Source organism: Engystomops pustulosus, chromosome 4 (genome assembly GCF_040894005.1).
Source record: "Engystomops pustulosus chromosome 4, aEngPut4.maternal, whole genome shotgun sequence".
Classification (NCBI taxonomy): domain Eukaryota; kingdom Metazoa; phylum Chordata; class Amphibia; order Anura; family Leptodactylidae; genus Engystomops; species Engystomops pustulosus.
Window position 1 is genome coordinate 204153371 of NC_092414.1, and position 72089 is coordinate 204225459.

The window sequence follows — 72089 nt, forward strand, 5'->3', positions numbered from 1 at the left end:
GGATCCTATCACTGACCAGCAGAATAGTGAGTGCAGCTCTGGAGTATAATACAGGATGTAACTCAGGATCGGTACAGGATAAGTAATGTCATGTATGTACACAGTGACTGCACCAGCAGCAGAATAGTGAGTGCAGCTCTGAGGTATAATACAGGATGTAACTCAGGATCAGTACAGGATAAGTAATGTCATGTATGTACACAGTGACTGCACCAGCAGCAGAATAGTGAGTGCAGCTCCGGTATATAATACAGGATGTAACTCAGGATCAGTACAGGATAAGTAATGTCATGTATGTACACAGTGACTGCACCAGCAGCAGAATAGTGAGTGCAGCTCTGGAGTATAATACAGGATGTAACTCAGGATCAGTACAGGATAAGTAATGTCATGTATGTACACAGTGACTGCACCAGCAGCAGAATAGTGAGTGCAGCTCTGGAGTATAATACAAGATGGAACTCAGGATCAGTACAGGATAAGTAATGTCATGTGTGTACACAGTGACTGCACCAGCAGCAGAATAGTGCGTGCAGCTCTGGAGTATAATACAGGATGTAACTCAGGATCAGTACAGGATAAGTAATGTCATGTATGTACACAGTGACTGCACCAGCAGCAGAATAGTGAGTGCAGCTCTGGGGTATAATACAGGATGTAACTCAGGATCAGTACAGGATAAGTAATGTCATGTATGTACACAGTGACTGCACCAGCAGCAGAATAGTGAGTGCAGCTCTGGGGTATAATACAGGATGTAACTCAGGATCAGTACAGGATAAGTAATGTCATGTATGTACACAGTGACTGCACCAGCAGCAGAATAGTGACTGCAGCTCTGGGGTATAATACAGGATGTAACTCAGGATCAGTACAGGATAAGTAATGTCATGTATGTACACAGTGACTGCACCAGCAGCAGAATAGTGAGTGCAGCTCTGGAGTATAATACAGGATGTAACTCAGGATCAGTACAGGATAAGTAATGTCATGTATGTACACAGTGACTGCACCAGCAGCAGAATAGTGAGTGCAGCTCTGGAGTATAATACAGGATGTAACTCAGGATCAGTACAGGATAAGTAATGTCATGTATGTACACAGTGACTCCACCAGCAGCAGAATAGTGAGTGCAGCTCTGGAGAATAATACATAATAGGGCTCATCATCAGGTAACCCCCCTGCTCTGTGTGCGGTGTATGTAGTATTATGTCTGGGGGCTCCTGCTCTGCCACCATCTGTGGTATAACCTTTTCCCCCTCCCCCCCCCACCCTCTGTCAGGTAGGTTCTCCTTTATGCCATCTGCTCAGGGCACCAGTTCATCCATATACAGAGGGAAACAGCGCCCCCCACTCATGTATGGCCAGTGTCTGGTACTGTAGGACTAGTCATGTGACCCCGCAGCGCTGCCAGTAAGTAGATGGACTTGAGGAGTAGCGAAAGAAATAAAAACAGACAAGTTATCTGTAATATCTATTATAATGCTGTACAGCCAGGACTGCCAGGACCTTCAGCCCAGTGACCTTATGAACAGATAGCACTAGTGATATTGTGAAATGGTGCAGGTCCTCACACAGCTGTGCTCTGGGCTCTTTGGTGCTACTCTGTTCTGACTGCTAATAGCATTCAATAGTAAGGTTTATTTCAGCTTATACTCAGAGCATGGGAGGGTGGCGGGCTGAGGAGCAACTCAAAGCACAGAGCACAGCAGTGTGAGGACACGTCACCAGTACTATAGTGAAAAATAAATCCTTAGCTAACAGTCCTGCTGCTACTAAGAACAACGACAAAGAGAGATCTCTAGAGATCACTGGCTGCAGAGAGCACAGAGCACAACAGTGTAAGGACACACTCCCTGGGTAATCCTAGATTATAAATCCATATTTCACAGTCCTGCTGCTACCAACAACATACACGGAGGTATGATTACACATCTCTCCAGGGACAATACACAACTTCGGCTGCAGAGGGCACAGCAGTGTGAGGAACCCCCAGTACAATTCTGAAATATTTTGTCGTTAGTAGCAGCAGGACTGTCAAATATGCAAACACAAAGCTCTAATTATACACGTCTCCAGGGTCTGGACAGTCACATGTAGTGACCATCAAGGTCTCCAGATTGTAATGGGACATGTTTTGTCAATAAAGTTAGTTTAAATGGGCGACTCCAGTTATGTCAAGAGGCCCAAATTATCCCTCCAGAGTTGAGCATTGATGTCCTAGATGGCAGGGTCAGGACTATTTTGGGTACCCACCACCTGCTGCTGGGTCTCCAGGAGTCGAATATATTTATCTCCAAACGTGATGGGGGCTCATTTCCCCCCCCCCCCCCCAATGGTGGTGGGGATTTTTTCTTTGCATAGGATAGCGGTGTCTACCATACTGATAATATTACTGTATTCTAGGACTTGCATTGGACAGTATTGAGCAGTTTTCCCCCTCAGAGCCGGAGGCTGGAGACTAGCTGCTATAGTGTCTCCCATACACTGCACACAGAAAATAAGTCTCTCTTGGTCAAAAGCATCAGCAGAATCATATAAGGAAGCACTAACTAGTACCAATATGAAATAAAAAATACATGGAGTGAGATAGAACATCTACTATTAGCTGCAGCAGCTTATCTCTGTGCATGTATCTCTCGTCACTCAATTAAATGACCCTGCCATTATTTATAATTGCCAACTTGTACTGATGTGAAAAAAAAAAAAATTCTTGGAGTGAGATAAAATAACTGCTATTAGCTGCAGCAGCCTCTTTCTGTGTGTATATTTCCTCTCTCATTCACTAATAGATAAGTACCAACCAGTACTGATATGAAAAAACTCTTGTAGTGAGATAGAACACTCACTATTAGCTGCAGCAGCCACTGCTTTCTCTCTCTCTCAACATCAGGTGATATGGGATATGAAAGAGAAAAATTGACTTGTACTGATGTGAATTAAGCACTTGGGATTGATCAATGAGTAGGCAAAGCATCTTGGGCTGACCAAGAGAGATTCAGCAGAGATTTCAGATTCAGTAAAAGTATTCTAAGGAGGCACAGACAGAGGCTGCTGCAGCTTAGAGTAAGTTTCTACTTAGATCCCCCTCCCCACTCCATTGACTTCAATATGCACATGAAATCTGATACTTTTGGGAATCAAGAGTCTGTCTTAGAATTCCAAGGACTCGGCTGAGATTTCGTAGTGAGTACGAAAGGAAAGGTGGAGGCAGAGGCTGCAGCAGCGAACATTTATTTTTTTTGTCTCCCTCGTAATACTTTATTCACATCAGTAGTTCCTTACACAATCCTAAATAATATTGACCAGTATTGGAGAGTCTATGGCAAGATAGAAAACTTAGTACCACCTGCAGCATCCTGGATCTACTCAGATCCACCTCCCCTCTCCATAGATTTTAAAAAAAAAAAATACAAGTAATCTGATACTTCTGTAAGAGAGACACAGACAGAGGCTGCTGCGGCTAATAGTTGGCGTTTGTTCTCACTTTTTTCACATCAGTAGTTCCTTGTAAAATCCTGAATGAGAGATAAATACTGATTGGTGCTGAGGAATCTTTGGGGAAGATAGAAAACTTAGTACCAGCTGCGGAATGCTAGTTCTGATCAAATACACCTCCCCTCTCCATAGCTTTCAATAAACACGTTATCTGATACTTCTGTGAAGCAACAATCCGTCTTGGAGGACCAAGACGGATTGGACGGCGGGAAGAAGATAAGGAAGCAGGTGCTGCACGTGACGTATATGGACTTACCTCTCCAAAGTGCATGTATATGTACTCTCGCGCCTTCTGGTGCAGCTCGTGACAACCGATCTGCTCGGCAAAGCTGGCAATGCCGATGGCGTTACTGGGGTCCAGCTGCTGGATGAGGAAGTCGCAGCAGGCCTTGACCACGCTGTCCATCTGATACATGACGGCCCCGTTCATCACGTGGATGACGCACTTCTCCCCCACCGAGATGCTCGCCGTGTAGGCGAATTCCAGGAGTCGCTCCATGACCTTGGGGTGGATGCCCTCGATGGTCACCGTCTCCATGCCGCACTCCCGGAGGCCGTTGGTGAACATGGCCCTGAAGACCGGGCTGCTGGAGGCCAGGACGATCTTATGGGCCACAAAGTCGGCCTGGACCTCGTGGTACTTGACCCTCAGGGTGACGTCGCACAGCTGCTGCCCCAGACGCAGCTCGTTCATGATCTGGAAGGCCTGGTTGGTGTGATCCGCCAGCGAGTAATGGAACTGGCGATTGCCATTGCTGTGCGAGGGCGTCACTTCAGCCTGGCACTCGGTGGCGTACATCCCCGTGTCACTGCCAGCCGCCCCCCTTAACTGCACATTATCCACGGAAAGGGGGGACGAAAAGATACAAGGTTCAGAGGTCAAAACTAAAAAAACTACCAGAACAGAGGAGGTCGTCCTGGGGGTCAAAATCCAAAAAAAGTATCAACCAAATTACTCCACAGTGTCCCGATCACCGTCCTACGGATCAACATAAACGGGAAAGGCTTATTCCATCGCAAGGTCCCTTCATTTACGGCGCTGCAAAATCCCGCTAAGAAAAGTCCGACAGTCCGCGCCCTAGTTCATTCTTCGTCTGAAACCTTTAAGAGATGAAAAGTTACAATTAGACGTTAGGAAGATTACAGGAATGCGAGGCGTTGTCCTCTGTTATCAGCCGTTGCACGGATAAGCCGCTCCGAAAAAATTTAAAGGGGCTGATCCAAAACTTGCTGGAGGTCCGTCCACAGGACCCCCAGTGATGATGTGCTTGACCTGTCCGGCATTCACTTCTATGGGACTTGTAGGGGGGGATACACTCAGCCTACACTAAAATCAGATTTTGCACAGAGCTGAGAGCACAGCAGTGTGAGGAGTCGAGGACACGCCCCCAGGTGCTCTACAATCCTGGAATTTGAGGTACGAGTACACAGTGACGTCTGCATGGTCATTGCCTTTAACGATGACTACACGGGAACCGTTATCGAGGCTCAGACTTGTGTAATGGTCACATGACCAGGAAAGGATCCCTGGAAGTAAGTGAAGGTTCACATTCCATGACTGCAAGCAGAGATGCTATTCACTGCAGAGGCACAGAGTATAATGGGCTGAGATACACTGGACTAGATACAGAATAGCCCTTTAAGTAATAAGACTCCCTGAGGAGCCCTTATGGGATAACTTTCTATAACTGGAATATCCCTTTAAATTGCGAGGCCGCAGCCTTTGTACTTTCCCTTTCCCACCGATCCTGTGTTAGCATAACCTTCAGCAGTGACAGGTCACTTACCCCTCGCTATCAGCAGACACTTATCTCTGCCAGGTTTCACTTACTTCCTCTGTATGACACTAGTCAGTCCCCTGCTAAACGCTAACTCTGCACCCGCCCAACTCTGCTACATCGCTACACCCAGACGTACAACCAGCTGCTGTCATGTCTCCCGTACACTGCACACGCTCAGAAGCAGCAGCAGGATTGTACATAGAGAAGACCTATATTGCTGCAAAGACGGAAACTTACTACTAGCACCAGCAGTAGAGCGAGGAAAGACACAGCTAAAGACAGAGACTGCTGCTGCTGCTTTAAGTAAGTATTCCTGCTCAACTCAAATGCTTTCTACTTAGCAGAATACCTATAGTGTAAATGAGAGAGCGGCATTGGTCTGTACTGGTGATGCTGCAGCTAATAGTATGTTTTCTATCTGCATCTTCTTCTTATCCCCAGACTGGACTGGAGATTTCTACAGATACTGAAAGGTTCAATGGAAAGGCAGATTCCTACGACATAAAAAGATTCCTCACCATTAATAAAGATCTCTGCTTGCTGTCACTGACTGGAAAGATCCAGTTTTCTGTTCACGAGCGGACACCACGTCCTGATCACATTGACAGCTGCAGCGCGTTACAAGAAAAACCTGGAGCTTCTTGACGGACGCAGTCACAGACAGCAAGCAGAGATCATGAAAAGGCTGAAGAACAGGAAGGAAAAGCAGAGGAGGTAAGTGGTGGAGTGAGCGCCCGGGGGCACATACTTTCCATGCCAAGCCCCCGCCACTTTCATACACCAGTATCACTGATACCATCTCTTCCCCTGCGGGCAGCCTCTCCGCCCTCTGATATCTGTCACCAGGGTTCACCCACAACACTGACACACTGCAGCAGATCTCCAGCACTTCAGCATTCCGCAGTGTGAACACGGCCCTATCTACTCTGAGTACTACCATGTGCACAGCTGCTATGGAGAACCTGCTGCACTGCCAGCGCCTCATGTCCCCTACCAGCCTTTCCTGGCTGCCCCTCTACTACTACCCCTGGCACTGGTACCAACCCAACCTGCCTGGGCCCTGACCATATACTGCCAAGTCCTGGCACTGCCCATAATCTAACATCATACTTCCCATCATCCTTCCTGACTTCCTCTTTGACAGACTGCCATGGCACTACCACCCAGCGCCTGTCTGACCGTGTCCTACCAGTGTGTCCTTCTACTATTACTCCTGGCACTACCACCCAGCGCCTGCCTGACCGTGTCCTACCAGAGTGTCCTTCTACTATTACTCCTGGCACTACCACCCAGCGCCTGCCTGACCGTGTCCTACCAGAGTGTCCTTCTACTATTACTCCTGGCACTACCACCCAGCGCCTGCCTGACCGTATCCTACCAGAGTGTCCTTCTACTATTACTCCTGGCACTACCACCCAGCGCCTGCCTGACCGTGTCCTATCAGTCTGTCCTTCTACTATTACTCCTGGCACTACCACCCAGCGCCTGCCTGACCGTGTCCTACCAGAGTGTCCTTCTACTATTACTCCTGGCACTACCACCCAGCGCCTGCCTGACCGTGTCCTACCAGAGTGTCCTTCTACTATTACTCCTGGCACTACCACCCAGCGCCTGCCTGACCGTGTCCTACCAGTGTGTCCTTCTACTATTACTCCTGGCACTACCACCCAGCGCCTGCCTGACCGTGTCCTACCAGAGTGTCCTTCTACTATTACTCCTGGCACTACCACCCAGCGCCTGCCTGACCGTGTCCTACCAGTGTGTCCTTCTACTATTACTCCTGGCACTACCACCCAGCGCCTGCCTGACCGTGTCCTACCAGAGTGTCCTTCTACTATTACTCCTGGCACTACCACCCAGCCCATGCCTGACCGTGTCCTACCAGAGTGTCCTTCTACTATTACTCCTGGCACTACCACCCAGCGCCTGCCTGACCGTGTCCTATCAGTCTGTCCTTCTACTATTACTCCTGGCACTACCACCCAGCGCCTGCCTGACCGTGTCCTACCAGTGTGTCCTTCTACTATTACTCCTGGCACTACCACCCAGCGCCTGCCTGACCGTGTCCTACCAGTGTCCTTCTACTATTACTCCTGGCACTACCACCCAGCGCCTGCCTGACCGTGTCCTACCAGAGTGTCCTTCTACTATTACTCCTGGCACTACCACCCAGCGCCTGCCTGACCGTGTCCTACCAGAGTGTCCTTCTACTATTACTCCTGGCACTACCACCCAGCGCCTGCCTGACCGTGTCCTATCAGTCTGTCCTTCTACTATTACTCCAGGCACTACCACCCAGCGCCTGCCTGACCGTGTCCTACCAGTGTGTCCTTCTACTATTACTCCTGGCACTACCACCCAGCGCCTGCCTGACCGTGTCCTACCAGAGTGTCCTTCTACTATTACTCCTGGCACTACCACCCAGCGCCTGCCTGACCGTGTCCTACCAGAGTGTCCTTCTACTATTACTCCTGGCACTACCACCCAGCGCCTGCCTGACCGTGTCCTACCAGAGTGTCCTTCTACTATTACTCCTGGCACTACCACCCAGCGCCTGCCTGACCGTGTCCTACCAGAGTGTCCTTCTACTATTACTCCTGGCACTACCACCCAGCGCCTGCCTGACCGTGTCCTACCAGAGTGTCCTTCTACTATTACTCCTGGCACTACCACCCAGCTCCTGCCTGACCGTGTCCTACCAGTCTGTCCTTCTACTATTACTCCTGGCACTACCACCCAGCGCCTGCCTGACCGTGTCCTACCAGAGTGTCCTTCTACTATTACTCCTGGCACTACCTATTAATCTAGCAGCCTGTCCTACTAGTAACCCTTATACTGCAAGAATATGTCCATCTACAGCTACCCCTGACACTGCCCCATCCTACCCCAAGTAGTGCTCCCACTACTATCCCTGGCAGTGCCCCCCATCCTGTCCCTCCACTACTATCCCTGGCAGTGCCCCCCATCCTGTCCCTCCACTACTACCCCCGGCGGTGCCCCCGTCCTGTCCCTCCACTACTACCCCAGGCAGTGCCCCTGTCCTGTCCCTCCACTACTACCCCTGGCGGTGCCCCCGTCCTGTCCCTCCACTACTATCCCTGGCAGTGCCCCCCGTCCTGTCCCTCCACTACTACCCCCGGCGGTGCCCCCGTCCTGTCCCTCCACTACTACCCCTGGCAGTACCCTGTCCTGTCCCTCCACTACTACCCCTGGCAGTGCCCTGTCCTGTCCCTCCACTACTACCCCTGGCAGTGCCCTGTCCTGTCCCTCCACTACTACCCCTGGCAGTGCCCCCGTCCTGTCCTTCCACTACTACCCCTGGCAGTGCCCCCGTCCTGTCCCTCCACTACTACCCCTGGCAGTGCCCCTGTCCTGTCCCTCCACTACTACCCCTGGCAGTGCCCCCCGTCCTGTCCTTCCACTACTACCCCTGGCAGTGTCCCCCGTCCTGTCCTTCCACTACTACCCCTGGCAGTGCCCCCCGTCCTGTCCTTCCACTACTACCCCTGGCAGTGCCCCCCGTCCTGTCCTTCCACTACTACCCCTGGCAGTGCCCTGTCCTGTCCCTCCACTACTACCCCTGGCAGTGCCCTGTCCTGTCCCTCCACTACTACCCCTGGCAGTGCCCTGTCCCTCCACTACTACCCCTGGCAGTGCCCTGTCCCCCCACTACTACCCCTGGCAGTGCCCTGTCCCCCCACTACTACCCCTGGCAGTGCCCCTGTCCCTCCACTACTACCCCAGGCAGTGCCCCTGTCCTGTCCCTCCACTACTACCCCAGGCAGTGCCCCTGTCCTGTCCCTCCACTACTACCCCAGGCAGTGCCCCTGTCCTGTCCCTCCACTACTACCCCAGGCAGTGCCCCTGTCCTGTCCCTCCACTACTACCCCTGGCAGTGCCCCTGTCCTGTCCCTCCACTACTACCCCTGGCAGTGCCCTTTCCCTCCACTACTACCCCAGGCAGTGCCCTGTCCCTCCACTACTACCCCTGGCAGTGCCCTGTCCCTCCACTACTACCCCTGGCAGTGCCCTGTCCCCCCACTACTACCCCTGGCAGTGCCCTGTCCCCCCACTACTACCCCTGGCAGTGCCCCTGTCCCCCCATTACTACCCCTGGCAGTGCCCCTGTCCCTCCACTACTACCCCAGGCAGTGCCCCTGTCCTGTCCCTCCACTACTACCCCAGGCAGTGCCCCTGTCCTGTCCCTCCACTACTATCCCAGGCAGTGCCCCTGTCCTGTCCCTCCATTACTACCCCTGGCAGTGCCCCTGTCCTGTCCCTCCATTACTACCCCTGGCAGTGCCCCTGTCCTGTTCCTCCACTACTACCCCTGGCAGTGCCCCCCGTCCTGTCCTTCCACTACTACCCCTGGCAGTGCCCCCGTCCTGTCCCTCCACTACTACCCCTGGCAGTGCCCCTGTCCTGTCCCTCCACTACTACCCCTGGCAGTGCCCCCCGTCCTGTCCTTCCACTACTACCCCTGGCAGTGCCCCCCGTCCTGTCCTTCCACTACTACCCCTGGCAGTGCCCTGTCCTGTCCCTCCACTACTACCCCTGGCAGTGCCCTGTCCTGTCCCTCCACTACTACCCCTGGCAGTGCCCTGTCCCCCCACTACTACCCCTGGCAGTGCCCTGTCCCCCCACTACTACCCCTGGCAGTGCCCCTGTCCCTCCACTACTACCCCAGGCAGTGCCCCTGTCCTGTCCCTCCACTACTACCCCAGGCAGTGCCCCTGTCCTGTCCCTCCACTACTACCCCTGGCAGTGCCCCTGTCCTGTCCCTCCACTACTACCCCTGGCAGTGCCCTTTCCCTCCACTACTACCCCAGGCAGTGCCCTGTCCCTCCACTACTACCCCTGGCAGTGCCCTGTCCCTCCACTACTACCCCTGGCAGTGCCCTGTCCCTCCACTACTACCCCTGGCAGTGCCCTGTCCCCCCACTACTACCCCTGGCAGTGCCCTGTCCCCCCACTACTACCCCTGGCAGTGCCCTGTCCCCCCACTACTACCCCTGGCAGTGCCCCTGTCCCCCCACTACTACCCCTGGCAGTGCCCCTGTCCCTCCACTACTACCCCAGGCAGTGCCCCTGTCCTGTCCCTCCACTACTACCCCAGGCAGTGCCCCTGTCTTGTCCCTCCACTACTATCCCAGGCAGTGCCCCTGTCCTGTCCCTCCACTACTATCCCAGGCAGTGCCCCTGTCCTGTCCCTCCATTACTACCCCTGGCAGTGCCCCTGTCCTGTCCCTCCATTACTACCCCTGGCAGTGCCCCTGTCCTGTTCCTCCACTACTACCCCTGGCAGTGCCCTGTCCCTCCACTACTACCCCTGGCAGTGCCCTGTCCCTCCACTACTACCCCTGGCATTGCCCCTGTCCCTCCACTACTACCCCTGGCAGTGCCCCTGTCCCTCCACTACTACCCCTGGCAGTGCCCTGTCCCCCCACTACTACCCCTGGCAGTGCCCTGTCCCTCCACTACTACCCCTGGCAGTGCCCTGTCCCTCCACTACTACCCCTGGCAGTGCCCTGTCCCCCCCACTACTACCCCTGGCAGTGCCCCTGTCCCTCCACTACTACCCCAGGCAGTGCCCCTGTCCTGTCCCTCCACTACTACCCCAGGCAGTGCCCCTGTCCTGTCCCTCCACTACTATCCCAGGCAGTGCCCCTGTCCTGTCCCTCCATTACTACCCCTGGCAGTGCCCCTGTCCTGTCCCTCCATTACTACCCCTGGCAGTGCCCCTGTCCTGTTCCTCCATTACTACCCCTGGCAGTGCCCCTGTCCTGTTCCTCCACTACTACCCCTGGCAGTGCCCTGTCCCTCCACTACTACCCCTGGCAGTGCCCTGTCCCCCCACTACTACCCCTGGCAGTGCCCTGTCCCTCCACTACCCCTGGCAGTGCCCCTGTCCCTCCACTACTACCCCTGGCAGTGCCCCTGTCCCTCCACTACTACCCCTGGCAGTGCCCCTGTCCTGTCCCTCCACTACTACCCCTGGCAGTGCCCCTGTCCTGTCCCTCCACTACTACCCCTGGCAGTGCCCCTGTCCTGTCCCTCCACTACTACCCCTGGCAGTGCCCCTGTCCTGTCCCTCCACTACTACCCCTGGCAGTGCCCCTGTCCTGTCCCTCCACTACTACCCCTGGCAGTGCCCTGTCCTGTCCTTCCACTTCTACCCCTGGCAGTGCCCCTGTCCTGTCCCTCCACTACTACCCCTGGCAGTGCCCCTGTCCTGTCCTTCCACTACTACCCCAGGCAGTGCCCCTGTCCTGTCCCTCCACTACTACCCCTGGCAGTGCCCCTGTCCCTCCACTACTACCCCTGGCAGTGCCCTGTCCCTCCACTACTACCCCTGGCAGTGCCCCTGTCCCTCCACTACTACCCCTGGCAGTGACCCTGTCCTGTCCCTCCACTACTACCCCAGGCAGTGCCCCTGTCCTGTCCCTCCACTACTACTCCTGGCAGTGCCCCTGTCCCTCCACTACTACCCCTGGCAGTGCCCTGTCCCTCCACTACTACCCCCGGCAGTGCCCCTGTCCCTCCACTACTACCCCTGCTAGTGCCAGGCTCTGCTCCATATGTCACGGTGTGGCCGGGTGCTCCCTCCCTGTGCCGGGGTGTAGTGCCGGTCCTCCCCCCGGTGGGTGCTCACCGTCTCCGGGCGCCGCGCTCCTCCGCCCCCGCCATACTCCGAGCAGTCACCGTGACTAAGCAGCAGGAGCAGCAGCGTCACAATAACCACCGGGGGCGGGGCCAGCGCGTCACAGGACAGACACGTGGGCGGGGCCTGGCGTCACAAAACGGGAGGGGCGGGCAGCGGCGCGCTGATTGGCTGAGGCGCGCGGCGCTTAGAACCTGCTGGAAGTGAAAGTAGTGCTGAGCGGCTGTGTGTGTGCGGCTGCGTGTGAACTGTGCTCTATGCCTAGCCCGGGGAAACGCACGTCATACACTCACTATCTAGGAACAGATCCAGAGTCTAACCTTTAGGACGATCTCTTAGCAGGTGTGACTATGCGGTACCGCAGCCAGTGTTGTCCCTAGAGAGATGTGTAACAATAGGGATGTGTGTTGGTAGCAGCAGGACTGTGAAATATGGATTTATATTCCGGGATTGTACATTCTTCAGGTACATTGGGGGCCTCTCCTTACACTGCTGTGCTCTATGCCCCATTGGCATCTAGGTACATACTATACGAGTCACTAAGAGCAGTGTGAGGACAAGAAGATAAATCCATATATCACAGTCCTGCGGCTACTAACACACACACAATGGTATAGTCTCCAGCAGGGACAATACCTGACACTGGCTGCAGTTTATATGGTCAAACCTGCTGAGAGATTGTCCTAAAAGTTAGAATTTGGATCAGTCCCTACATAGTGAGGGTGCGGTCACACATTACATCTGCATCACAATCAGTTTTGTGGTGATTCTAGGTGCAGTATTATTAGACATGAAGTGAACGGGTGAATCTACAGTTCCGTTACAATGTGCCAGTGGCTCGTTGTAATGAACACTGTGTAAAGTGCCATATACTGCAATACAGTAATATTGCAGTACATGGTAGGAACGATCAGACCATCTAGGGTTAAAGTACCCTTGGGTGTCTAAGAAAAAAAAAAGTTTTAAAAAACTTCAAAATTACAAACACATTAGGTATCGCCGCGTCCCAAAATGCCTGATCTATCAAATTATAATAGCGGTTATTGCTGGCAGTGACCCCCATAAAGGAAAATAGCGCCCAAGTGTCCGAAATGTATTTTTACACCATTTTACATGACATAAAAGATGTAATAAGAAGTGATCAAAATGTCGCAGAATCCTCAAAATTGTAGCAATGAAAACCTTGGCTCGTTTAGCAAAAAATGACCCCTCCCCCAGCTCCGTAAATCATAGTATGAAAAAGTTATTAGCGTCAGAAGATGGCAAAAAAAAATTTGTTTTAATTTTCGAAAATGTATTAAACCGCAATAAAACCTATAAATTTGGTATCACCGCGATCGTACCGAACCAAAGAATAAAGCAGACGTGTTATTTGGAGCGAATAGTGAAAGTCGGGAGCCCACAGGACGCAAATGCAGTTTTTTTTCCCAATTTTTCCACATTTGGAATCTTTCCAGCTTCCCAGTACACGGCATGGAATAAGAAATACCGTCACAGAGGAGAAATATTTGTTATGCAGAAAATAAGCCATCACACAGCTCTGTACAAGGAAACATGAAAAAGTTATAGATGTTTGAAGGTGGGAAGAAAAAAAAATGAACAAAAAAACGCTGCGTTCTTGAGGCCGGTGACACGTGGAGTTTTTGCATCCTTGAAAAACGCATCAGTTTTGCATATTGGCTTTTTAAATGGGTTTTTAGATAAAGTCCCTTAACTTTCCCTTGTTTGAGATCGGAACTAAAGTGCCGCGTGCCTCCACGGCCTAAGGGAGGTTCCCCATGTGACATTTTTGTCACGTTTTTAAATGCATCCAAAACGCAAGTGGGAAGGTTTGGCGAGAGGTCACACAAGGTGGTGAGGTACAGACAGGAGGGGGAGAGTTATCATGAAGTGTCTTAGGTAAAACTGTTCTAGTTGCCCATGTAAGCCAATCAGAGCTCTGATTGGTTGCCAACTAGAACAGTTCTGCTGTACCATATCCAACCTATATCTCCTCCTACCGTATTACTCCATTATATCCTCCCTATATCTCCTTCTATTACTCCATATATCCTCCTATATCTCCTCCTATTACTCCATATATCCTCCTATATCTCCTCCTATTACTCCATATATCCTCCGTATATCTCCTCCTATTACTCCATATATCCTCCCTATATCTCCTTCTATTACTCCATATATCCTCCTATATCTCCTCCTACCGTATTACTCCATTATATCCTCCCTATATCTCCTCCTATTACTCCATATATCCTCCCTATATCTCCTCCAATTACTCCATATATCCTCTCTATATCTCCTCCTATTACTCTGTATATCCTCTCCTATATCTCCTATTACTCCATATATCCTCCCCTACATCTCCTCCTATTACTCCATATATCCTCCCTATATCTCCTCCTATTACTCCATATATCATCCCTATATCTCCTCCTATTACTCCATATATCCTCCCTATATCTCCTCCTATTACTTCATATATCCTCCCTATATCTCTTCCTATTACTCCATATATCCTCCCTATATCTCCTCCTATTACTCCATATATCCTCCCTATATCTCCTCCTATTACTCCATATATCCTCCCTATATCTCCTCCTATTACTCCATATATCATCCCTATATCTCCTCCTATTACTCCATATATCCTCCTATTACTCCATATATCCTCCCTATATCTCCTGCTATTACTCCATATACCATCCCTATATCTCCTCCTATTACTCCATATATCCTCCTATTACTCCATATATCCTCCCTATATCTCCTCCTATTACTCCATATATCCTCCCCTATATCTCCTCCTATTACTCCATATATCCTCCCCTATTACTCCATATATCCTCCCTATATCTCCTCCTATTACTCCATATATCCTCCCTATATCTCCTCCTATTACTCCATATATCCTCCCTATATCCCCTCCTATTACTCCATATATCCTCTCTATATCTCCTCCTATTACTCTGTATATCCTCTCCTATATCTCCTATTACTCCATATATCCTTCCTATATCTCCTGCTATTACTCCATATATCATCCCTATATCTCCTCCTATTACTCTATATATCATCCCTATATCTCCTCCTATTACTCCATATATCATCCCTATATCTCCCCTATTAATCCATATATCCTCCCTATATCTCCTCCTATTACTCCATATATCCTCCCTATATCTCCCCTATTACTCCATATATCCTTCCTATATCTCCTCCTATTACTCCATATATCCCCTATTACTCCATATATCCTCCCTATATCTCCCCCTATCACTACATATATCCCCCTATATCTCCTCCTATTACTCCATATATCCTCCCTATATCTCCTCCTATTACTCCATATATCCTCCCTATATCTCCCCTATTACTCCATATATCCTTCCTATATCTCCTCCTATTACTCCATATATCCTTCCTATATCTCCTCCTATTACTCCATATATCCTTCCTATATCTCCTCCTATTACTCCATATATCCTCCCTATATCTCCTCCTATTACTCCATATATCCCCCTATATCTCCTCCTATTACTCCATATATCCTCCCTATATCTCCTCCTATTACTCCATATATCCTCCCTATATCTCCTCCTATTACTCTGTATATCCTCTCTATATCTCCTCCTATTACTCTGTATATCCTCTCCTATATCTCTTATTACTCCATATATCCTTCCTATATCTCCTGCTATTACTCCATATATCATCCCTATATCTCCTCCTATTACTTCATATATCATCCCTATATCTCCCCTATTAATCCATATATCCTCCCTATATCTCCTCCTATTACTCCATATATCCTCCCTATATCTCCCCTATTACTCCATATATCCTTCCTATATCTCCTCCTATTACTCCATATATCCCCTATTACTCCATATATCCTCCCTATATCTCCCCCTATTACTCCATATACCCCCCTATATCTCCTCCTATTACTCCATATATCCTCCCTATATCTCCTCCTATTACTCCATATATCCTCCCTATATCTCCTCCTATTACTCCATATATCCTCCCTATATCTCCCCTATTACTCCATATATCCTTCCTATATCTCCTCCTATTACTCCATATATCCTTCCTATATCTCCTCCTATTACTCCATATATCCTTCCTATATCTCCTATTACTCCATATATCCTTCCTATATCTCCTCCTATTACTCCATATATACTCCTATATCTCCTCCTATTACTCCATATATCATCCCTATATCTCCTCCTATTACTCCATATATCATCCCTATATCTCCTCCTATTACTCCATATATCCTCCCTATATCTCCTCCTATTACTCCATATATTCTTCTATATCTCCTCCTATTACTCCATATATCCCCCTATATCTCCTCCTATTACTCCATATATCCTCCCTATAACTCCTCCTATTAATCCATATATCCTCCCTATATCTCCTCCTATTACTCCATATATCCTCCCTATATCTCCTCCTATTACTCCATATATCCCCCTATATCTCCTCCTATTACTCCATATATCCTCTCCTATATCTCCTCCTATTATTCCATATATCTCCTCTATATAGTTTCTGTCGCTCCCTCTGTGCTGTACATTGTGCTCATGTTCTAGGAATCTCCCCAGGGTATTACACAAGAGGTGGGTTAAATATTTTTCATGGACAAGGAAGTTTCTGTGTGGAGTACACAACCTGTCTCTTCTGTGTATCGCTGAGTCATTGTGCACTGCAGATTTGCTGCTTGTTGTGCCGGAGAAGGAATGTGTGGATGTGACAAGTACAGATCAAACTTGTTTAACCAAACATTATTTGGTTACTTTTCTGAAGTTTGGGAGGTTTCACCTCAAGAGAAATGTCACAGGTATTGCAACGCGCTTTATACTTTTTAACAGCATCATCATTTCCAGTTACTTTAACTGAACGTTGAACATAAAACATAATAATTAGAATAGGGTGAAACGTGTCACTCATGTGAGGCTACATTCACACAACCGTTGAGGGGGTATATATATATACGTCCAGAAGCTTGCGGCCGAATATACGTCTCCCATCGGCTAGTAACGGGCGCACGGAGTGGTAGGGTGCGGCACCGTCCCGCTCCGCACTTGGGGACAAGATAGGTCACCCCTCCTCCTCTCCATCTCGGCAATGAAGCCTTATTCTGTTGGTGTTTCCTGTATGCTTTAACTATACAGTACTGAAGAAAAGAAGTCTGTAATATCAACCTACCATGTTCGCCAGATGAGTTGTGCTGGAACCTGTGGTTCTACATCGACTGCAACACCTGTGAATGTTCAGGGCGCAGTACTGTGCACCTGTGTGGTGCTACCCGTGAACAGACTGCTGCTATTCAAGTGATTTCTGTGTTCCAGCTATACGTAAAGTGTAACGGTTGCGGTCACCTATACATGTTCTATTCGCTTGGTTTGTTCTCACACACGGGTGCTAGTGGCTCTTATGTGCGAGAATAGTTGCAGTTGCCTTGGTAGTTCTGAAGGACTTTGCTCAACATCTCAAATCCTCCAAGAGGTCTGGCCATAACATTGATGGCTAGTGGGACTTACCTCCCCTTTTTTAAACCACTATTAGTCCAAATGAGGCTATGTCTGAGGTGTTTGTAGAAGACCACTTACCTTATGTCCAGTTTGTGTCGAAATCCTGGCATCTCCGGAGACCGTGGGGCCAATACTCTTCTCCGAAATTACTCCTGACCTTTCATAACTACAAGCAAAGAGCGGTGAACATTTCCTTTTTTACTTATGTAGCTTTCCCTCGTAACATTGTTCTTGTCCAAAGTCCATGAGTAGGGTTTCTCCTCTTTTCGAGTATCTCTTCACATAGCTTGCCGTAACAGCTCACCATTCAGTGGAAATGTAACACGTACAAGTTAGGTCCATAAATATCCGTACACTAACATGCAGAAGAGACTTGTAGCTTTCATTTGGGAGGAATCTACATTGGATGAAGGGTTTCATCGTTTTATCCCCTGAACATGTGCCAGCCTGTTATTAAAGGGACCCAAAGTAATTGAACAATTGACACAAATGAAGTTTCACGGGCAGGTGTGGGCAATTCCTTCATTTCCAATTAAACAGATAAAATGCTTGTAGCCGATTTGAGGTGTGATGCTTGCATTTGGAAGATTTTGCTGTGAAGAAAACATGCACTCTAAAGGAGCTCTCCTTACAGGTGAAAGAAGCCATCTATAAACTGCGAAAACGCAAAAACACCCATCTGCTACAATATTAGGAGCGTCAAATTCTACAGCTTGGTGACCTCATCGATGCAAAAAGACCTGGATGCCCATGGAAGACAACAGTGGTGGATGATCACCAATGGTGAAGAGAAACCGCTTCACAACAGCCAACACCACTTTCCAGGATATCCAAATCTACCATAAAGAGAAAGTAAAAAAAAAAAAAAAAAAAAGTAAACACAAAGGGTTCACTGCATGGTGCAAGTCACTCATAAGCCTCAATAAAAAGGCTGGATTGGATTTTGCTAAAATATCTAAAAAAGCCAGCACAGTTCTGGAATAACATTCTTTAGACAGAGGACACAAAGTTTAGCATAGGTAGTGTGAAGGCTTGGGCATGGATGGCCACTAGTGGCACTGGGTGACAATGTTTATTTATGATGTGACACAGGACAGCAGTGCTCAAATCCAGCCAAACTGATAGGCTTTACGTTTTAGGTCATTGTCCATATGCATTATGAAACGTCGACCAAAGCGACTCGGGAGTTTAATAGCAAAGAAGTGGAATATTCAGTCACCTGATCTCAACCCAACGGAGCATGCATTTCACTTGTTAAAGACGGAGGCTTGAGCGCTCTGAACAGCCGTACAGAGATCGGGGGTGTGCACTTCCGGATAAAGGGAAAAATTAAGGCATTCAATACCCCCATCTTTATAAATCCGGGAAAAGGTCGGAGGAGTCTTCTGTTGGCTGTTAGATCTCTTTATATATATATTGAGAAATCTTTCAGACGTAAACCTTCTGCTCCTACAGGCGCAAATATTTTTCGATTACTCCATCTTTTGTTTTGTAATATTTTCATCCAAGATAAAGAGCAGAAACTGTTGACAAGGAAAGCTATGCCATGCGTGCGATGACTGTGTCAAATAGATAAATCCTTGTTATGTGACATAAGAAGAGGCAGTGTATGAGGAAAAATTCCTACACACAAGTGGTAATTACCCTCCTACTGCGTGATGATTCCCATTACTGGATGACATAAAACCTGATACAGGACACATGACGAGGGGTGTACTGTAGATTTAGATATGTAGTGGTAATAGTAGTGGTTCCAACCAGGAACTGGGGGGACAAAAATCCCTCTTTCCGGGTCTCTTGCACAAGACATTTTTGCAGTCACGTGAACTGCATTAAGTGTAGATCGTCTTCTTTCATACGGTAAATTTAATCTAATGTTTTGCTCTCCGAGGAGTGTATGAGCCTCCGCCACCAGGTCACACCACAAGATAATTACGGCTTAGGTGTTTTAAGGACAATGCCCCAGGTACACAATACAGACGCACGCGAACTAACTCACACCTTAAAATGAAAAGATACACAGCTCAAAGCAAGAAAAGTTACAAGAAACCTGAGTGACCCCTGACACGCCACCGATACCTGAGAACTCAGGTCAACGTGAAGCAATGATGGATTGTAAGTTGGCTTCTACAATATGACAGGTTTACTGTAGCATGGATTTGTAGATCATTGGTTCAGTCCGGCTTGAATTTGCTTTATACTCAATTTTTTTAGCTACAGTCCATAACTCTGCCGAATATATGCTGTGCTGTGATATCACAGTCTTCTAACCCCTTAGGTTTCACAATCATAAACAGCCGCGTCATCCAAATGGTCGCCCCTGTGAGCGCAGGATCCTTTATGAGGTGCGGCTGGAGGCCTAGGAATGGCCCTCATTTTCACCAACTCATGAACCATAAATTAAAATTTAAAAAGAAAAAAATTCTGAAAAGACAAATAGTTTTTACTAAGTCCATTATTACTTTTAAAAATAGTACCGTTAACAATAACAGTGCAGTCAACACATTATATACAATGTAAAATAAAACCTTATCACGCCGTAATGCCACAGATGCATTCCCGAGGGGTTAAAGGTTATTTTATTGGGGCTGAGAACAATTTGTAGTGCTCAGGAGAGCGCTATGACTAATAAGTCTAGTGATACCCGATGACTAACATGCGAGTGAGTCATTTCTATTATTTGGCAGATTATTACAGATGGCATGATTTTAAAGGGGTTTTCCAGGTTTTAGATATCTATGACCAGTCCTTTGGCTCAGTAATTTTTATCAGATGAGTTACTCACAGGCTAGTATTAGAAGGTAATGAAACCACAAAGTGAGATGCCGTTTTTGGTCTGTTTTTAATCATGTGTTTTCAGTCCGTTTAAAAACGCATCCGTTTTTGACCGTTTACCATACCATGATTGCTTACAACCTGTTTATCTTTAGATAATTGAGAAAAACAGACAAAAACGGATGCATTTTTAAAAATGCATGCATTTTTTAAACGGGCTGAAAACACATGCTTAAAAACGGACTAAAAATGCCATGTGTGGCATCCCCCTTAGGCCGGCAGCACATGTTGCCTTTTGAACTCTTTTTGGTCCGTTTTTAAGCAGTCTGTTAAAAAACGCATCCGTTTTTAAAAAACGCATGCAGTTGTGACCCGTTTTAATTAAGATAATTGCTAAAACTAGTCAAAAACTGGTGTGTTTTCAAAAAATGCATGCGTTTTTCAACGGACTGCTTAAAAACTCCCAAAAACGGGTTCAAAACGCTGCGTGTGCCACTGGCTTTACGGTTCAGCCATATGCTGCAGTTACAACTGCATCAAAATCAGTTTTGAGGTGGTTTTAGGCGCAGTTTTGTTAATTTAACAGGTGAAAGACATGAACTGAACGGGTGAATATGATTTTGAAGGGAAAATCCGTTCCACAAACTCATTCTCCTGTTAAATTAACAAAACTGCACCCAAAACCACCTCAAAGCTGATTGCGATGCAGTTTTAACTGCAACGTGTGGCATCATCCTTACTAAGGCTGCATTCACACACATGTATGGGGGACGTATATACGGGCGATATACACTCACCGGCCACTTTATTAGGTACACCATGCTAGTAACGGGTTGGACCCCCTTTTGCCTTCAGAACTGCCTCAATTCTTCGTGGCATAGATACAACAAGGTGATGGAAGCTCCTCAGAGATTATGGTCCATATTGACATGATGGCATCACACAGTTGCCGCAGATTTGTCGGCTGCACATCCATGATGCGAATCTCCCGTTCCACCACATCCCAAAGATGCTCTATTGGATTGAGATCTGGTGACTGTGGAGGCCATTTGTGTCCAGTGACCTCATTGTCATGTTCAAGAAACCAGTCTGAGATGATTCCAGCTTTATGACATGGCGCATTATCCTGCTGAAAGTAGCCATCAGATGTTACAGGGTACATTGTGCTCATAAAGGGATGGACATGGTCAGCAACAATACTCAGGTAGGCTGTGGCATTGCAACAATGCTCGATTGGTACCAAGGGGCCCAAAGAGTGCCAAGAAAATATTCCCCACACCATGACACCACCACCACCAGCCTGAACCGTTGATACAAGGCAGGATGGATCCATGCTTTCATGTTGTTGACGCCAAATTCTGACCCTACCATCCGAATGTCGCAGCAGAAATCGAGACTCATCAGACCAGGCAACGTTTTTCCAATCTTCTACTCTCCAATTTCGATGAGCTTGTGCAAATTGTAGCCTCAGTTTCCTGTTCTTAGCTGAAAGGAGTGGCACCCGGTGTGGTCTTCTGCTGCTGTAGCCCATCTGCCTCAAAGTTCGACGTACTGTGTGTTCAGAGATGCTCTTCGGCCTACCTTGGTTGTAACGGGTGGCGATTTGAGTCACTGTTGCCTTTCTATCAGCTCGAACCAGTCTGCCCATTCTCCTCTGACCTCTGGCATCAACAAGGCATTTCCGCCCACGGAACTGCCGCTCACTGGATGTTTTTTATTTTTCGGACCATTCTCTGTAAACCCTAGAGATGGTTGTGCATGAAAATCCCAGTAGATCAGCAACCATGCCACGTTCAAAGGCATCAAATCACCTTTCTTCCCCATACTGATGCTCGGTTTGAATTGCAGGAGATTGTCTTGACCATGTCTGCATGCCGAAATGCACTGAGTTGCCGCCATGTGATTGGCTGATTAGAAATTAAGTGTTAAGGAGCAGCTGGACAGGTGTACCTAATAAAGTGGCCGGTGAGTGTACGTCCCCCATAAACTTCTATGGGCTCACGGCCCCGTACGGGAACGGTACGTACATGTCCTATCTTTTCCCGTACTACGGCGCCGTGCGCCATAACTTTCTATGGAGAGGGGCGGGGGTGAGCGTCGCTCACCTCCTCTTCTCTCCCCGCGCTGCTGTGTGCCCGCCGTGCTACGGTGCGGCGGGCACATGGCAGTGTGCATGTAGCCTAAGAAAGTAAGGGCAGAATTTTGAGAAAGGGGGCTGGGCAGGTGTTTATCCTTCTCCGTCCGTCTTTTGGGACTCACAGATGACATCTCTGAGCACTGCTGAGGCCACTGATTGCAAAAGTGGTACTACTACAACTACTGTACTGGATACGGCAAAATAAAGTTGACACTTGCTTATGCTGGAAGTGCTAGGCAGCCACAGCCAAGTGAACACAAAACACAGGAAAGGGAGTGATGACGCACTGTGCTTCGGGAACGGCTGGAGCCGTACAGTACAGAGAAAGTATTTGCTCTACCTCACTGGAGACACCTGCCGAATCCTCTGTATATAACAGGTAAAAACATGGCGGTAACATTTCATCTATGATAAATCTCCCCCATACAGTCAATGCCACAAGGAAAGACAAGCTGGAGAGAGCCATTTACTTCATGGGGGGAGCAAGTAACTAACACGCAAACCTGGCGGCACTGATGGCCTTCTTAGAATTCCCTCCACTTTTCACAGAGACACAGATGTCCCTAAAACCATACAACTTATCCAACCAATATGCCAGTTATGGATTTATGGTCTATCCCAGCCCAAAGCCAAATACCTATCTGGGATAAGGACAGCGAATGAGTACCTGGCTCTCAGCTTGCTCTAGCGGCCTTGGAAACGGAGATATATAGAACTCTCAGTGGGAGCATGGGAGTAGGTCATGTCCAGAGATTCAGGCCGCGGTCACACGTACCGCTAGACGTCCGTTCATAACGCGACGCTAGCGCACAGGGGGAGGAGGTCCTCGGCCCGAACGCACATTTGTTTTCAGAGAAACGCATGCGATCGGCTTAACAATGTCCCTGTGCGTTCAGGCCGAGGAACTCCCCCCGTGCGCTAGCGTCGCGTTATGACGGACGCTTAGCGGTACGTGTGACCGTGGCTTCAGCTGGATCCGTTGAGACCAGAATCCTGATCCTATGACTTACCTTTGAGAAACTAGAACTCATCCAAGGTCTTAGATCTTATCCAAGGTGGAATGTTTGAACCGTTCAGGGTTGTGAGCTAGTGTTGTGCCATACGGCAAATTATGGCAAGTGACTGCAGTACAAGGGTGAAGACACATGTGGCGTTTTTAGGCTGTTTTTAGTTAGTCCTTTTTCAGATCGTAAAAAACAAATGCGTTTTTGACCAGTTTGAATTAAGACAATTGGTCAAACCTGTGCTTTTTAACGCCTGTGGTTTTTACGATCTGAAAACGCAGTAACTAAAAACAGCCCAAAAACGCCACTTGTGTCTTCACCCTAACACATGCTACTGGTTAGTACTTGCTTTATGAGCCATCATATATCCCTAACTGCACCACAACATAACTTAATGGGGCAGATTTATCAAGCTGTCTGAAAGTCAGAATATTTCCAGTTGCCCATGGCAACCAATCACAGCTCAGCTTTCATTTTACCAGAGCTCATGAATATTTTAAAGGGGAGCTGTGATTGGTTGCCATGGGCAACTGGAAATATTCTGACTTTCAGACACTTGATAAATCTGCCCCAATGTCCGAGTAGGTGAAGGAGTTAAGAGTGCCAACAAATTTGTCCAGCCCACTTAAGGGCGCGTTCACACGTTGCGTTTTGGTTGCGTTTTCATTGCGTTTGAAACGCATATACAACAGCTGAGGAGAGGTGATTTGCCTAATTACATCACTGTTAACGTTTCCGTTTCCAAACGCATCGTAAACGCGATGTTGACACATGCGTTAACGCATGCGTTTTGTTAACGCATGCGTTAACATTGCGTTTACAAACGTAAATGGTAATGTAATTAGGCAAATTACCTCACATCAGCTGTTGTATATGCGTTTCAAACGCAATGAAAACGCAACGTGTGAACGCGCCCTAAGGAGTTTTTCATTTTTGGCTCGTTTTCCAATACATGCAAAGAAAGTATACATGTGTAAAGGCGATCCCCGACACAAGCACACCCAAACCCTAGTTATAAATGGACCTCGTTGCCCACTGGGATCTATGGCGAAGATACCTGGATGTGAGTAATGAAAATTAGCCCCAGGCGGCAATGGCAAACTAATCAAAGGTGTCTGCAATGATGCAGTTATGACAAACCAAAATTATAAAGATATGCACATGCAATCGGTAATGAGCACCTGGTGTTTTGCTATAAAAGCCAGCATTTTTTCACTGCTGGCCAGCGAGTGAATGGGTGATGTACTATTTCTACACCCTGATAGCGCTTGCTGGCCATAGCATTAAACTTTCTCTCCAATTTAGTACAGAAATTAATACGGACTTGTGTAGATACATGCAGCACACGGCCGCACATACAGGGAAAGATAGAGCATGCTCTATCTTTTCCTCGTGTATGGCGTGTAACGGTGCCACATGGTACCGCTGCTGGACATACATATACGTATGTATACGTCCCCACAGACGGGCGTCTGAATGTATCCTAAGGCTGAATTCACACGACTGTACGAAAATGGCCATATGCTAAATGCTGTTTTTTTACGGGTTACATACGGCCACATTCATTTCAATGGACTATACATCCAACCCTTTATTTTGCCGTTGTTAACACCGTACTGTTTACTGGCCACATAAAAATATAGAACATGTCCCATCTTCTCCCGTATTTCAGTTCCGTATGTCTTTAGTCTATGGGGAAGTATAATTAGGGGTTAAAAATGTACTGCATAAGAATGAAAAACGTCACGTATAAATGGTCTCTTATGGCACGGAAATAGGAGACTGGAGAAACCGCATGTTCATGTGAATAGAGATCTATGTCCATATCTCTAAGGCGCTGCGGAATATGTCGCCATATACGACAAGATTATACATAAGAATTCAGTTTTTGGAGAGAAAGTCTTCTCCCATAGGAAATTTTCTTGTCTCCACTACTACCAGGTAACTGTGACATAACCTCTGTCATGGAGTCCTGAGGTAAATGTGAAGCTGTGACATAACCTCTGTCATGGAGTCCTGAGGTAAATGTGAAGCTGTGACATAACCTCTGTCATGGAGTCCTGAGGTAAATGTGAAGCTGTGGTGTAACCTCTGTCATGGAGTCCTGAGGTAAATGTGAAGCTGTGACGTTACCATAACCCCAGTAATAACACCCGGACTGCTCCTCCGCCTCATCAATGGTCACAGCAGTCAGTGAGGAGAACCCGCCCCTGTATGAGGAGAGGCAGTCCTCACTCCTCCTCCGCCCAGGACAAGGCGGGCTCCCGGACACACACGCTGAGGTACCGCGGCTCTACACCGGATAACCCCCTCATCGCGTATCGGTAAGGACCGGCGCCGCCTACCCCCCGCAATCCCTGAGGCAGGCGGAGAACCGCCATTATTACCTCACAGCGATAACTAGGGGGCGAACGTTAGGCGGGAAAATTCAAATCTAAACGGTCACCTCCTGTCCAGCAAGGGGAGAGGGAGGAAGGATCTGGGGTGCGCTGTGATTGGACAGAACGCATGCGGTTGTATGACTACCAGTTAGGGCTGGTTAGTGATTGGCTGATAGGCGGGTTTTGGGGGGGATGATTGACGCAAAGGGCGTGGCTACCCTGAGCGTTGTCTGTGAGGGAGTTTTGAGGCAATAGGTGTAACATTATGGTAAATAATAATAATAATGGCGGCTCCTTTGTGCCCCAGGACTCAGTCCTGCGCTTACAACACATAGAGAAGTACTTTGTTGTCATTGCTGGGAGTCGTCATTGCTTTATATATGAAGAGAATGTGGCACAAAATGGAGGGGCACGACTCTGTTCACACAGTGATATCAATCCACTTTTTGAACAATCGCGCTAATTCTGTTATACATCTTATGTCTTGCAGCGGGTCTGGGGATGGAAAATCATCAGTGTTTCGGCATTGTGGGCATTAGTCCCATGCACTACAATTGTACTGTGCTGCGGATATGCCACACGGAAAATGTGGTGATAATGCGCATCGCCTACAAAGTCCATGATTAATACAGTTGGCCTATGGCCGCTTCACACGTGGCATTCGCGTTGCTCTGTGAAATACAATGCAGAGAGGCCTCCTTTGTTCACGTGTTGAGGTAACATTGCGTTTGATTAAAAGGGAACCTGTCAGAAGCCTAAGCCCTGTTAAAATACAAAATGTAGCTAATATGGCCAGTTGCATGTTCTCCGGCCATGTCTGTATATATGGTCAATCTATCTGAGAACCGAAAAGTAAAGTAAGATGCACATCCTTTTTGTAGTCGGGGGTACGGTGGTTGGCGCAGTAGTCAACCAGCTGTCCGTTCATACTGCCGATAACCTGCCTCCATCCTTTCCCCGCAGCATGCCAGGCCCTGCCTCTTGCTCGTAGCTGACTCCCTATTTTCCAGCGGTCTCCTGATCCCCTGAAACGACGTGCACTTTCATGCGGCAGCATGGCCGGCTAGCTAAAATGCGATTCCCATTGAGGGGAAACGGCGACACATGTGTACTGGGCCTCTTTCTCCGTCGGGGTATGCGCAGGGTCAGAGATGACTAGTGCACCACACTCCCAACTGGAAAATGGATGACTTAATTTTAATGGCATCAAGCAGCGTTGGCCATATATGAAAACATTACCAGATAACATGCAACCGGGCTTAGGCCTGTGGCAGGTTCCCCTTAAGCACAAAGGAAATGCAATATTACCTCAATGCGTGGTCGCAGGAGGAGCCTTTGCGTTACGTTTCAAAACGCAACAAAGATGCCACATGTGGAACGTGGAAAAAAGAAAACTGCCATACAAGACATGAGAAATGCCCATCAGACTAAGTTGTTAAAGGGCTTGTCTGGTCTTTGAACTGATAACAGCTTTTTACCAAAAACGGCGCCAACATGACCATGGATTGGGGCAAAAGCGCTGAAACTAATTATGTTTACCGTGTTGGTGAAAAATGTCAGGGTTTATGCATGCCCTGCCTAAATCTGGGCAATAAATGGGCTTTCTAGTTTATAGAACAGCGTCTTGTTTGTATTATCGAAAAGTTGTAGGACAACCTGTTTCAGTTTCGTTTTCCAATGCAAGATATAATCACCTCAGTTCTGCCATGTGATGCGGGTGGTCGAGGTACAGACACTATCGCCCGAAAATGGACAGAAGCGTAAAGCACTGTGCCCCTTCATCATCTCTACTTAGAGCTCTGATTGTGGAGTGTGGATATCATAGAAAGTCCCCTGGTCTCTGCTACGCACTAAAAAGTGTGAATATAGTGACCTCTTTTGGCACATTAGAGTACAGCATCACTAGAATTGTCCTTACTTGATGCTCGGAGAAGTCACATTATTATGACCACCAGCTTATATCCAGAACTCTGCAACACCGAGGGTCACCAGATTCCTAGAGGTATCTGGAGCCAGACTCTAGTGCTTACAGATCTAGTCGTGTCGATTAAGGTGGTGCCACATGTGCATGATCAAAATAAGGTCTGGGGAATTAAGAGGCCATGGAGGTTCCTCAAATTTTAGGGGTGTTCTGCATGAACATTTATGACTGCAATGCCCTGTTAAAAGATCCCAGACCAGACTAAGGCTACATTCACACTGTCGCTGCCCGCCGCACCGTAGCGGGCAACGGCAGCGCATGGGGAGAGGAGGAGGAGGTGAGTGTCGATCACCCCCGCCCCTCTCCATAGGAAGATATGGCGCACGGCTCGGTACTACGGAGAAAGATAGGACATGTCCTATCTTTTTCCAGTGTACGAAGCAGTACGGTGCCGCATGTGTGCTGCACCATACCGCTCCCGTAGGGCGGCGTGCGCCCATTGCCGTCTATGGGGGACGTATATCGGCCGTATATACGTCGGTCGTATATACGTCCCCCATCCGGTCATGTAAATGTAGCCTAAGACTAATGCCCCAGCCTCACATCCACGCACCCCCGACTAGACTATGACTGAAGCCTCTGACAACCCCCTTTCCCGTGGATAGGGCCTAACTTTTCTTCGTGGGAAAACCCATTTAAGTGTACTTTCTAGAAGCGTCACTGTTCTTGCAATATATCCTGTATATTTTGCCGCCTGCCTCGATTGAAGTCGCTGCTTCCTTTTAGGCCACCTATATTTCTCCAGATCCTTTCCATCTCCATATTCACACTCCGAATAAAATGTTTCGAGAACCGATGCAGGAGTATGTGGAGGTCAGCCGGGAGATCATCAAGGTCATGGTGTCGGACAACGCAGCTGCCGTGTTAAAGAAGAGTCTCGAGTGGCAGGAAGCCATGATCGACTCGCTTCTGGAGACCGAGAGTCGGGTATCGGATCTCATCAGAGGTACGGGAGCAGGTCCAGCTCTGTGGCCAAACTATGAACAGAAGGCAGATCACATCTAACGTCCGATTCTTGTTTGTGTGCACTTCTAGATTTTCTGTCTGTCGAAAAAGACGTCGCCCAGACCCTTTTGGAGACAGAAGAAGAAAAGCAGAAAACCTCCTCCAAACTGCGGAAGATTGAGGAGGAGCTGCAGGCTGTACGCGACAAGAACTCCTCGCTGGAAAGCAGCATCAAATATCCTTTATAGCGGAAATATCCCAATTATCCATCATATGTCAGGAATACGCTCATGCCGGATTTATTTCTTATTAATCCAACACTAAGGTCTTCTCCCTGCCTGCACTCGATGTAGCCTGCGGCTGCTCAGGCCTGAACGGTCGCAGGTTATAGCGCAATTTGGAGGGGCTGGGCTTATCTCATATGACATACGATAAATGTCCTTCAGTCTTTATATTATTTTTACAGATTTGTAGCTTTTCTTATGTTTTCTCTAGAATTTCATCTTTTATGTGAAATCTCACCCGTATTTTGCCTGAGATGAGGCTGCAGGGGAAGGTCCATTGAGTTACCCCTGTCTTCGGTTCTGTAGGACCTGGAAACATGCTGCTGGTATCTTATTAAAGATAAGAATCTCATCTCTCAGATCACATCATGTTGTGATTCTGTGATCTACAGAATTGGAGTTAAAGGCAGGTAAAGAAAAATACATGAACTGGATCTTTATCTGTATCAGCAGTTCTGTAGCTCACAGAACCACAAGACTGATGCAATCTGAAAGATGTGATTCTTTTATTTTTATTAAGACACTTAAAGGATGTTTTTAGGTCCGACTGAACTGAAGACAGGGGTGTCTGAAGTGTCTCCCACCTGCAGCCTCTAAACTGACTCACATCAGGTAAAATATGACTCTTCTATGCTCAATAACCTATAACTTTTTTTTTTTTTTTTTTTACACATTTTTCATAGGTAAATTGATGCAAGTTATACCCGAACTGATTCACAGCGACCCTTTACACAAACTCTGTACCTTCCCAAGGGCTTTTTTTTTTCCTGAAAACCTCCTTTAAGATATATATTCAGCTGTTTCCGCCTTACTCATAATAGGGAATTTTTCCCTATTAGGAAGTTTTCTCTATTAGGCTATATAGAAGTGGATTTTTTTTTTACTCAACTATCCCTTTAATGGATATTTGTCCTCAGTATGTTTCATAGTTTTGTGTTTTCTTGTGTTTTTTCTGCTGTCATTTCCTTAATGTCTTTACATTCCTGCAAAAGGAGCTGGAGGAGGTGAAAATGCTGGAGGAGGAGATCACCGAGGTGGAGCGAGAGGCTAAGGAGGACACTACAGTGGTCATCCCCTCAGCGCTGTGAGTATTGCTGGCTCCTCTCCCGGATAAGACGGAGATGCAATTCCCGCAGTCACCACTAGGGGAAGCTCCAAACGTTCTGATATAGTTTCTGTTGGACGGGGTAATAAACCTGTGTGCAGTAATCTCCTGCACTCTCTGACCAAGGGGGGTGATCCCAAGAGTTAGTATTGTAGTTACCTTCTGTGGTCTATAGGTGGCAGTACCACGTTGTTGCAATGGTCTTACTTTTTCACATTCTGTGACATATTTACGCACATTTTCTCTGCAGGTACATGGCAAAGCTGTTCCACTCGGTGACCAAGATAGACTGGGATTACAACTGCGACTCAACACTCATCAAAGGCAGTATCCTTTTCTTCTGCGTCCCCCCCCTCCCTTTAATTTTCAGCTTCCTGAACCCTGGATGCGAGCCATGGATAATTGATGTCGTTTCGATTCATCATCCCAATCATTACTCTCATTACCCACAGGAAGTATCAGGGTGTCGCGGTGTAATTATAGAATAACCGTAACTCAGGGTCAGTGTCATCTTGGTCGTACAAGACAACGCTACCACGTGACACACGACCCAAAGTCAGGGTGATGTTCTGATGAGATCTTGCTATCCCCAATGTTCTTCTGCGGAATTACAACTTGCAAGCAAGACCTTGCATTAATCCACAACCTATGTGCATGGTTGTTGTGATGCCGTGTACATTACCAATACCGTGATGCTATAGTAGTGTCCACATCTCTTATGCATATCGCACTATATCCTTAACCGGGGCTAATTTACAGTTCACTACGGAGGAGAGATCGCTCAGCCCATCAGTATTGACAGCACCCAACACTCCAAGATCTTCATCTGTGATTACCTATGGAGCCTCTTGTCCACAGACTGGTGACCGGCCCTCAAAAAGCTGCACTATTAACCCTATTTATAACACGTCGCCCTCCATGGATTACGTTTTTATATATATTTGTGTGTTTACGTTTCCTTCAGCCATTTATTACAAATACTTCAATTTTTAGATGTAAATAAAATCTATTGTAAGTTTTTGTTTTTTTTTCTCTTTGTGCCAATTCAATAGAAGCTCTTTTGCCTTCACTAGGGGACAATTCTGTAATTTGACAAGAGTGCAGCTGCCATATGCCACGATGAGTCTGTTACCTCAGGGCAGCAACCTGCCTGCGGGAACCTCTCACTTCACAATAGCGTCAGGGATGGGGCATTGCAGTCAGTGACCATTTCGGCAGAGTCATGATAAAATTGACCCACTCCAGGATTGTATAGTATATGGGTACATTTTGATCAATGCAGTGCCAATTTTTTTTTTTTTTCCATAAGAATTTGGCAATTGTCCTTTAAATGGGCATTCTATCCCTGAGCCTTTCTATGAGCTACGGATTTAGGTCGGGGGTGAACGACCTTTATTGGTCTGAGGACTGCATTGTCAAAATAATCAACTTTAAAGGGGTTTCACACTAAACAACTTAGGCTGCATCCACAGGATAGGGCCCAACTTCCTGATCAGATTTAGTCTCAGTGATGAGACCCCAACAGATCAAGAGAAAGGGGAGGTCTAATAGTGTCCGAGGTACACCTGTCAGACACCTCTTCACTCCCTGAGATGAGTGGAGCAGCCGGTCAGGTTGCCCCATCCATCTCTATGGAGCTGACAGAGATTGCTGAGCACCGTACTCATAGAGATGAATGGTAGCCCGTGCCCAAGCCTTCTAGGGAGCCCATGGCCACCCAAACCACCCACCGAATGTTATACTCACAAGGACCTTCACCCATGAAATCCTTGTACATCTGTTCCTGCTCTCAGTACACATGTACACAGGAGCCATTGAAAGCAGGACAATCCTCCATTCCCCAAGAAGCAGATCCTAGTCCCATATGTAGGAGGTGATTCCAGACCAGGGCACATGGCAGGCCTAATCTGCCCCTGCAGGTGCCACAAAGGAGATTGATTTATCGGTAATTCGTTGACTTACAGGGTAGTTGATGAAGAGAGATGATATGACTTTTTTCCCAGAAATAAGACTTCCTGCTCCAAATGGATCTCCTCCGAGTAGAACCAGTACAATAGAAATCTTTGCACACAGATACTTGACAAATAATTTTTTTTTCTTTATTTTTTTTTTCTCTTTTTTCCGAGCTATACATCGATGTTAATGCTGCTTGAATTAATACATTATTAATTTATACACTTTCAGTATATACATAAATACAAATGTACAATATTACACCAGTCCCCACTGTGGGATCTGTAATGGATTGAAATTATAAAGACACATAAGAGCTCGGAGTCCATATGATGTCGTTTATAGTCCGTGGATGCATCCGCATAAAACTGTGACCGATTTTGGCGAAATATTGCTATAGTTTAGCTGCGGACGCTAGTGTTACTGCAGAAATGGGACCTGGAGATATATGGAAGAGCGAGACGCATTACTGGGTGATGATATGAATCTCTGAGGACAGTTTCACCTGATCGTGTTTGGTCTGAGGAACTCGGTCCATGTGAAACAAACGTTGGTCAACTTGATACTTCCCAGACAATTTTTTTAACCTCTCGCTCACTCAAGTATAACCAAGAATTCACCAACTTTCCTTCAGCTTCTCCTTTCCTCTCTTGGCAGAGATTCTCCACGACATGCCTCTATCCTAGTGGGCACTGCACTTATCTGCTCCTCACCCTTTTATCTGCTCCTCACCCCTTTAGGGGTCTGTCTCGCGGCTAATGACCAGGGGCCTATTATGACCATGTGCCTAGACGAGCTGAGGACTGTTATCCATCCTCTATGGCGTCAATGAATGTGGACAAATAGCTTATGGGTCATGTTTCACTTGCTGATCAGCAAATGTGTAGTGCCTTTTCCATGAAATATGGAAAAATTAGAAGCCTGTATGGAAATGTATGGGCTATCTTGACGTCAAGGAAGCAGTCTTCATTTCACATGTTCTTTTCCATACCTTCCAATATAATTTCTAGGATATAATTCCCTTTTAGAAATATTTTGATGGCTCATACACATGACTTTGCTCAGTACTTTTTGGCTACGAGAGACTTCACTGGAGTCGGAGTCCCATTTCCTGAAGATATTGTTGTCTCCAAACCTTCCTGTTTGTGGGACGACTTTTCAGATTTGCTTGTGCTTCGTTCAATGACCTGGAAGAATCCGAATCTTCCTCTTGTCTCCCCGTCCTCGTTGACAAAGCAAAAGAAGCAAACCAGCTTCAGAATGGCCCTTCTAATGTCTCTGCTGGTCAACGTGTAGATGATTGGGTTTAAAAAAGAATTTATCATGGCCAAGCCGAGAAAATAATCAGCTTTCAGAAGGACAGGGCATGCATTGACCTCGCACGACACGTCGGAGAGAAGAAGGACAAAAAGAGGAAGCCAACAGCCAATGAAGGTTCCTACCACAATGGTAACAGTTTTCAATAAGGCCATGTATTTTTGGGACTTTCTTAGTGCTCCCTTCCGTAAAGTTCCCACCAACCTTTGACTGTTTAGCTTTACAATCCTATATATGCGTAAGTAGAGGACCACGATGGAGATAAGGATGGCCAGAAAGATTGTGATGCAAAACAATATATAATCCTTGGAATATAAAGGTAAGATGGTTGAACAGGAGGGAAGATTTGTGATACAGTTCCATCCCAGGATCGGAAGAACCCCCAACAAGATAGAGACAATCCAACTTGCGCCTACGAGCAATGCCATTCGTCCTTGCTTGTCTCCGTTGTAGAGTTTCATGCGCACCATGGTGATGTGACGTTCTATGGCGATTGCAAGCAAGCTGAAGATTGAGGCAGTCAATGTAACAAAAACACCCCCTTCCCTCACAAACCACATAACAGGGGTGAGTCTGAGTGTGTTTGCTCCAGACAACACAATATTAACCATGTATGCCACTCCTGCCAAGAGGTCAGACAAAGTCAAATTGCCTAGAAGGTAGAACATAGGCGAATGGAACTTCTTATTGCGCCACAGAGCCAGAAGTACAATCAGGTTCTCCAGAACGATGAGGACACATACCACCAAAAACACCACAGCCTCGGCTTTCAGTCCACCCTTGTATCGACTAGTGCTCAGCTTGCCAGTGTAGTTGTAATGAAGAGCAATAACGCTATTGTTTTGGTATTCCCTGTACAACCGGCTTAGGTGGTATTGATGTGTTACACCATCCATGGTTCACGGCTGGTCTCCAAAGCTCTCAGAAGTTTACAACTTTGTCTGGATATCAGAAATAGACGAGATCATAGCCAAGCGATAGAAGATGTATGGCCGGAATTATCCATAAACATATTATCCCAACACAGATTTGTTTTTGGGTTCCGTTTCAACTCCCTGGGAGTCGGTAACTGCTTCATCCGAAATAACTTCTCGTGTTATGTTGCTGCATTTCCTTAAGGTCTCCACATAGTGTCAGTGTTTCTTCGTTTGGTAGCTGCACCGTCTGTACGTGCCGATGTATTCTAGATAAAGAACAATAAGATTAAAGTTAAAAAAAAAAAGTAAACTATTACATGTCCAGAAAATAATACAGTAAATAATTATTCACCTACATAATCGGAAAGAAACATATGGTCATATGGATTGGAATATCTACACATGCAACGTCGTAATTGAGCTGGTACAGCCGGCTTATGCTCTCGAACACATTGTCGCATAATTTAATCATATATAATTTGGAGAAATTCAGATATGATATCCCAGATCATCGGGATTCAGAGGCTTCTGATGTGCAGAAACCATGTTATAAGGAGGGGGGTAGGACCTCTGACCTGTGGTTTTTGCATCTGATCTTCTGGCAGCTCTGCATTCAGTGAGCTTCCCTCTGCACCCAGTGAGCTCCCCTCTGCACCCACTGAGCTTCCCAGTGCTGTGCACTTTCTTTTGTGTTAATTTCTAGACTTCCTACTTTTTTGGGATTCACGAGGCTCAGCTCTTTGTTTTAACAGGCTCCACTTAAACACACTGATTCATCCTTCAGAGGAAAGCTGCCAGATACTTAGGTTACACAGGCCACTTATAGCTGACGGAGCACTACTGCCTGGGTTTTCTGTGGTGCAGGAGCTCGTTGCATTTCTGTCCTACATGTTTGTGCAGGACAACGCATCTTATACTGGCAATTTTAATAACCATAGTTGTTTCTGGGCTGATAGCAGCCTATGTGCTGTGCGTGGACATGCCCTTATGCAGGATTAATGGACTTTTTGTCTATTTTATGACTTACAGCTAACGTGACTGTGGGGTCCTGTTATGTTTGTACAAGTCTTGATGGACACCATGTGTCTGCCTTGCAACAGTTGTGATTATACACGGTAAATCTGGCATAGCAAGAGGATTACGGACAAATGTTATTTCAACCTGTGCCTGCTTATAACCATCCCGCCACTCTACTGATCAGAAGTCTCCATAGAAATCCGACAAAGAGCAGGGAGAGTTCAGGCATTCCCCGTCGCCTTTGAGTTTAAGCTTTTCTGCCTTGCAGCCCTTAAAGTTGTTGCCCTTCAACATCGGCCGCTGTGTTTGTCTTGGCCAAGTATAGTGAAGAACAGCAGCTGCCACATACTTCTGATGCTACTTCTGATGCTACTTCTAAATCTCAAGGATTCCGTAGCCTCAAGATACCCTAGCAAAACCAACCAGCTTCACCAGATAAATATCTACAGACAAGTAAATCGAAGGAAAATGATCAGGAACAAGACATTACCCCCTAAAGAAGGGGAACCCAACTTGTCCCCTCAGTGACCTAGGCATAACCCTTCAGAGGACTATTTCCATCTGAGACAATTATGGCATATCCCCTGACCTAATGCTCAGACAGAAGAAGGAGACAGGTATAGGAGGCTGAGCATGCACTCTTCTATCTCCATTACGATTTGTTAAAGAGGACCTGTCACCTAAATTTTCGGCACTAGGAGATGTTACTAAAGTAAGCAGCTCCTAGTGCTTGATCAAACGCCGCAGTGTTAGAGTGATCAAACACTGCGGCGGGCTGCCTCTTCCCCGGACCACCCCACTAGCTCCATAGGCCGGCAGTGACTGCCGCGCGCTAGCCACGCCCCAACCCCACCCCCTCATGAATACGTCGGACAGCTTTGCGAGCTGTCCGACAATTACATTGTACCCCGCCGCAGTGTTTGATAGCGTTACCGGAGGTTTCCGGTAACGCTATCACTCTAACACTAGGGTGTTTGATCAAGCACTAGGAGCTGCTTACTGTAGTAAGCAGCTCCTAGTGCCAATAAATTGGGTGACAGGTCCTCTTTAAACCTTCAGCTGTGGAAGTAGATCCCAAATTGTCTAAAAATTAGAACACTCAAAATACTTTTGCAGCTCTTTTGAAAAATAACCAAATTTTGGTCTACATCTCCACCCTATACACGCCAGTGAATAATTATGACCCTGTGCAGAAAGAGTTGTCCGAACAAGTCTGATAAACTAAGTAAGTGACAGATTGTACCTTCCCATCAGTCACCATTAGGGTAGACGCACATGGGTGCGGACTCTCTGCACCCAATGTACAGGACCAGACTATGTGGATTCGAGAGAAGTTTTCTCCTCTACAAGGGAAAGGTCTAAGCGAATCCACAACACAAAACTGAAACCTGCATTTCAGTGTCCACATGGGTCACATAGATTTCGAGGCTACGGGACCTCACACCAGATTTCCCAAACCCATCCTGGTTCAATATACAGAAGCAGCAAAGTGGATGAGAGTTGAACATCTCCCACCCACGAGCTACATCCGACTTTACCAGAGAAGTTTCTCCAAAACTTAATCTCTATGAAACCCGTAGTGACGCGCAAGTTGTCAACATTGCTTCAACCAGGATGTGAAATGTACAATACTGGAAAATAATAAAAAAACTGATAAAAATCACCGGGGCCGGAAAGTGAAGGGGAATGAAGGAGTAGAGACATGTAAGAGGGGCAGATAGACAAAACAAGCCGAGAACTTGTACCTGACAGTAATAATTACCACACAAGATAAACTACAACACGTCCTGTCATGTCACCTCCGCTCTCTCATGGCAAACATTATCTCTTATTACAGACGTGTTCCCAGGATCTTCTAACGTGTCCAAGATCCATCCCTGACATTAGGCTGATATGAATGCTCCACCAGTGGGAGTGAGGGTGATCTTTATGGGGTTGGGACCAGAAAGGATAGCAACTCATGTATGAAAACAAGCACCAAAACCCAAAACAGTGGTAGAGCCACAATCCATTGGCAGCATAAGAATCTCCTGAGGATATCACTTCATCTTTGTAGTCTTTTTGGAGGAATGTGCTGACCCCCAACCCCAACACATATGCCCTGCAACTGGTCTTCTATACTATATTCCCAGTAACAAGTCTTCTATACCATATTCTCAGTAGCTTGCCTTATAATATTCCCAGTAGTTGATATTCCATATTATATTCCCAGTAGCTGGTATTCCAGAATATATTCCCAGTAATTGGTCATCCATATTCATGTCCAGATTAAGTCCGGTGGAGGTCCTCTGATCATGCAGCTAGAGTTGAAGCAGGCAGGATGGTGGGGGCCCCCTACTTCTGCACTCTGGTGGGGGCCCTGGGGCTCATTCCCCGGGTTCCCTCCCAATAATCTGTCCCTGTCCATATTATATCCCCAGTGACTGATCCTCCATAGTATGTTTTCAGTAGCTGGTCATCCATATTATATTCTCCCTAACTGGTCCTCTGTACTATATTCCCACTAACTGGATCTCCATAGTATATTCCCAGTAGCTTGTCATCCATATTATATTCCCACTAACTGGTTGTAGATAGTATATTCCCAGTAGCTGTTCATCCATATTATATTCCCATAAACTTGTCCTCTATACTATATTCCTAGTAACTGGTCCTCCGTAGTATATTGCCAGTAGCTGGTCTTCTATACTAAATTCTCAGTAGCTGGTCTTCTATACTAAATTCTCAGTAGCTGGTCTTCTTTACTAACTTCTCAGTAGCTGGTCTTCTATACTAAATTCTCAGTAGCTGGTCTTCTATACTAAATTCTCAGTAGCTGGTCTTCTATACTAAATTCTCAGTAGCTGGTCTTCTATACTAAATTCTCAGTAGCTGGTCTTCTATACTAACTTCTCAGTAGCTGGTCTTCTATACTAACTTCTCAGTAGCTGGTCTTCTATACTAAATTCTCAGTAGCTGGTCTTCTATACTAAATTCTCAGTAGCTGGTCTTCTATACTAAATTCTCAGTAGCTGGTCTTCTATACTAAATTCTCAGTAGCTGGTCTTCTATACTAAATTCTCAGTAGCTGGTCTTCTATACTAAATTCTCAGTAGCTGGTCTTCTATACTAAATTCTCAGTAGCTGGTCTTCTATACTAAATTCTCAGCAGCTGGTCTGCCATACCGTTCCTCCTTTTCACAGCGGAATACCATTGCCATAAGTAAATGGTCATCTCAATGGTGGTTTGTTCCATTGTTCACAAGAATAGGGGCCTGGAAGTGCCCCTTGTGCTCCTTAGGAGTAAAACGCTGGCTCCACAGGGGCCCCAGTCAGTCCTATGGGGCTACAGCAGACAACTGTCCTGAACTGTACAGAAGTGAATGGGTGCTGGTCCAACATGTGCCGCATTGATAAGAGCCAATTGCAGGCTCTTCGGTCTTGTTTTCGCTTGGTCCGAACACTTGTAAGGGGATTATCTAGTGTACCGGGGCCTATAAATAAGTGGGCGCTATGCTTACCCACTTCACATTGGGGCATTTTGTGGGATTCCCAGTCTAACCATTGATATCATATGACCTATTCACATGGCACATCAGGTTGCAGGCAGTTCCCCTTTAGTGTACAGTTGCTCGGTGTTGTAGGCCTTGTCTTGGTTTCTATACATTTTGGTTGTGTATGTTGTGTAATATTTTGCATGACGCTTTCTGCCTATTAGTTTGCATGACATGCGGCCAATGTGTTTTACACTTGCTTTATGTCGCCCACCACATAGCACCCACCCCTGAACCACACGTATCTAACGCTGCTTGTGTTTCCGGCAATGAAGTACCACGAGGGCCCAAACCACAAATGTCACATAGAGTTAGATGTGGTGCTGATACATAGCACCTACTTGTATATAGGCGCACATAGATGTATGTACATTATATATTACAATAAAAACAGCAAAAAAAAGGTATTAAAGGGGTGGTTTCCTTTAAGACAATCCCTTTAACTTCTTATTAACTATTTTGGGCCTTAATGACTAAACAATTTATTTCGTTTTTTCCCCCCGACACCCTTCAAGAGCAATAACCTTTTTATTTTTCAGTCATACGAGGGTTTGTTTTTTTTGTGGAATGAATTTTACATTTTTATTCTCAATTCATCGATTGACTTTTACTAACTTTTTTAGAGGAAGGAATAAAGGAAACAGTAATTTCGCCTTTGGCTATTTAGGTTTTAGGATATTTGTGTGTCCTATAAAGATTATGCAATTGTAAAGAATTTTTTTTTCATGTTTTGCCTCTTTTGCATACTACAACCAAAAGGTTTTATTTTTCTTCTTTCGATTTTTATATTATTACAAGATTTATTTTGTCCGACTTCCACGTAAGATCGTGTCCTTGTAAAATTGGAAGGAGGAGTGGCCTAGCTGAAAGAAGGAGTGGCTTCGCTTAAAAGAGGCGTGGTTTAAGGTTTGCTAATACCAACTGACACTTTTTGAAAATATTTGTGATCAATCTAGTTAATATTTAAATTTTTAGTGTTAACTAACATTTTTGGCCTCCTATATACGAGTATGTACTCTATGAGGGATTTTGAGGTCAGGCTTAAAGGGGGATTTTTATGAAATTTTAAGCTTGGCACATAAAAAGAAGAAGATAAAGAAAACAAAAGAAGCTGTTAACCTAAAGTGTAAGGATTCCCCGTTGTGAAGTGGTGCCATGTCTGCTTCGAGGGGAATTTCAGCTACATTGATCATCAGACATCCCATAAACAACTGCGCCTTAGTACAAAAATCTACTAGAATTCCCCTTAAAGTCCACGTCTTTTAGATATTAACACTGATATCATACTGAGATCCCCTATGATTGCAAAATAAAGGATTAGTAAGTGTTCAATTCTTCTACAGCACCCCTGCAGGACAAAGTAAGAATTGCATTGAGGGCTATAGGCTGCCTTGCTAATGCATGGATATGCTGGGTCCTCCCGATGTAGAAGTCTTCAATATGAATAAATGCAGGACTCATCTAAGTATCTCCATTAGAGGGTGTATGAAAATTGAGTTTCTACACCAGATAATCCAATGGACGGGGCATATTTGTGATTAGACACAATAACCAAGATTTAAAAAAGAAATAAAAATATAAAATACAAGTTCCACTATATTCTATGGAATACGAGCCTCAGAGCTTCGGATAGCCTATTGTGAGTGTGTCTGTCTCGCAAATCTAAAAATGGGGTTAATGTTGCATTTGTTTTTTTTAACAAAAACATAAAAAATCAGTGTCCGTCCATTACTCATTACTTCCTCTTTTTGGCTGTTTTACTACAAAAATGCATAATATGCAGGAAAAGGAAATCCAGAGTCTTCCTTATGTCCCAAGCAGTTCCCAAGTATAGATTCCAACTCAATGCATAGCACGGTCAGTTGTCGTGTAAGGGGCACAGTGTGGTCAGTTGTGGTGTGAGGGGTATATATTATATATGTGGGGGCACAGTGTGGTCGGTTGTGGTGTGAGGGGTATAAATGATATATGTGGGGGCACAGTGTGGTCAGGTGTGGTGTTAGGGGTGTATATGATATATGTGGGGGCACAGTGTGGTCAGTTGTGGTGTGAGGGGTATATATGATATATCGGGGGGCACAGTGTGGTCAGTTGTGGTGTGAGGGGTATATATGAAATATTGGGGGGGTACAGTGTGGTCAGTTGTGATGTGAGAGGTATATATGATATATGTGGGGGCACAATGTGGTCAGTTGTGGTGTGAGGAGTATGAATGATATATGTGGGGGCACAGTGTGGTCAGCTGTGATATGAGAGGTATGTATGATATATGTGGGGGCACAGTGGGGTCAGTTGTGGTGTGAGGTATATGTATGATGTATGTTGTGGCACAGTGTGGTCAGTTGTGATATGAGAGGTATATATGATATATTGGGGGCACAGTGTGGTCAGTTGTGATGTGAGGGGGATATATGATATATGTAGGGGCACAGTGTGGTCAGTTGTGGTGTGAGGGGTATATATGATATATGTGGGGCACAGTGTGGTCAGTTGTGATATGAGAGGTATGTATGATATATGTGGGGGCACAGTGTGGTCAGTTGTGGTGTGAGGTATATGTATGATGTATGTTGTGGCACAGTGTGGTCAGTTGTGATATGAGAGGTATATATGATATATTGGGGGCACAGTGTGGTCAGTTGTGATGTGAGGGGGATATATGATATATGTAGGGGCACAGTGTGGTCAGTTGTGGTGTGAGGGGTATATATGATATATGTGGGGCACAGTGTGGTCAGTTGTGATATGAGAGGTATATATGATATATGTGGGTGTACAGTGTGGTCAGTTGTGATATGAGAGGTATATATGATATATTGGGGGCACAGTGTGGTCAGTTGTGATGTGAGGGGGATATATGATATATGTAGGGGCACAGTGTGGTCAGTTGTGATATGAGAGGTATGTATGATATATGTGGGGGCACAGTGTGGTCAGTTGTGGTGTGAGGTATATGTATGATGTATGTTGTGGCACAGTGTGGTCAGTTGTGATATGAGAGGTATATATGATATATTGGGGGCACAGTGTGGTCAGTTGTGATGTGAGGGGGATATATGATATATGTAGGGGCACAGTGTGGTCAGTTGTGGTGTGAGGGGTATATATGATATATGTGGGGGCACAGTGTGGTCAGATGTGGTGTGAGGGGTATATATGATATATGTGGGGGCACAGTGTGGTCAGATGTGGTGTGAGGGGTATATATGATATATGTGGGAGCACAGTGTGGTCAGTTGTGGTGTGAGGGGTATATATGATATATGTCGGGGCACAGTGTGGTCAGTTGTGGTGTGAGGTGTATATATGATATATGTGGGGGCACAGTGTGGTCAGTTGTGATATGAGAGGTATATATGATATATTGGGGGCACAGTGTGGTCAGTTGTGATGTGAGGGGGATATATGATATATGTAGGGGCACAGTGTGGTCAGTTGTGGTGTGAGGGGTATATATGATATATGTGGGGCACAGTGTGGTCAGTTGTGATATGAGAGGTATATATGATATATTGGGGGCACAGTGTGGTCAGTTGTGATGTGAGGGGGATATATGATATATGTAGGGGCACAGTGTGGTCAGTTGTGGTGTGAGGGGTATATATGATATATGTGGGGCACAGTGTGGTCAGTTGTGGTGTGAGGTATATGTATGATGTATGTTGTGGCACAGTGTGGTCAGTTGTGATGTGAGAGGTATATATGATATATGTGGGGGCACAATGTGGTCAGTTGTGATGTGAGGGGTATATATCATATATGTGGGGGCACAGTGTGGTTAGCTGTGATATGAGAGGTATGTATTATATATTGGGGGCACAGTGGGGTCAGTTGTGGTGTGAGGGGTATATATGATGAGGGGGCACAGTGTGGTCAATTGTGGTGTGAGGGGTATATATGATGTATGGGGGGCATAGTGTGGTCAGTTGTGTTGTGAGAGGTATATATGATACATTGGGGGGCATAATGTGGTCAGCTGTGGTGTGTAGTGTATATATGATGTGGGGGCACAGTGTGCTCAGTTGTGATGTGAGAGGTATGTATGATATATCGGGGGGCACAGTGTGATCAGTTGGGGTGTTATGGGCATATATTTCTTAGGAGCATAGTGTGTGACATAATTGTTAGCCAGGAGATACTATTACCTTGTAGGTTACTGACATATTGGTAGCTGCGGATCTAAGACATTTGGGGGCTGAATATACGAGCAATAAGTCACGACCAGGAGAAGTTTTGTTCCCCTTCTGTCTGTATGGGGCTCCACAATTTCTAGTGGCGGCCCTGCGTGTGATTATCATCAGTGTCCCCCACATCATTTGGGATCCCTGTGTTTCCTGAGACATGTCGGGGATGTATAATTTCCCATGCAGTAGGGAAGTTTATCTCCTGCTATTTTTATAGGTCCTCGTCCTCACATCCCACTATAAAAGTTAAAAACAACATCGGCTTCCCCTGCAGACAGACAATAGTCTGTGACATAATGGGAAAGCGTCTCAGTGTGCGCATGATAAAGGTCCAGGATAGACGCAACGTGACAGCCCTGTGTCTGCAACATAAAGCTTCCACTTCTAACGTTTCTATTCTACATTGTATTCTGCTTTTCTACCTGCAGGTGTCACTGTCACCCACAATTATATCCTGATAGTAGAAGATGCCCCTGATCCCTATTCTATGATCTGACCTCCCCTTGTGTCCTAGATTTCATTTATCCCTATGGCAGCTCTTCCTGGCAATCATTCACAATAAGACGAATGAACAGATACATTCATAGAATCCAAGTCAACAGAGGAATGAACAAGGAATGCCAGGGATTTCAGCTCTGAAGCCTGCACATTTGTGTATGCAGCTCTGGAGCAATGTACAGTCACCACAAAATTACTAAAGTACATCTCTTTAAGTGAGCAGCACTTGGGTGGTTAATCTGCAACTTATATGTAAGACTACAGTGACTCACAGATAATCTAAACACTTAAAATTGACTCCCTAAACGGAATATTCATTATTCGTAATTCTTTATTTAGATTCTCCCTCCTGACCTGCAGGGGTGATGCCCCTGGTATACAGTGTGTGATCAATGGGGTCATTCATTGATATGTATACAAAAGCATCATCACGTATATATTTCTAATAGGGGGGGGGGGGTCACCGTATATATATAGGGGGCATAGTATATAGCTAATACAGGGGGCACAGTATATATGTCTGTTAAAGGGAAAATGGTATTTAATACAGGGGACACAGTATATAGCTGATACAGGGACACAGTATATAGCTAATACAGGGGGCACAGTATATAGCTAATACAGGGACACAGTATATAGCTAATACAGGGGGCACAGTATATAGCTAATACAGGGACACAGTATATACCTAATACTGGGGCACAGTATATAGCTAATACAGGGACACAGTATATAGCTAATACAGGGGGCACAGTATATAGCTAATACAGGGACACAGTATATAGCTAATACAGGGGGCACAGTATATAGCTAATACAGGGACACAGTATATACCTAATACTGGGGCACAGTATATAGCTAATACAGGGACACAGTATATAGCTAATACTGGGGGCACAGTATATAGCTAATACAGGAGCATAGTATATAGCTAATACAGGGGGTACAGTATATAGCTAATACAGGGACACAGTATATAGCTAATACAGGGGGCACAGTATATAGCTAATACAGGGACACAGTATATACCTAATACTGGGGCACAGTATATAGCTAATACAGGGGGCACAGTATATAGCTAATACAGGGACACAGTATATAGCTAATACAGAGACACAGTATATAGATAATACAGGGGGCACAGTATACAGGGGGCACAGTATATAGCTAATACAGGGACACAGTATATAGCTAATACAGGGGGCACAGTATATAGCTAATACAGGGGGCACATGATCTATGTATATTTATTACAGGGGGCACAGTATATAGCTAATACAGGGGGCACAGTATACAGGGGGTACAGTATATAGCTAATACAGGGGGCACAGTATATAGCTAATACAGGGGGCACAGTATATAGCTAATACAGGGACACAGTATATACCTAATACTGGGGCACAGTATATAGCTAATACAGGGGGCACATGATCTATGTATAGTTATTACAGGGGGCACAGTATATAGCTAATACAGGGGGTACAATATATAGCTAATACACGGGGCACAGTATATAGCTAATAAAGGGGGCACATGATCTATGTATAGTTATTACAGGGGGTATGAATTACATTACATACACTATAATCCATACATAAATGCATGTCTGGAGCTGTTTATGCTAAAATCAGGGAAGATTGTATATATTTTGATGACCACTGAAGGGGGGGGGGCATTTTTTGAGATTTGTTGTGTACAACAAATTACTTTAATTTATAGCTCAACTCCTTATGTCAGTGGTTGGAGTCTGTGTCTCGCTGCTCTGCCATAGCTTTAATCTTGGTCTTCCTGAAGATGTCAGTCTGGGGCCCCTCTGACCTTTGGGGCCCAAAGCAATTGTTGTTTTTTGGATAAATCTACCCCTGACTGTCCCTAGCTCTATTACGTATACTTATTTAGGACTTCATAGTGAGAACATTTGGTTATATCATGGGCTTTGGACCTAATGTGGTACTGTAAGGTGACAGTACATGGCCCTAGTATTTGGCATTACTGTATGGGGGTATTATTTGATCAGGCGTTCATTCACACTATATCATAGTATTATTTAGACTCTACATTGTACTGTTAGCTGCCAGTAGATATTGGTTCTATTTGGCAATGTATGACAGTATTATTTTGCACTATATTGAACTATTATTTGTTAATATACTGTATTATTATTTGGCACTACAGGCGGTCCCCTACTTAAGAACACCTGACTTACAGACGACCCCTAGTTACAAACAGACCCCTCTGTCCCCTCTGGTGAAGCTCTCTGGATGTTACTATAGTCCCAGGCTGCAATGATCAGCTGTAAGGTGTCTGTAATGAAGCTTTATTGATCCTTGTTCCCATAACAGAAACAAAATTTGAAAATTCAATTATCACAGGGATAAAAAAATGTATGTCTACAATTATAAAATATATAGTTCTGATTTACATACAAATTCAACTTAAGTACAAACCTAAAGAACCTATCTTGTATGTAACCCAGGAACTCCCTGTATGTGTTATGTAGTAACTGTATTTTAGTAGAATTAGTTACTGTACGCTGTTGTTATTTGGTCACTGTATATTGCTGTTTTGAATGGTTATTTTGGAATTCTATCATAATTCAGCACTTAATACTACAGATATCATGCTATCATCTAGGCACTGAATGGTATTGCTAGTCAGGCACTATATGATACTATTACTTGGACACTGTATGGTACTGCTAGTCAGGCACTGTATGGTACTATTACTAGGACACTGTATGGTACTATTACTTGGGCACTGTATGGCACTGCTATTTGGGCACTATATGGTATTATTACTTGGACACTGTATGGTACTATTACTAGGACACTGTATGGTACTATTACTTGGGCACTGTATGGCACTGCTATTTGGGCACTATATGGTATTATTACTTGGACACTGTATGGTACTACTACTTGGGCATTGTATGGTACTGCTATTCGGGCACTGCATGGTACTATTACTTGGACACTGTATGGTACTACTACTTGGGCATTGTATGGCACTGTTATTCGGGCACTGTATGGTACTATTACTAGGGCACTGTATGGTACTACTACTTGGGCACTGTATGGTACTATTATTTGGGCATTGTATCGTACTATTACTAGGGCACTGTATGGTACTGCTATTTGGGCACTGTATGGTACTATTACTAGGGTACATTATGGAACTGCAAAAAATGTACCTGTTACAAGCCAGAGCTCATATACAGCAGTCTAATAATTTAGTGTGATAACCTCGTGGGTGCTGTGAGGGTGCACATCGTTCTATACAGCTTCATAATTGCATCTGAATTGGTCATTGAGGGGGTGCAGGGGTCTGGTGACAGGTCCCATTGAGATGATAATCCTGCACACAGCACACAGGCGCATCTCATCATCCAACAACCACGGCCCCGGGCTATCCCCATACAGTGTAAACACCGCACAACTGCGGACACTGACCCCCTATACTGTCTATAGGCTCAGCACGTGACTTTATCTAACTATCTATATATCTAGCACTATAAAAAGCAGTTGTCCAAATGCAATGGTAGAAGTGGAAAAAGTAGTTATATTATTCCATAGCAGACTCTGGGAGTAAGTAGTGGAATCTGTAATATGATGGCGCCATATAAACAAGGATTATTATTAATAGTATGAATTATACCATTGCTCACCTGATATATATATATATACATATAATACTTAAAAACACATAGTACACGCAGGAAACATATATATTTATGTCTCCTGTGTGATCTTTATTTTTTGCTTGAGAAAGGCTCCAATCCTTAGGACCTGAGACGTTGCTGTGGTCATTTGGTAAAAATGGTCCTTCAAAGCTCGGAGCTTGGAGCGCTACAATTGTAACACTTAATATTCAATATTTTTTTATTGGCTTATTCCACTTCCTGCGCTTTGCATCTGAGTCATATTTTGCCTGCATGTGCTGCTTCATTTTTCAGTTTATCTATTATTATTATTTATCTATCTATACATATATATCATAGCCATCATTCTGTATATATATTTAGATCAATACATCTCATATCTATCTATCTATCTATCTCCTATCTATCTATCTATCTATCTATCTATCTATCTATCTCCTATCTATCTATCTATCTATCTATCTATCTCCTATCTATCTATCTATCTATCTATCTATCTATCTATCTATCTATCTATCTATCTATCTATCTAACATCTATCTATCTCATATCTATCTATCTATCTATCTATCTATCTATCTATCTATCTCCTATCTATCTATCATCAATACAGACATCTAGAGAAGAACAGTTTAAAAAAAAACATGTAAAAAGGTGCAAAGCCACTAAAACTCCAGAAAATATGAAGAAAAGACACCTCTCCATAAAAAAATGTAAGTTATAGTTAACTTATTCTGTATACAGTGGCGACGTTTCAGCTCAAAACACACTGAGCCTCTATCTATCTAGTATGTATCTATGTTGTATCTATCTTTTTAGAACGTTTCTATCTATCTCATATCTATCTATCCTTCTATATATCTAGTATGTATCTATCTATCCTTCTATATATCTAGTATGTATCTATCTATCCTTCTATATATCTAGTATGTATCTATCTTGTATCTATCTCATATCTATCTTGTATCTATCTCATATCTATCTTTCTATCCTTCTATCTATTTAGTATGTATCTATCCTGTATCTATCTTTCATCTCCTCAATATATATAATTTCTATCTATCTATCAATCTAATCTCTATCTCTTCTATTTCTCCATCTCCTATTTGACTAATTCTTCCAACCCGTTTGACTTTCGTCCAATGTGCATGGGTGGCTTTTATCTAATATCCTCCATAGGATATCTCCGGATTGCTCCCCAGTACAAGATACACAGATACGTTTAGTAAACCAATAAGTGAAAGTTAAGGTCTCTGCCTTTCCCTGCAGATAGAATAGAAGTTTCTCCCGCTAATCTCTCCATTGTGGCAATCCAGCGATGAGGTAATGCCCCGTACAATGAAGCGTCCATCAAAGAATCCATCAAGAGGTGACAAGGGACTGCGCCGGTACAACACCAGATGCCATCTCCCCTGCAGAGCTTGCACTTCATCCCATGCAGAGTACACTACAGCGCACGCCACATCTGGATTGAATATATTAGCCCAGACTATGGGGAGGTAGCTGTGTACATACCATCACTGTGCACTGCAGGCTCTTAAGGAGAGATGGGGAGAGCAAGAAATATAAGGAATCAAGAAGAAGGGGTTAATAAAAAAGACTTACCCTGAGAAGAAAACTTCTGAGATTCCCAGATTGTCCGAGATACAGAGAAGAAATCCCAAGTGTGTGTCTCCTAGAGGCTGCAGATAAGAGTGAGCCCTCCTCTGTGTGCCGTGTAGCCAGCCCTGCCCCTTACATATGTATAGCCTGCCCACGGCTAGCTCCACACCGCGCTCCGCTTCCTCCCTCCTTCCCTGCTGTCTCTGGGATCTCCATTGTATTGGTGTAAAAACAAGAGAGAACTTACACTTTCCTCTCCTCCGGTCCAGCGCGGCGTCATCAGTCACCGCCGGACTGTGCTGATGTACAGAGGGTCACTGGTGACACCGCATTGACAGCCTACGTCCCCTATAGAGATGAGCAACTGATTCGTAGATTCGGTATGAATCTCGTGATTTTCAAACTTATACAAACTTATCCCCAGGGTCAACATCTGCAAAGAGTTTGTATGTTCTCTCGGTGTTTGCGTGGGTTTCCTCCGGGTCCTCCGGTTTCCTCCCATACTCCAAAACATACTGGTAGGTGGATTAGATTGTGAGCCCCATTGGGGCAAGTTCTGTGCAGCTCCGCGTAATCTGTGTGCCCTATATAAATAAAGGAATTATTATTATTATTATAAACTCTGTATAAACTCCCCCCTCCCCCTCTGTGTTTTAGAGGACTAGAAGGGGCTATATACCAATTTCTGAGACAATTAAAGCAACATCGCTTTGGACTGAATCGAATCAGATCCGAATCCTAAACTACAAAAAAAAAAACAACAACACAGTTTTATTATTTTTATATCACCTGGGTCCTTTAATAAAAACATTTGCGATGCCGGACAACCCCTTTAAGGCAGGAATCACACTCGCAGTTTGTATGGTGTGTCTCTTCTCGATCCTTTCATCTGTTTGCCCAACAATAAGTTGTCAGTGAGTGCATTTTCAGTCTTTTCTTTTTCTTCTTTTTGGATGGATTGGGATAAACAAAGTGTATGTGTGGCTACAGCCTGGGGCATGTTCACATGGTGTTACTGGATGCAGATTTTCTACCAGAATTCGATGCCCTACATTTTTCACAAAATCTGTGATCCATGCACATTTGAAATCAGAAAGAAACCTCAGAGAATTTCGTACACATTGGGGCACATTTACTTACCCGGTCCCGTCGCGATCCAGCGGTGCGTTCTCCGACACTGATTCGGGTCTGCCGGGATTCACTAAGGTCCTTGCGCCCGATATCCAGCAGGTGTCGCTGCTGCGCCGAGGTCCGCCGGAGTTCACCTTTTTCGTCCAGGTGTATGTAAGTGCTGATCTTGCGACACAAATTATTTTTTAAATTCCGCAGCTTTTCCGAATCTGTTGGGCTGTCCGATGGCTACGTCCCCTGATTTCTGTCGCGTGAAAGCCGGCGCCGATGCTCCAAAATCCGATTGCGTGTGCCTAAATCCCGGGGCAATTCGGCACAAATCGGAAATTGTCGGGAAACCCGATGAAAGTGCCCGATTCGGACCCTTAGTAAATGAGCCCCAGTGAGTTCCCTCTAGTGGTAGAGGAAAGATGTCAGAATTTTATAACTTTATAATCCCACATGACTTTATGAAGTAAACGGGGATTTGGAGATCTGGAATATAAAAAGTTCAAAATTAGGGTCAATGAAATAATAATGCGACCATCAAACTTTATTTTTATATTATATAATGGAAGTGCTCCCCCATTTCCTGTAGTCTCTTAGTTGTCTCTTACCTGATCTTTTCCTTTGCAGCGACCACTACAGGATAAATGCAGTATTACGGGAAGACCATGTAGAACAATGGTCATCAATGTATTCTGATTCTGGGTGGGAGCTCTCTCTTTAAGGTTTTAAAACTTTGAGAACAACAATGGGGGTCATTTACGAAGGGCCCGATTCGCGTTTTCCAGACGTGTTCCCCGAATATTTGCGATTTGCGCCGATTTTCCCTGAATTGCCCCGGGATTTTGCCGCACGCGATCGGATTGTGGCACACGACGGCGCTGGCATGCACGCGACGGAAATCGAGGGGCGTGGCCGATGGATTCGGAAAAACCGCCGCATTAAAAAAAAAAGTGTTGCGGGACTCGCGCTTACCTTCACCAGGAATAGGCCGGTGAACTTCAGTGCATTGCGGTGGGCCTCGGGGAACTTCAGCACAGCCGCACCACCTGGTGGACGTCGGAGGAACTGCCTTAGTGAATCCCGGCCGGACCCGAATCCACCGCAGAGAACGCGCCGCTGGATCGCGAATGGACCGGGTAAGTAAATCTGCCCCAATGTCTTCTATTGGGTCTGTGATGTCATCATAAAGGGGTATGAGCAAGAATATGAGCATTCTTGAATGGAACCTGAATAAACAAGGTCAGTGTTTAGTTTTGCATAATTTCTGCACTTTGGCTATGATTCTTACTAAGTTCTAATAAGAAAAGTTTCACTACAGCCCTTTCAGGACCTTCCGCAAGGTAGTTGCATCTAAAGGCAGAAACTGGAGATCAAAGTCTACACTGTTTTCCTGTGTAAAATAAGACAATAAGACAATAATTATAACATAACTTCTTATAGGAGAAGCATCACTACAGTCCCCACAGGACCTACCACAGAATGATGCTGGAACCACAGAGGATCTAGCAGCTCCAACAGGGTCACTTTTTCCTTTTGCGTTAGTAGGCTAGTGAAGAAAAAGCCTAGGAAGTGAAGGTCTGTGAGAGTCTTGAATTTCTTACAATATTCCAGCTTTTGCTGAACTACATGACCATCCTATCTACATCCAGCGGCAAGAAGTCAATGTTTAGTCTTGCCTAATATTTGCCCTTAAAAACAGATTGGCAATGATTATACATAAATTCTAATGAGAGATTCTTCACTACAGCCCACCCAGGATCTTCCACACAGTGATTTAGAACCAAGCAGCTCCTCCACTTATTCTCCAAAAAAACCCAAAACACTATACCTAACTATGTGACCATCACACAGAAAATAATGGTCAAGGTTTAGTTTTGCTCCGTAAAACAGAGTAGGGATGATTATAACATAAATTCTAATGGAAACAAGGACTTTCCATACAGTGAACCTAGAAGCTCCCCCATCAAGGTCACCTTTTCCTTCTTAGAATTAGTATGCTGGAGAAGTTTTTTTGGCATATGGCTACACATAAAGAAATCAAGATTTACTATGGGATGCTCCAATTTTTTTTTACAATGTCAACTTTTGTACAACTTTATGAGCATCCTATCCATGCACAGGTGCTAGAGGTCAAAGTTTAGTCTTGCCTAACATTTGCACTTTACAACTTATAAGTCAAGTTCTCATAAGAGGAGCTTCACTACAGCCCTCCCAGGACCTTCCACACGGTGATGTAAGCATAAAAAACTGGCAGCTCCTACATAACAAAAAGTGCTATAGTAAACTGAAGAAGTTTTTAAGCGAACAGCTGAACTTTTAGGAAGCTGAGGCCGCGGTCACGCGTACCGCTAGGCGTCTGTCATAACGCGACGCTAGCACACAGGGGGAGGTCCTCGGCCCGAACGTTAAGCTGATCGCATGCGTTTTTCTGGAAACGCATGTGCATTCGGGCCGAGGACCTCCCCCTGTGCGCTAGCGTCGCGTTATGAACGGAAGCCTAGCGGTACGTGTGACCGCGGCCTGAGATGCGATCACATTTTATGACACTCTCCCCACTTTCCAGCCATTCCATCTACACACAGATACTATTTATAATGTCAGCCTGTTTTACGCTGTATAGCCCTTTAATAAAAGATTGTAACAAACATGACCACAGAAGGGATAAAAGGTAAAGCTGTGGTAAGAAAATATACCGGAAATTGCTCCAACGATTACAAAATTTATACCAGGGGCGTGTACACACGAACAGCTGAGACCTTAGCAGTCTATTTTTGTCATTTTGTAAAATTTCGGAAGAATAAAAAGCAAAAGGTATCACAAATTGGGTCAATTTCAGCCTTTTGCTACCCCAAGTTCTTGCATGTTGCAGTCTCTTCTTGTAATGAAATGGATGGGCTCTGTGACTTCTCCTTTAAGGAGTCCCCTTTAAGTAAGTTAAAGTGACAGTCCACTTTAAAAGAAATCTTCCATGCCAATGTCCCCTTACAGAACTTTCACTTTTTCTGAAAGTTTGGTGTTCCCTGACAGAGAAAGCAATGCAATCTGTTGATATAAAGTTGAAGCAATCATGGACGCCCCCATGACAACACTCCCTGTTTTCAAACCAGGTAACCAGGTAAATTTCCTTATTAATGTTATGCAAAAATGGCTGCCACAGAGCCACTCTAGAGATGCCTGTGCATATCCAGCATTCCTGCTGGGAATCATACACCCCTGTGGGCAGGTGTGGGTTAAGTGTCCTAATTCTTATACTTAAGACATGAAAACGCACACGCCCTGCCCAATAATGCAGCTCCTTAAATCACAAATACCCATTAAACAAAAGCCGCCTGAGCTGAAGAACACACTATTATCTTGCTGATGTTTGGTTCCCCCGAGGGGACAAATGAGGCGAAAACACAGTTAACAAGGAAATTATCAACAGAAATTAACATTTTCCTTTAAAGAGGGTGTAGCGTGAACACCCAATAGGGAACAACCTTCTTAAGGTGCTCCTCTGATCTTGGGAGGGAGGGGGGGTACCAGAAGATTTGTCGCCCTCTGTAATTATAAGAGTTACAGTTCACTTCATTAATGTCTATAGCCGGTGGTCATGTGACTAAAAACATGGCCGCCTCCATCCAGCTCCACCTGTGTACATGGCCTGTGTCTGGTATCATAAGTCAACTCTTGTCTCAGTGAGTGCGGTAATACCAGGCTCGGCCCATAGATAATGGTGGCGCTACTTCTTTTTTTTTGTAAAACCTTCCCTTTAAATAGTACTTAACCTCATTAGTCGTCTTTAGGCGGTTGTAGATGAAAAGCTGTATGTCAGAAGCAGCATCACACTTGTATTGTAGCTCTGCTCTATTGATGTGATTTGTGATGACTTGCAGTACCGCACACAGCCTGTGGACAGGTGTGGTGCTGTGTTTTTTTTTTGTAAAAGTAGCTATATGCTTGTAAATTTGTTCTATCTCTTATGGTAACATAATAGTGGAGCCCCCTTTTTCATCCAGGATCAACATCTTGAATATTAAATTTCTTTTTTGTTTTATTCTCTCTTTTTGTGTTTGTTTTGGGTTGTATTGGAGTATTTATGTTCATACCACAATCAGATTTTTCTGTTATTTGAAAAGGTGTGCAAAAAGATCTAAGCTTTCTCTCTGCTTAAAGCTACATTCACACAGACGCGTGCCCGCCATACCGTAGCACGTCGGCCCCCTCTCCATGGTAATATATGGCGCACAGGGCCATATTCCATCGAAAGATAGGACATGTCCTATCTTTCTCCCGGCTACGGAACGGTGAGGTACCGCACGTGCCGTATATATACGTCGGCCGTATATATGTCCCCCATACATGTGTGTGAATGTAGCCTAATTCTGTGCAAAATTTTCACTGAGGTTTCAGATTGCATAGTAGTCTATTGAGAGGAGAGGGGGAGCAGTGAGTCACAGCAGCTAGGTCTTCAACCACTAACTTTGAGAAGACTGTATAGTTGTAGGCAGAAACTGCAGAGGTGACAACTGCTGGAAAATGAAGCCTACAAATTTACACACTGTTTTGAAGTTTGTTTAACTTAAGCACTTAAGTGGTTTGTGAGGCCATTTTTGTGTGCACTATTTTATATATTAGCATTGTTTATATCAGTTCTGTTTGTATCCATGAGCTGCATCCAATTTTTCTGTTATTAGCCGTGCCCACCCACACTTGTTTTACTATCATCAGGATGAAAAATGGCCCTCAGCCCGGAAAACCCCTTTAAAGGAATTATATGATTTTGTTAACAAAAATTCTGATCACGGAATAAGAAAAAGATCTGGAACTTTCTAACAAATTCCAGACTGGAGCCCAAATCTCTGCAATCTGTCAAACAGTCAGAGACTGTTTCAAGAAGATGCGCCGATACACTGTAACAAGGCCTGCAGCTGTGTCACACGGCCAAGATCGGGATCATGTCAGCAAACAGATATTATATCAATGCTAAGGAGATGAAGTGGGTCTAGATTCCTATTGTGAGGGGCACACGTTGCAGAACAGCTGTAGGGTGCGGTATTTTGCGATGGGCTCTGTAGTAACAGGTGATGGAGACCCGTAATAACAGTATAATGTATCTGTCTCTGGATATTCTTCCACCTACGAGCTGTATGTAATATGTCATACAGATAATGAAGCTTGTAATCCGCTCCTTCAACAGTTGCAACATAAGGATATTACATAGCTGACATTCTGCAGCCGAAACCTGAACGGCGGTGCAGTATTTCATCCCCGAAGGAAATCCTATTCATCTTGTAGATAAACGCTGCTCGTGGCCATAGATCAATGTACATTATACACGTCATGTAACTGAACAAGATGGCCCCCACACCATATGATATTCTGAGGTATAAAAGATGGTTTCCATGAGCTGTAATATGACAAGTAGGGTGGACACATCAAGTATCATATAACTATACAAGATGGCTGCCACACCATATGATATTCTGAGGTATAGAAATATAGTTTCCATCAGCCGTGATGTCACCTGTAGGGTGGAGACATTAAGTATCATATAACTATACAAGATGGCCGCCACACCATATTATATTCTGAGGTATAAAAGATGGTTTCCATGAGCTGTAATATCACCTTTACGGTGGACACGTCAAGTATCATATAACTATACAAGATGGCTGCCACACCATATGATATTCTGAGGTATAAAAGATGGTTTCCATGAGCTGTAATATGACAAGTAGGGTGGACACGTCAAGTATTATATAACTATACAAGATGGCTGCCACACCATATGATATTCTGAGGTATAAAAGATGGTTTCCATGAGCTGTAATATGACAAGTAGGGTGGACACGTCAAGTATTATATAACTATACAAGATGGCCCCCACACCATATGATATTCTGAGGTATAAAAGATGGTTTCCATGAGCTGTAATATCACCTTTATGGTGGACACGTCAAGTATCATATAACTTTACAAGATGGCTGCCACACCGTATGATATTCTGAGGTATAAAAGATGGTTTTCATGAGCTGTAATATGACAAGTAGGGTGGACACGTCAAGTATCATATAACTGTACAAGATGGCTGCCACACCATATGATATTTTGAGGTATAAAAGATGGTTTCCATGAGCTGTAATATGACAAGTGGGGTGGACACGTCAAGTATCATATAACTATACAAGATGGCTGCCACACCGTATGATATTCTGAGGTATAAAAGATGGTTTCCATGAGCTGTAATATCACCTTTACGGTGGACACGTCAAGTATCATATAACTATACAAGATGGCTGCCACACCATATGATATTCTGAGGTATAAAAGATGGTTTCCATGAGCTGTAATATGACAAACAGGGTGGACACGTCAAGTATTATATAACTATACAAGATGGCCGCCACACCATATGATATTCTGAGGTATAAAAGATGGTTTCCATGAGCCATAATATAGCCTGTAGGGTGGACACGTCAAGTATCATCTAACTATACAAGATAGCCATATGATATTCTGAGGTATAATATACCGTTTCCATTGGGCCTTGATATGAGGATAGTAAACTCAAGAAAATACCGGTAGGTTGATTAGATTGTGAGACCCATTGGGGACAGGGACTGATTTGGAAAGCTCTGTGCAGGTTATTATAATATTTACATTTAAAATAAACCAAACCGGTTAGCCATTTTGTAACAGAATGCAATACATGTACAAACACCCTCTCTGGACAGTAAATCGCAGACTGGGATTACCACCGGATAGCTGAAGGGTGGACACATCATATATCATAGAACTGTACAAGACGGCCACCACACCATATGCTATTCTGAGGTTTCCATAGCTATTTAGTATACTATAGCATGGAGTGTTCCTTTAAATTTCCTCTAACTTCTCATTGCAAATGCTGTTTAAGTGATTTCCCAATGTAACGTACAAATAATTTTAAAGTGAACCCAGCCATAAGAGTTTAGGGGTGTAGGTACTAGTCAGGTGCGTGGGTGCTGAGAACTAGGATGGGCACTATATTTTGGCCCCAGAATTTAGATACAGGGCAAGTGCCATGTGGATTTTTGGTGGTGGATGCTAAAGTGCAAGCTCCTCAGCCCTGGACTGGATCCTACCACCTCCGTGTATGATATACCTGATGTGTATTATATGTCCTGTATCATGACTTTCCCCCGTGGTGTGTAATATTGTCCCTTTCCAGGTGTTCTCAATAAATGGCGCCCGAAGTCAGGATTTACACTCAGAATCCGGTTAAACCACATTCATCTGCAGCTCACCCCGGGCCACTCACGCTCCCTCTGATGCATGTTACACGCTTTCCTCTTCCCGTTTACATTAAACCCCTTCCATGTCCTACCATGTCACATCATGTTCTGTATTTCATCATATTATGAGCTATGTACTCTAGTCACATCCAGAGCTGCATTCAGAACACTGGATTTTGAATCAACCACTCTGACAGCACATTCAGTAAATAATAATACCACATACTACCAAACAGTTCAATAAATAATACCACCACATAATTTTATACATTCAGTAAATAATACTACCACGCATTTCAGTGAATAATACTGCCACGCAGTTCCATACATTCAGTAAATAATACAACCACGCAGTTCCATACATTCAGTAAATAATACAACCACGCAGTTCCATACATTCAGTAAATAATACTACCACGCAGTTCCATACATTCAGTAAATAATACACCCACGCAGTTCCATACATTCAGTAAATAATGCTACCACATACTACCAAACAGTTCAGTAAATAATACTACCACACAGTGCCATATATTTCATAAATAATACTACCACACAATTCCATACTGTCCATAAATAATACTACCACACAGTGCCATATATTTCATAAATAATACTACCACACAATTCCATACTGTCCATAAATAATACTACCACACAATTCCAAACTGTCCATAAATAATACTACCACATAAAGTCCCTTAGTAATACTAATAAACAGTACCATACATTTCATAAATAATACTACCACACCGTTCCATACAGTCCATTAATAATACTACCACATAGTGATTACAATTCATTAATAATACTACCACATGTACAGTATACTGCATAAATAATACCTCCATATTGTGTCAAAATTGTCATGAGTATCCCTATTGACTACAGTGTGCCCTTTCTGCCCCCCCTTTCTACACTCTATGCCTGCTGGGTCATTGCTGTCCTGGACCACCACAACTTATGTAGATTCTGTGAGTCTGTGATTTTCGTGGTCACTTCTTATCATCTATGACATGTGTTTTTTGGACCTCCCAGGTTCCGGTGTCACGGGCAGCAGCCCCAATCCTTTCATGTGGCCTGGGCTGGTTGTCTGTAGCTGCTAATCCAATTATCAAGGTCAATTGTTATGAGCGGAGGTCAGACAGGCGGCAGCACGGGTCAGGGGGTTATCATCACCTCTGATGAGACACATGAGCTGACGCTTGTACTAGAGGATTCTGGGAAGTACATAACTTCTGTGTCTGACGGAGAAGAGGGATGAGTAGGGATCTACTTGAAAATTTCTTCTCTATTACAAGAAACAGCTGTTCAGCCCGTGACACCTTCCTACATGGACACGCATGAGTGCAAACACGTGTGCACTTATAGAGGATAATTCACACTCGTTAGTAGTCAACAATGTATTACACCACCGCACTAATCAGCTGTGAAATTGGACCCGTTTCATGACTGATTTGCATGAGCGTGGTATATGTTTGTCAGGGACTTTCGTGAGAAATGCTCATTCAATGCATTACAGTCTCCTGCTCCGATCGTACATGATAATGGCTATTAGATTTCACCTTCTCTGTGCTGTTTGTTATTAGTCCAATGATGCATCAGCACAGCACCACATAAGTAGCTAGGGTCTCCTAAAACTCTGCTCTGTTATATTTCACTTTCTTGCTGTTTATTATCAATCCCATGATGTTTCAGCACAGCATCACATGGGCAGCTAGAGTCTCAAATTGTTGTGCCTGCTTATATCAGACACCATCTTAACTGTTATATTACACTTTCTGTGCCATTTTTAACAATCCCATGATGCCTCGGCATAAAATCGCATGGGTAGCTGGAGTTTCTTAAATTACTGCCTGTTCTGATCAGATACCATCTTATTTGTTAGATTTCACTTTATGTGCTGTTTATTCATCAGCACAGTATCACATGGGCAGCTAGAGACTCAAATGTTTTTTCTTGCTCATATCAGCCACCATCTTAACTGTTATATTTCACTACCTCGGTTCTCTTTGTTATCAATTCCATGCTACTTCAGCACAACATCACATGGGCAGCTAGAGACTCAAATGTTTTTTCTTGCTCATATCAGCCACTATCTTAACTGTTATATTTCACTATCTCTCTTCTCTTTGTTAGCATTCCCATGCTAATACAGCACAACATCACATGGGTAGCTAGAGTATCCTAATAATGCCAGAAACATGTAGATGATCATGCTTGTAACTCATGGATGTTTTAAAGATTTTTAAATAAAGCCTAAATTCTGTTGGACCTTCACAAGCTGGAAATCTTTCTCTTTTCCTCAATCTCTACCTGTTCTGAACAGACACCATGTTACAGTGTTTGTTAGATTTCACTTTGTGCTGTTTATCAGCATAGCATCACATGGGCAGCTATGTATCGGATTAAGTTGAATGTATGAATATAAGGGGTATAGGGATATGATAAAATAATTCAGACATGTGCTGTCCCTTTTATTTTTTTAAATTGAACGAGACAACCCCTTTAACATCTGATGCTGCAAGAAGAGAACATTGTTGGGTTTTGTTTGTTCATCAAAACATGGAAGACCCAATCCAAAGATCTCCGATCGTCTCATCCAAAAACTGAAAACAAAATATTTTTTATGGGTGATCGCTGCCTGAGCATCGTGCAGAGAATGGGGTCTCTGTTCACAAGAGCTAACAATCAGAAATTCTCCCGGCACGTAGAATCAGAATCATTTCTTCCCGGAACAGACCCTTGAGCGGTCATTGCCTGTGGGAAATCTCTGTCAGTGCAGGAATTTGGAGCCCTCATTCATAGCAATGAATGGGTCTGTGACTGCCCCCAACTCAGGAATGTCTTAACCCCTTCCGCTCTACCAGCTGACAAGACATCGGGGCAAAATGAGTACGTTTTTTTAAAAAAAAACTCTACATCGAGTCCTCCTGATCTGCATGAAAAACCCAAGTGATGTAGAAAATTTGGGTTCCACCCTCCGATGGTCGTCTAATCACTGTGACCTCAATAGATGAACAATTAATGACAAATGTCTATTGTTGGGTCTACCATCATTCCCAGGGCTCTCCGCATAATTAATGTTTCTTAGGTGGCTGGCGTCAAACGGGCGGGGGGCCGAGCACATCTCAGATTGTTTCTGTTACTGCGGATTACAGTCATGATGGCACCTGAGGACAAGCAGGACACAGCCACACTATTGTATCCAGGGGTGCACCAGCCATGAGGCAAGTTGAGCACCTTGCCTCAGGCAGCACCCACATGATAGAAGCAGTATTAGGGGTGCAGTCACCTGCTAGAAAGCAGGACTTGACACTTAAAAGTGAAGATTTGAATTGCAACAGTTACGTCAACATTCTCCTGTGACCACTGAGACCAGTGACCAGTATAGAGGTCACATAATCCCCTATTCTTCTGGCCCAGCTGAAGGTGGCCCCAGCCCAGCGCCACAACTGATGGGGCCAAAATATTCACCATACTTGGTTTCTTCCATCCTGATAATACTCAGCAACTCAGAATATGCGATCAACACATTCCCATATTACTAGTCTCATGATGCATCAGCACAGCATCACATGGGTACCTACAGTTTTTTTTTAAATCTATGCTTGCTCTGGTCAGACACCATCTTATTTGTAAGATTTCCCTATCTGTGCTGCTTATTAACAATCCCATGATGCTTCAACATATTAACACATGGGTAGCTAAAGTCTCTTAAATCTCTGCTTGCTCTCATCAGACACCATCATTAACTTTTAGATTTCACTTTCTCTGTGCTGTTTGTTATCTTCTTATAATACTACAGATAAGCATCACAGGTCTCACTAGAGTCTCCTAAACCTTTTCTGTGCTGTTTTTTATCAGTCTCATGATGCTTCAGTTTAGCATCACATGGGCAGCTAGAGTCTCCTAAATGTTTTGCTTGCTCTGATCAGACTGCATATAATTTGTTAGATTGCACTGCAGCTGCTTCTTAATCTTATCTTCTTAAATCTATGCAATGAGTTTTTGCCGTGCACACAATGGGGGTCATTTACTAAGGGCTCAGCGGTCGCACTTTCGGCAGGTTTCCCGACTTTTTCCGCTTTGCATGGAATTCTGCCGGGATTTTGGCACACACAATCGGATTTCACGCAACAGAAATCGGGGGCAATGCCGACGGAAAACCTGACGGATTCAGAAAAACAGCGGAATTTAAAAAACGATTTGTGCCGCAAAATCAAGCAGTCACATGCACCGAGAAGAACCAGGTGAACTCCGCCGGACCTCGGTGCAGCGACACCTGGTGGACATCGGGTGCACGACCTTAGTGAATCGCCGGAAGACTCTTGGGAGAACGCACCGTGGGATCGCGACAGGACCGGGTAAATAAATGACCCCCAATATTTTGTGACTTCCTCCTTCATGCTCCAGGTGCTACAGGATGCGTAGCCATTTCCCCCAACACATTTCGTCACAATATCATCCAAAATTTCATTTCACAAAGATTTCAACATCTACAAATATTACACAAGAAATACACACAGAAGTTACCAAACCTCAGCAATTTTTGGACTCCGCATAATGTATATTTGTACGGGTGTAATAGTTCAAATCACAGCAGAGGTAAGATTTGTTGGGTCCGGTGTCACCTCTGAGGCAAAGAATGAAACTTTTAATCAGCATGATGGGGATTTACAAGACAAGAATTTTTTTTTTCTATCCATAAATAGCGCCACTTTTGGCCACAGGTTGAGCCTGGTATTGCATCTCAGAACCTATAGTCCTTGAATAGGGCTGAGCTGTTACACAGAAGAAGGGATCTTCCGAAGAAGGGATCTATTCCGAATAGAACTGTAGGTTGTAGTGTTCATCTGTTAATCCTCCTGCAAATATATGGTGAAATCTATGGAGATTACACAAAATCTACACAAAATCTATGGAGATTACACAAAATCTACACAAAATCTATGGAAATCTACACAAAAAACTCCCACTTAGTACATAAATGCTCGTAGCTATCAAAACGTATAGTTCTTCCTAGGAAACCTCAAAAACTTGTGAAATCGTTACATTACACTCTAAGATGTGTGTGCAAGAGTGTGGAAGGAAACATTGTGAAATTACACATACTATACAGTGTACACATATACAGCATGTCCTGTCCAGTGTATGGGTTATAGCAGTGTTCCCCAACCACCGGTCCACAGCCCAAGACCGGGCCGTGGAACATCTAGTTCAAGGCCGTGGCTGACCTCTGTAAAAACAAACAAAAACAATACTCACCTTCCCCATTCCCCTGCAGCAGTCTTCTCTTCCTATACTTAATTTCCATGTTAATGCACTGCTCTATTGACGGCGAGGATCAAGATGTCATCACATTGGGTCTACCGACAATAGAACCATGCATTAATGCAGAAGAGAAGTGAAGGAGGAGAAGGCTGCTACAGGGGAATGAAGAAGGTGAGTATTTTTTTTAACAGGGTTCAGCTGGGAAGGCTGAGGGTGGGGATAGCTGATGGTAATAGGACATGGAAGGAAGGCATGATGCAGGAAAGGGCACAATATATATGGAGGTACTTCTGCAGGCAATTGGACAATATAAGCTTGGCATACAGGGAGTTATGGTGGGGCATGCAAACATACATTTTTGCCTATGACACCAGACCACATCCCCCCACCTACCGGTCCCTGGAGAAAATGTATGTTTACAGACGGTCCCTGGGAAAAAGAAGGTTGGGGACAACTGGGCCATAGTACACACATTACTTATTATATAAAGCACTGATCCTGTATTATACTCCAGAGCTGCAGTCACTATTCTGCTGGTGGTGCAGTCACTGTGTACATACATGACATTACTTATCCTGTACTGATCCTGAGTTACATCCTGTATTATACTCCAGAGCTGCACTCACTATTCTGCTGCTGGTGCAGTCACTGTGTACATACATGACATTACTTATCCTGTACTGATCCTGAGTTACATCCTGTATTATACTCCAGAGCTGCACTCACTATTCTGCTGCTGGTGCAGTCACTGTGTACATACATGGCATGACTTATCCTGTACTGATCCTGAGTTACATCCTGTATTATACCCCAGAGCTGCACTCACTATTCTGCTGCTGGTGGTGTAGTCACTGTGTACATACATGACATTACTTATCCTGTACTGATCCTGAGTTATATCCTGTATTATACCCCAGAGCTGCACTCACTATTCTGCTGCTGGTGCAGTCACTGTGTACATACATGACATTACTTATCCTGTACTGATCCTGAGTTATATCCTGTATTATACCCCAGAGCTGCACTCACTATTCTGCTGCTGGTGTAGTCACTGTGTACATACATGACATTACTTATCCTGTACTGATCCTGAGTTATATCCTGTATTATACCCCAGAGCTGCACTCACTATTCTGCTGCTGGTGCAGTCACTGTGTACATACATGGTATTACTTATCCTGTACTGATCCTGAGTTACAGCCTGTATTATACCCCAGAGCTGCACTCACTATTCTGCTGCTGGTGCAGTCACTGTGTACATACATGACATTACTTATCCTGTACTGATCCTGAGTTACATCCTGTATTATACCCCAGAGCTGCACTCACTATTCTGCTGCTGGTGCAGTCACTGTGTACATACATGACATTACTTATCCTGTACTGATCCTGAGTTATATCCTGTATTATACTCCAGAGCTGCACTCACTATTCTGGTGCTGGTGCAGTCACTGTGTACATACATGACATTACTTATCCTGTACTGATCCTGAGTTACATCCTGTATTATACCCCAGAGCTGCACTCACTATTCTGCTGCTGGTGCAGTCACTGTGTACATACATGACATTACTTATCCTGTACTGATCCTGAGTTACATCCTGTATTATACTCCAGAGCTGCACTCACTATTCTGCTGGTGGTGCAATCACTGTGTACATACATGACATTACTTATCCTGTACTGATCCTGAGTTACATCCTGTATTATACTCCAGAGCTGCACTCACTATTCTGCTGGTGGTGCAATCACTGTGTACATACATGACATTACTTATCCTGTACTGATCCTGAGTTACATCCTGTGTTATACCCCAGAGCTGCACTCACTATTCTGCTGGTGCAGTCACTGTGTACATACATGACATTATACTTATCCTGTACTGATCCTGAGTTACATCCTGTATTATACCCCAGAGCTGCACTCACTATTCTGCTGCTGGTGCAATCACTGTGTACATACATGACATTACTTATCCTGTACTGATCCTGAGTTACATCCTGTATTATACTCCAGGGCTGCACTCACTATTCTGCTGCTGGTGCAGTCACTGTGTACATACATGACATTACTTATCCTGTACTGATCCTGAGTTACATCCTGTATTATACCCCAGAGCTGCACTCACTATTCTGCTGCTGGTGCAGTCACTGTGTATATACATGACATTACTTATCCTGTACTGATCCTGAGTTACATCCTGTATTATACCCCAGAGCTGTGGTCCGTAGGATGACATGTAATGTATGTATAGAGTTACTTCATTATATACTGTACTTTAAACCTTTACCCTTGGAATAAATCCTCAGTACACAGACTCGTGTCTTGTCTAGTTGTGTCCTGCGCTCAGTACTTGGCAGCTGACCGGGCACTTTGTAAGGTTCGCTGCTCCCTATGAGGCAGACATGAATGCTACATCATCACGCTCCATTGCTTGAGCCCACAACTGGTCCGGCCCTTACGGTGCCACCTGGGGGCATTGTTTGTAGCGCTCATTGGTTCTGGTCAGTGACCGGTGAGTGCAGCTCAGTCGTGACATATCTGTGTTGTTTTGACCATAATGTCCCTCCTGATTCACATTTGTGTGGACCTTCCTCCAGTGTTGGAGTCATGCTGGTACGAATACTAAGGCCACTAGACTAGAGGTCCAATCCCATGTCTGACCGGGGCCCCTACTTGTATTGAATAGCACAGAAGAGACAATGACGAGTCCACACAGGAATTTGGGGCTGCGGCAGGTGAGTGTTGGCCGCAGCATGGTCCATGTTGTGTCTATGTATTTCCCAATGAGCGATACACAAGGCCGGTGTCATCCTTAGACCTTTCTTTGCTACCAAAGTGAATGCATTCCACCCGCTCATCAATATATACACTATATGGGACGGGTGCATAGCCCAGCGGAGCACCCGGGGGACGCAGCTCGGCGGGGGGACTCAATAACTATGTAGACGAGTCTGGGACAAATCAAATTCATCCGCATGCCAGTGTTATCTTAGAAATATATGGCGGTAATAATGGTGCTATTATAGTAATATTATCATCTCGGCAGTATAGGGCGGTATTATTGTCTGGGCACTGTATGGTGGTTTTATTATCTTGGTACCTAATGTTGGGTTTATTATCTTGGCACTATGTGGTCATTACCCGTCTCTATACAGCAGTATTATTTTATTGGAACTATACTGCGGTATTTTTTATCTTGGCATTATATCCCCGTATTATTTTTTGGCACTATTATCCCTGTATTATCTTAACACTATAATGCAGTATTATTATCTAGCTATTATATTGTTCTCTTAGCACTACATGGGAGCAATATTATCTTGGTACTATTATTCCGGTATTATCTTGGTAATATTATCACAGTATTGTTATCTTGGCACTATTATGGCAGTATTAATATCTTAGTACTATTATGGCAGTATTATTATCTTGGCACTATTATCACGGTATTATCTTGGTACTGTTATGGCAGTATTATTATCTTGGTACTATTATCACGGTATTATCTTGGCACTATTATGGCAGTATTATTATCCTGGTACTATTATGGCAGTATTAATAGCTTGGTACTATTATCACGGTATTATCTTGGAACTATATGGCAATATTATTATCTTGGTACTATTATGGCAGTATTATTATCTTGGCACTATTATGGCAGTATTAATATCTTGGTACCATTATGGCAGTATTATTATCTTGGTACTATTATCATGGTATTATCTTGGAACTATATGGCAGTATTATTATCTTGGCACTATTATGGCAGTATTAATATCTTGGTACTATTATCATGGTATTATCTTGCCACTATATGGCAGTATTATTATCTTGGTACTATTATGACAGTATTATTATCTTGGTACTATTATCATGGTATTATCTTGGCACTATATGGCAGTATTTTCATCTTGGCACTATTATGGCAGTATTATTATCTTGGTACTATTATCACAGTATTATCTTGGTACTATTATGGCAGTATTATTATCTTGGTACTATTATGCCGGTATTATCTTGGAACTATATGACAGCATTATTATCTTGGTACTATTACCACGGTATTATCTTGGCACTATTATGGCAGTATTATTATCTTTGTACTATTATGGCAGTATTATTATCTTGGTACTATTATCCCGGTATTATCTTGGAACTATATGGCAGTGTTATTATCTTGGTACTATTATCACAGTATTATCTTGGAACTATATGGCAGTATTGTTATCTTGCCACTATATGGCAGTATTATTATTTTGGTGCTATTATCCCGGTATTATCTTGGAACTATATGGCAGTATTATTATCTTGGTACTATTATTACAGTATTATCTTGGTACTATTATGGCAGTATTAATAGCTTGGTACTATTATCACAGTATTATCTTAGCACTATATGGCAGCATTATTATCTTGGTACTATTATCACGGTATTATCTTGGTACTATTATGGCAGTATTATTATCTTGGTACTATTATCACGGTATTATCTTGGCACTATTATGGCAGTATTATTATCTTGGTACTATTATGGCAGTATTATTATCTTTGTGCTATTATGGCAGTATTATTATCTTGGTACTATTATGGCAGTATTATTATCTTTGTGCTATTATGGCAGTATTATCTTGGTACTATTATGGCAGTATTATTATCTTGGTACTATTATCATGGTATTATCTTGGAACTATATGGCAGTATTGTTATCTTGGCACTATTATGGCAGTATAATATAAATGTAAAACAAGTTAAAAACTGAGTAAAAATGGTGGGTGTCTAGGAGGACCACACATTGGTCAAATTTTGAATCTCTGTTGGCTAGATTACTACACAAGTAGATTGTGTGTAAAGGTACCAGAAGGCTCTGTATGGTCCAGGGATCAATGACTCTTCCATCTCTCATAAACCAGGGACATTACTCATAGATCCAGGCCCCGGGACTGTGGTATCTTCATATATTTGTTATCCATGGCCTCCTTCCTTCTAATAACAACTTTTAAAATTAAGCTAATGAGCCAGATGGCTATGGGCGTGTTATGTGCTTTCAGCAGGACTTCTCAGTCTTTGAGACTGAAGGGGGTAAGTGCTCCTTCAGCCTGTGAATCTGCAGCATGGATGGGCTCTGATTAGCTCATTAGCATGATTTTAAAAAGTTGATTTTAGGAGGAAGGAGGCACCCGGCTCGTTATATCCCTGGTCATGTGATGTCACACAGGTGCACGGCTCGTTATATCCCTGGTCATGTGATATCACACAGGTGCACAGCGTGTTATATTCCTGGTCATGTGATGTCACACAGGTGCATGGCTCGTTATATCCCTGGTCATGTGATGTCACACAGGTGCACGGCTCGTTATAACCCTGGTCATGTGAGGTCACACAGGTGCACAGCTCGTTATATCCCTGGTCATGTGATGTCACACAGGTGCATGGCTCGTTATATCCCTGGTCATGTGATGTCACACAGGTGCACGGCTCGTTATATCCCTGGTCATGTGATATCACACAGGTGCACAGCGTGTTATATTCCTGGTCATGTGATGTCACACAGGTGCATGGCTCGTTATATCCCTGGTCATGTGATGTCACACAGGGGCATGGCTCGTTATATCCCTGGTCATGTGATGTCACACAGGTGCACGGCTCGTTATATCCCTGGTCATGTGATATCACACAGGTGCACAGCGTGTTATATTCCTGGTCATGTGATGTCACACAGGTGCATGGCTCGTTATATCCCTGGTCATGTGATGTCACACAGGTGCATGGCTCGTTATATCCCTGGTCATGTGAGGTCACACAGGTGCACAGCTCGTTATATCCCTGGTCATGTGATGTCACACAGGTGCATGGCTCGTTATATCCCTGGTCATGTGATGTCACACAGGTGCACGGCTCGTTATATCCCTGGTCATGTGATATCACACAGGTGCACAGCGTGTTATATTCCTGGTCATGTGATGTCACACAGGTGCATGGCTCGTTATATCCCTGGTCATGTGATGTCACACAGGTGCATGGCTCGTTATATCCCTGGTCATGTGAGGTCACACAGGTGCACAGCTCGTTAAATCCCTGGTCATGTGATGTCACACAGGTGCACAGCGTGTTATATTCCTGGTCATGTGATGTCACACAGGTGCATGGCTCGTTATATCCCTGGTCATGTGATGTCACACAGGTGCATGGCTCGTTATATCCCTGGTCATGTGAGGTCACACAGGTGCACAGCTCGTTATATCCCTGGTCATGTGATGTCACACAGGTTCACAGCTGGTTATATTCCTGGTCATGTGATGTCACACAGGTGCACAGCTCGTTATATCCCTGGTCATGTGATGTCACACAGGTGCACGGCTCATTATATCCCTGTTCATGTGATGTCACACAGAACAATGGCATGTTATATCCCTGTAATGTCATATAGGTGCACGGTTCGTTATGTCACAGAGAGCAGTCAGAGTTGTGTGATATAATGAGCCTTGCACCTGTGTGACATCACATGACTGCTTCTTATCCACAACATAGAAGCCTCCTGTTGAAGGACAGCAAGCAGAGATCTAGAAAACTGTCAGATATCGATATAGAAACTATATTAAAAAAAATTGATAAACACATTGATCTCTGTCACCCAACTTTCCTAGAGACAGATAAATTATAGAGGAAAATAACCTATGGACTTGTATTTATTAAGAGAGAAATCCTTAAAAGTACTGCCCTGCGGTACATATATAATACCGTATAGCGCATGTACAGACGATTCTGAATACGTATAATAGTAGATGCCCCGAGGGAAAGCGAGAGAAGGGTTAATCCCAAAGAATTTGACCAACAATAGGGAAATCAACTCTGATTGACCCTCATTCTACCCAGAATGCTTTGCAAAGGATATTCATTGTAGTGGAGTGCGGGGAAGGTATAAAGGAGGGGGGACACTACAGAATTGGGTAAACCGGACCGGGCAAACAAGTTAGGGAAGGGTATAGAATAGAATAGAGGCGACTGAGGTGCAAGGATGCGCTGCTACAATGTAGGACACAGAAGGGGGAGGGGCCACACACAGGAGCCAATCAGAGAGCTGCTAACTAAAATGTGTATAAATGTTATATAAAAGGTATAAATGAAGAAATATCAAACTAAAATGAATGGAATAATCTTTACCAACAATATTCTTTTAGTTTGTGACTCTAGCTCCTATACGCACCAGTGTGTCACCATGGTAACAGACTACAACCAAAACCTGTGTAGTCAGATCCTGCAGCTAACAAGATTCTCTCCCTCTTCTTACCAACCTTCAGCTAGGAAACAGAGGAAGGGCGATGTAGAATACTTTAATTATCAGTTTCAGTTTCTTTTGCATGGACCGAAATCTGCATATGTAATTGTAGCCTCAAATAAGACTTCTTTATATCTTAAAGTGACCAGATTTTACATCATTAAACTACCAACCCCCAGAGGTCGAGTATGAAATGTCCTTTCTAGTATTCCCTCTTTTATGAGAAATCTCACCCGTCTCACCTTCCAGTCACATGAAGATGAGCAGAGACGAGTCATATTTTAGGAATTATTAATATAGGGGGGAGAAGGGGGAGGGGGTAGGTAACCTGTAGGTGTGAGAGGTGACCACTATGTGTATCAATGAGTCGTGTGTGATCTACTAGGGAAGAGTCATATTTTACCTGAGATGAGTCAAGTTTAGAGACTGCAGGGGAAGTGTTACTTCAGAAGCCCCTCTTTTCTGTTCTGCAGGTATTAGAAACTTTTGTTGTTACATTAAAGCTAATGATCTCATATTTCAGTTCCCACTAGTCTTGTAGTTATGTGACCCACAAAACCGGAGATACAATTGGGAATGTGAGCTGCGCATAAAGATCCAATTCCCACCTTTTTATTTAACTGTAGCTGCAGCTCTGATTGTGTAGCAACCACAATTCTGATGTAATCTGAAAGATGAGATTCTGATCTTTAATATAACACTATGCTTCAAGGTGCTATAGAACAGGAGATAGGGCTGTAGCAGCGACTAAACTTGACTCATCTCGGTAAAATATGACTCGTCTCTGCTCATTTTTACATGACTTTGGAGGAGATTTTTTTTTTCATCCCCTTCCAGGAGGTAGTTTAATGGGGGTGAAGGACATTGTGGAGGTATACCTGCCCTGCACCTGCCAGACGCTGCGAGGCGGTTCCGGCCCCCCTGGTGCCTCCTGAGAACTTGGCGCGGTTCCCTCCTTCCCACACTGATAGGGTCTGTGTATGGAGGAGAGCAGAACACAGGGAGATTTCAGAGACTGTGTGTGGGAGAATGTGGACGGGCGCGGGGAGGGATGAGTGCAGCGAGGACACCGAGGGGAGACGTATTCATATGTAAACCTGGTCATGAAAGACTTTCTAAAGAAACTATGGAAACCTCCCCCCTCTCAGATTTGTAGTGAGTCACCCGCCTTTATCTGACATGGGTCACCCTCCTCCCCCCTGACATTCCCCAACACTGAAAAGGTCTCAAGCGTCACAAGATACGAAAAACCACTCCGCAGCCAGGCCCCAAACGCACAATATACTACTATTACTACCCCTGGATTACCCGTATAACGCAATGTAACATCTATCACCACAGGAAAAAACTAAATTATCTATTAATTACCAATGATTCGCATCAGCAGGCACTTATCTCCCATAGAAATAACTCAATGTGTAATCAATCTGCTCCAAAATCATGTGAAAATAAGCAGAGAAGAGTCATATTTTACCTAGGATGAGTCAATGGACACTTCAGGAGCTATCTTTGGTTCTATATCACCTAGAAACATGCTGCTGGTGTCATATTAAAAATAAGAATCTCATATTTCAGATTCCAGTGAAGCCAGAAAACTACCTGACATAATGAATCTCCCCCTGTGTCTTTGACTGATTTGGAAAGCTCGGTGTAGCACTGCGTGATCTGTGTGCGCTATATAAATAAAGGAATTATAATAATAATAATGATAATACGTGTATTTATATAGCGCACACAGATTACGCAGCGCTGCACAGAACTTGCCAAATTGGTTCACAATCTAATCAACCTACCAGTATGTTTTGGAATTATTATTATTATTATTTACTGCCTGTATCTCCATTTCTATACCACATATAAGCCTGGTGTGATCTGAGAGACCTAATTGTTATCTTTAATATGAGACCAGCAGTGGGTTTCTAGGTGCTACAGAACTGGAAATAGAGGCATCTCAAAAAGCTTCTAAACTTGACTCATCTCAATTAAAATATGACTCGTCTCTGCTCATTTCCACATGTCTTTGTGGGAATTTTTTTATGGGCAAAGTGAGAAATTTCACATTAAAATTCAAGAAAGATCATTTTATTCCCTAATGGAGGGGGGCTGGGGGTTTAATGGGGTGAAATTTGATGACAAGTTCCCTTTACTTATATTAATTATTCAATTGTTAGTTAGGGACTGTCAATCCGGAATTATGTTCATGAACCCGGGAGCTCGGGATGAACAGAAAAACACTTCTTTGACCCCATTGTAACCAGAAATGTACATTGGAAAGATATATACCTTATACATGTGGAACCAATGCCGGAAGGGAAACAGTAACTAATGTAATGGTTCTGATGGAAAATAAATCAGAATTGTATCTACTATTCCATCCTTTATTCCTA

The 72089-nt window shown here is 44.5% G+C and overlaps 3 protein-coding genes across 8 annotated transcripts in view; 1 reads left to right on the forward strand and 2 right to left on the reverse strand.

Moving 5' to 3' along the window:
- The window catches only part of KEAP1 (kelch like ECH associated protein 1), a 22786-nt gene extending 10748 nt beyond the window's left edge, over positions 1-12038 (reverse strand). Inside the window, exons 1-3 of one of the 2 annotated variants that reach the window (XM_072149498.1) lie at positions 11932-11995; positions 5798-5964; positions 3755-4599 (exon numbers count right to left, since the gene is read on the reverse strand). In XM_072149498.1, coding sequence (XP_072005599.1) covers positions 3755-4297 — 543 coding nt within the window. In that variant the 5' untranslated portion in view covers positions 4298-4599; positions 5798-5964; positions 11932-11995. Of the gene's footprint in view, positions 1-3754; positions 4600-5797; positions 5965-11931 lie in introns of both variants that reach the window. The other variant, XM_072149497.1, reaches the window with a different exon arrangement.
- A 13505-nt stretch (positions 12039-25543) lies between these two features.
- On the forward strand, positions 25544-31116 carry SPC24 (SPC24 component of NDC80 kinetochore complex). 4 transcript variants are annotated; one of them, XM_072149501.1, is made up of 6 exons: positions 25544-25723; positions 28488-28707; positions 28797-28941; positions 29970-30074; positions 30346-30422; positions 30855-31116. In XM_072149501.1, the coding sequence occupies exons 2-6, from the start codon at positions 28542-28544 to the stop codon at positions 30959-30961; spliced, it is 600 nt and encodes a 199-aa protein (XP_072005602.1). In that variant the 5' UTR covers positions 25544-25723; positions 28488-28541; the 3' UTR covers positions 30962-31116. The 4 variants fall into 4 exon arrangements, with proteins under 4 accessions (XP_072005602.1, XP_072005600.1, XP_072005601.1 ...); XM_072149499.1 differs by lacking the exon at positions 25544-25723 and adding an exon at positions 25820-25937; XM_072149500.1 differs by lacking the exon at positions 25544-25723 and adding an exon at positions 25948-26048.
- Positions 31117-32199: 1083 nt separating this feature from the next.
- S1PR5 (sphingosine-1-phosphate receptor 5) lies at positions 32200-48947 on the reverse strand. Of its 2 annotated transcripts, none has more exons than XM_072149503.1 (2): positions 48778-48947; positions 32200-34548 (listed from the first exon to the last, which is right to left on the reverse strand). In XM_072149503.1, exon 2 carries the CDS (start codon positions 34259-34261, stop codon positions 33110-33112), a length of 1152 nt encoding a protein of 383 aa, XP_072005604.1. In that variant the 5' UTR covers positions 34262-34548; positions 48778-48947; the 3' UTR covers positions 32200-33109. The 2 variants fall into 2 exon arrangements, with proteins under 2 accessions (XP_072005604.1, XP_072005605.1); XM_072149504.1 differs by lacking the exon at positions 48778-48947 and adding an exon at positions 34858-34983.
- Positions 48948-72089: the final 23142 nt, after the last annotated feature.

Bases quoted from the DNA above. Each gene is read 5' to 3' on its own strand.
- SPC24 (XM_072149499.1), top strand. From the start codon at position 25,908: ATGCGGTTGTATGACTACCAGTTAGGGCTG. The intron at 30,075-30,345 runs GTGAGTATTGCT...TTTTCTCTGCAG, and splicing joins GTGGTCATCCCCTCAGCGCT to GTACATGGCAAAGCTGTTCC. The intron at 30,423-30,854 runs GTATCCTTTTCT...GCTAATTTACAG, and splicing joins CTCAACACTCATCAAAGGCA to TTCACTACGGAGGAGAGATC.
- S1PR5 (XM_072149503.1), bottom strand. From the start codon at position 34,261: ATGGATGGTGTAACACATCAATACCACCTAAGCCGGTTGTACAGGGAA.